The sequence below is a fragment of the Vipera ursinii genome (genome assembly GCF_947247035.1).
Source record: "Vipera ursinii genome assembly, chromosome: 6".
In the NCBI taxonomy this organism is placed as follows: Eukaryota; Metazoa; Chordata; class Lepidosauria; order Squamata; family Viperidae; genus Vipera; species Vipera ursinii.
Window position 1 is genome coordinate 966,588 of NC_139515.1, and position 70,723 is coordinate 1,037,310.

Genomic DNA, 70,723 nt, shown 5'->3' on the forward strand with positions numbered 1-70,723 from the left:
GATTTCCTTTCTGAGGTCTAGTGGACTTCCCTCCCCGTGTAATTTGGTTGTGTGCTTAAATTACTTCTTAGTTTATGGGGCTGCTAAATGCCTGACTTGCCTGAGTTATGGAACTGTCACGGCTACGTCTACAAGGGACGGGATGGGACGGCTTCTCTTTCGCTCCCGTTTTCTCAGAGACTTTCTGGATCCATGTGGTCTCCTTGAGCTGCCAAGATTGCTAATAAAAAATTCCGTTTTATAAGAAATAGGAGCTATTTTTAGTTCGTGGCCGAAGGAAGTTGGAAAAGTGCTAAGCCAGGGAACTCTCACTTTATTTACATTATTCTTATGGCGGCTGGATGGATCTTCCCCACCGTCCAAGATAATTCACGGCAGAGCCTGCCCTGGGTCCTCAATTTCTCTTCCTTCCTCTGCACTTTCACTCTGTCTTGGTGAGATTTTTTTCCAGCATTAAAGCTAAAATTACACGTGGGTTGGAAACGTCTCGTCAGAATAGCCTGTGTATTTAAAATTGACATACTTTAATCATACCTTAGTAGTGGCTTTGCCACAAAAGGAAAAGTGGATTTCCCCATTTTTATACTTACTGCAATCGGCCCTTCTCAGCAATTCATCCAAATCGATGTAGTGGCCTGGCTTGAAAAATATCGCACTCGAACTCATCTCCCTAATCGATTGGAGGAATAGTAACCTTTCGTTTCCGTGCTTTGTTTTCTCTGCCACAGAGATGATCGGATTTCAGGACCGGCCAGTGAGGACACCGAGAGACAAACATGTAGAGTCAGTTTTGCATTTTGTATGAGAAAAGAATATTTAATTGGGGGGGCAGTCTCTGGACAAGAGGTTAAATGATTGGCATTTCCCCTGTACCTTTTAATACCATTGTTACCTCAGTAAGGTACGGACACCCAGGTTCTTAGTGCTCAAAGACGGAGGCAAGCGAATCCGCCCTTTGCCCCGCCCGGAGGTCCCTCCCGCCAGGGACGTGCAGTCCTGTCGCCGGGAAGAAGCTCCCAGCTCAGCTTTGGCTTGATTCAATGCTGCCTAGGATTCCCAGAGACCACGGAGGTTGACCGTGGTCAGGAGCCAGATCGGGGAAGGTCAGACCTGACCCTCGCTAGCTGTTCGTGGAAGAAATGCAGTTCCTTTCACCGGTAGAAACACCCAGTTCTCTTGACCATAACATGGAAGGCAGGGCATTGGAAATAAAAAGGTGCAGAACACCTGCTCGGGTGTTTGAATGCCTCGCTGTTTTCTTCCAAGGTGATTCAAAGAATTACGGCGATCTCTTTCCCCAACACGGTTCCCAACGCAGACTGGAAACCAGCTGGGGGAATATCGCTGCGGGGGCCTCGTCCTCTTGCTGTTGTCCGTCTTTGGGCTACCAGAGCGGATTAAGAAAGCTTTTCCTTCCTTCCCCAGCTTTTGGGGCTGACAGTTTGGGACAGTTGATGGTGTGTCACATTTTTTCCTTCTTCTTTTTTTGTTTTTTGTTTTCTGTATATAAAAAAGAACTATTTGCTATTCTACCATGGTGCGATTTTTTTTTATCATCTGAAATCGTTTAGATAGCTTGTATTTTTATGTTGAACTCCTACAAGAGCCATGTTTGAAACGGCAGCAGATGCATATTTAATAAACATTGCACAATGTTGCTTACAGAGGTATTTTAATTTTTTATTTGGAAAATCTGTTCTAATCACCAGGAAAAGATTTAGTTGTAATTCTGAAAGTCCCTAACTTCTGGCTGCTCTTCTCTGCAAAATATTCTGTTTTGATTGATTGAAAATGAACACATATTAAATGCAATAAAACCGCATTCACATTTTATCGTATAAAACTCTAGTCAAGAATTAACAGCCAAGAGCATGCTTCAAGTTGATTTGTTGGGCTTTAATACGCCAAAGATATATTTAGAAAAACATACTTGTTAGAAGCTTATGTTTCTAACAAAAATGTGTAAACTGGTGGTTTATCTTTTGGCAGCAGTATTATAAACAGCCAGTTATCTTCTGGCAGAATATTGTTACACTCGCCTTCTTCCTTTGCAAATTCAACCTCATTTGCTTAATACGAACTCGCACCATAGTTCTTGTCACTAAAATCCACTGTAGCCATTTAGAGAATGAAAACAAATTTTTTCCTATTCCAGCCAAATTTTCACCAAGCTGCAACACATCTGATTGTTGCTAGGACACTGCCTCTCACTGGGCACGCTGCAGGTAAATTCGGGACTGCGAGAGTCTTGGAAAGGCTATTTCAACCCCTGCCTGGAATAAACGCTGGCACCGAGTTACTCTTAGATGCTCAGTGGGTCACCAACCCTGACACTCAGGAAACGTTGGATGTGGTTGAAGCTTTCAGTGGCGACTTCCTTCGGCCCACGAGGCAGTCCTGAGCCGGAGAGAAAGCCACGATGTGCAGACACCCAGGCCGGAAGAGACGCCCTCGTGTGCACTTGTGTGCCATTTCCATGTATTGCATCCTCCAGCGTTGAGTCAGTCCGGGTAGGCGGTCCTCTCCATCCTGATCCATTAAGAGCTGTATCTTGATAGAAGTGTATCCCGGATTCCTAAGAACGTATCTTGCTTTACTCGAAATCGGGCATTAAAAAACGAACTGCTAGATGTTTTTTTTCTTTCCTGGGGTTCCTCAGGAATCTTTTAAGTGTACCGAAAGGGGTTAATTTGAGGTCTTAAAATACAGAATAGGGAAAGTAAGATGGTGTTCAAGTAGTTTCTTGAAAACTGCAGAAAATGCTCTATGTATTTTCCTTTGTGGAAAATACAGTGTTTTTGTTTTTTTTAAAATTTTTTTGCCTTGCCTTGAATTTCCTTCTGTGAACAGTGTCTGGTCATTACTTGACATATTTATTAATAAACGCGCAAAATATAGATAACCTGATGCAGCATCTGCCTTCTTCCTTCTGGGTGGTCTCCGCTTCGTGCCACAAGAGAACGGGCTTTGTTGAGATGGTCCAGGGCTTGGAAGTCCTCCATCCTCGTTTCCCATTCCCCCCCCCCAATTATGTTTTTAAGGTTCCCCAGTGCCCTCTCTAGAGATGCCGATGGGTATTTCCATGGTGCAGTGACGAGCTGTGTAGGATAAACGAAGTAAGTGCAGATGTTTCACCGGTGAAAATCATGATGTCAGTTGGCGCTCTAGCGCTCTTAAATGGGACCGTTACAGGGAAAGTAGCCCGTGCTGAGAGTAGATAATCCAATCAACCATAACTGTAATATAGAACTCACGAAGCGGTAAGCGAAAGAGAGACAAGCTTGTAATGTACCCGGGTCGCTGTTGAGAGGGTAACTTTTCTTACATAACTAACCATTTCCTGACAGGGAGTAAGCTTTGATTTAAATATTTCACACCAGTTCTCACTTGTCTTTTTTGCATCAGCCACCAGAACCAGCAGAAGGCTGGGCTGGGTTGTTGACAGGACTCTTCCTCACGTAGAACAGCCTGTTCTGTACGGTTAACTTTAGAGAGGGATCCAGCGCCAGCGTCATTAAATATGGGACACCTGCTCCAGGTGCCCATAAATAACGTAAGCTGAATGAAGAATTTCAATATGGAAGTGAGGAGAGAGTCTGCCTGCACCCCGGTACAAGCCGTCCCCAACCTACGACTATGATGGAGCCCCAAGTTTCCACGGCTAAGCAAGACAGTCGTTAAGCGAGTTTTGCCTCACTTTACGAGGCAAAAACACAATCTAGCAGTTTGGATCGTCGCAGTTGTTAAGTTAGTAACACTTAAGTCCTTAAGTGAATTTGGATCACGCGGCCACAGGGATGTTGTAAAGGTCGTAAAGTGTGAAAAAGAGTCATAAGTCACTTTATTCAATGCCATTCTAACTTCAAACGGTCACTAAATGAACAATTGTAAGTCGAGGACTACCTTTTAATGGCATTTCGCCTTTCAATCTTGGTGATGCAAAGAGAAACGTGGCAGCTGTTCCCCGTTTTCGGCACACAACAGCTTGCATATCTTTCGGGATTGTGAGAGAAAAGAAAACACTTTACAGTTTCTACGTTGGCCAGAAAAAAAAAATCGATGCTTAAAAAATGGGGTGGAGAGAAAAAAAGGAAGGAGGGGCGCCTCGCAGTCCTTGGACAGGGCTGTCTTCACAGCTGCATCTTTTATTATTTTAATTTATTATTTACATTCTGTCCCGTCCTATTCTCTGCCCCTCTGTAAACATCCCAGGTCCTCCCGGCATGGATTTTCAGAGGAACCAGCAGAGTTATCTCCTCTCCAAGAACAACAGCCAAAAGAGAAACTCTGCCTTGGGGGGTGGGGGGGTGGGGGGTTCATTTGGGTGGTGGAGAACAGCAGAGAACCTCTGACAGTATTCCTACTCAGTTCTGAGTGCATTCGCAACTTTCACCCCTTCTGGAGGCAGGTGGTTCCACTGGTTAATTGTTCCAACTGTCAGGAAGTTTCTCCTTAATTCCAGGTTGCTTCTCTCCTTATTCAGCTTCCATCCGCTGCTTCTTGTCCTGCCTTCAGGTGGAGAATAGCTTGACTCCCTCTTCTTTGGGGCAACCCCTGAGATGCTGGAACTCTGCTATCCTGTCACCCCTGGTCCTTCTCTTCATTGAACTAGACCTACCCAATTCCAGCCACCCTTTATATATTTCAGCCTCCACTCCCCTGATCATCTTTGTTGCTCTTCTCTGCACTCTTTCCAGAATCTCAGCATCTTTTTTACATCGTGGTGACCAAAACTGGATGCCGTGTTCCAAGTGTGGCCTTACAAAGGCGTTGTAAAGTGGTATTAACACTTCACGTGACCTTGATTCTATCCCTCTGTTCATGCAGCCTAGCACTGTGTTGGCTTTTTTGGCAGCTGCAGCACACAGCTGGCTCCTATACATTTTGAAGTTCAGGATGGTAAATTGATCCCTTTCAGATACAACTTATTCCTGTTTCTTGTGCTTTACATTTCACCTGTACTGATTGGAAGTACAGAATGGAATCCCTCTGATGCGTCCGTAACACACACACACCAAAAAAACCCCAAGAGCATCAAAAATGTCCCCTCGTTTTGCATCCCTGCCTGACTTGCCAATGTCTGGGCCTAGAAGTGGGGATTATGCTTTGTGGGCTGGGATCATGGAAATTGTTGGGCACTTCTTGGGTGAATGTCCTTGGTAGACGGGTGAGGAGGACGTATGTCTCCCAGATCCAGTTCAGGCGTCTGCACAACAGCAAGTGTTGGGTCTCAATTGCAGGCATATTGTGTACCTTGAACATTAGACACAAATTAAGACATAAACCTGAAAATGTGCACGTGGGACAGCTTGCAGTCTAACAGGCTAGTCCTCACCAATAGTTAGCAACTCATCCAGAACCTGAAAAAGTCTGCCTGGGTTTCCCCCCCCCCCTCATTTTGAGATGTGCTGACCGGGCAATTTAAAGAAGGCTGCCTACTAAGGTGGCAGTCCTACAACGGCTGTGCAAATAGCTCACGTCTTAAAGTCTGTCTCCGCTCCCACTGAGACGTGTTTCTTGGGAAACCGGACGCCTGTTCTTTTTTCCTTTCTGGTTTGAAACGTTTCGCGGCTTATCCAAGTAGCTTCCGAAGTGCGAAATGTTTCAGGCCAAAAAGAAAACAAGGCCAGTTTCCAGACAACGCCACCCGGACGACCGAGAAGCTTCGTTCAGACGTGTTTCTTGAAAAAACTTACAGCAGCAGAGGGCACAAACTCCGTTTTCAGTCACACCTTTCAATCAAAACTTCAGTCCGCTTAACAAAGGCCGATTCATGAAAGACAACAAGGATGGGCAACTGTGCCAGCCTCTGCTTCATCTGTTAAGGGAAACTTAGGAGAATAACTGCAATTTTTTCCTGCCTTAAGGTGATGAGAACGTGCAAGGCAAGAAAAGAGCTGATTGTCTATTTCAAAAATTAAATTTACCATTTAATCTCTCTCGAATACACTCACGGGCCTGTGTGTGTGCACGCGCACGCACAAAGCCACACCCGCACGCACGCACAACCGATTTTGTTCATTTCATCCATACTGAAGCTGAACAGTATTCTGAAATTTCAGATTTACAGGGAATTGTTTCGTAGAAAATTGGGAAAGAAGAAGGAATGGGGAGGGGAAAAAAGTCGTCGACGAGAGTCAAGAGACTTCAATAATTTCCATGCTGCCCGAAAAGCTGGATTGGCTGCCCATTTTCCCAAGCTCCTCTCGGGACCTGTTCTCCGACATGATACTCTCCCCAAATTCCATCTGGCAGCTCCTCCGCTTGAACTGCTTCTCAAAAGGGCTCTCCTCGTGCCAACTGCGCCGGGAGTCGCCTCGCTCGCCGTGCTTCTCTCTCCGCCGCACGCCGTGCGCCTGCTCGCCTCCCGTGGGCAGCTGGCTGCAGCTGAAGGCCGAGTAAGCGGCGCTCCCCCCGTAGATGGCGGAAGCGGAATAAATATGGGAGGGGTCGGCAGTGAAGTACCAGCTGCCGGCCAGGGAAGCCGCGGAGGTTTGGGGGGACAAGATGTCCGAATGCCAGCCTTTCAGACCCAGCCCGGCAGCAGACTGGGCCAGGTGCTGCTGACTGGTGGAAAGGCCGAAGAGGAAGTTGGCCCTGTAGTTATCTTCCACGCTGCCACTTCGATGCAACGGGTACAAGGTTGACCTCTGAGCGGGACAGCCGGCCCTGCCCAAATGCTGCCGCTTGCCCTGGCTGTCCGGCTGCCGGCCCTGCTGGGGCTTCTCCGGGAGCGTGGCCCGTTCCTTCGCAGGGCTGCCCTCGGGCGTCTGTTCGGAAACCTCCTGGACCGGAGAGAACTGGCACAATTTGCTGCCCGCTTCCAAAGTGGCCGGGTGCTTGTAGTACTCCAGCATGTCCTCTCCCAGGGAGGGGGCCGCCGGTCCCGAAGCGGCCTGGCTGGTGGCGCAAGAGACGGACTTGATGTCGAGGGAGAAGGAGCGCTTCAGTCGGTTGCTGTCTTCTACTTTGTCAGAGGAGGGGCTGTTTAGTCCGGTTCTGCCTTGCACCGAGGAGCCGCCCTCTGCGGGGGGCAGAGAGGGGGGGGCAGCCGCTGGGTTTCCTGGCTGGAGGGGATTCTGCTCCGCGTTCTCCGAGGCACAGGAAGCACCGAGCAGAGAAGAGGCCCGCAGGATGGCGGGGGGCCCACCGCCTGCGCCGTGGTTGCTGCTGCCATTTTCCAAATGCAAAAGCTTGAGCTTGCTAACCAGCCCACCGCCGCCCGCCTGGCTCTTGATCTTCTTTTCAAAGTCCAGAAGCTGACCGAGGAAGTTGAAGTTGGGAGAAACGGTGGGCCTCTTCTCTTTCACAAACCTAAGTGGGATTTCAAAAGGAAAAGGGCATTCAGCCAATGGACCTTGAGCTCAAGGCTCGAATTGTGCATACAAAATATTCAGTGAGGTTGGCTAGGCTGCCAGCGTTACTTTCCAAGGCAATCTAAGGTCACCCATTGTGCAGCTATTTAAAACACACCCTTCTTTTAAAGCAAAGTCACCTTTGACCCTCCACGTAGGCTCTGCTTCCTTAAATAATGATCTGGAAATTGCATGCCTGGCTCTTTGCTCTCATTGCAACTCTTCTTCCAAATCAGTCTTTTATGAATCATTTAGCATATACCCAAGTCTGTCATCTATCTATCGACTATCATCTGCATCTACCTATCTATCCTATCTCTATTATCTATAGCTCTATCATCTCTATGAATCTATATCTGTGACTATATGTATATATATATGTATCTACTATCCGTCTGCCTCTGTCTCTCTATTGTCTATAGCTTTATGAATCTATATCTGTCTTTTGTTGTTAGTTGCAAAGTCGTGTCCGAACCCTCGCGACCCCATGGAAAACGTTCCTCCAGGCCTCCCTGTCCTCTACCATCTTCTGGAGTCCATTTAAGCTCAGGCCTCCATCCAGCCACCTCATTCTCTGTCGTCCCCTTCTTCTCTTGCCCTCAATCTTTCCCAGCATGAGGCTCTTCTCCAGGGAGTCCTTCCTCCTCATTAAGTGGCCAAAGTATTTGAGTTTCCGCTTCAGGATCTGGCCTTCTAAAGAGCAGCCAGGGTCGATCTCCTCTAGGACTGACCGGTTTGATCGCCTTGCAGTCCAAGGGACTCGCAGGAGTCTTCTCCAGCACCAGAGTTCAAAGGCCTCAATTCTTTGGCGCTCGGCCTTTTTTATGGTCCAGCTTTCACTGCCATACATTATATCTGTCTATGTCTGTCTATATCTCTACTACCTACCTACCTACCTATCTGTCAGTTCACACACAATAAATAGTGGCACAGTAGGGTAGATTACAAATCTGAGCTGTAATCCGCCAAAGGTTCGTAGGAAATCCAGGGATCGTGCCACTCTTAATGAATGAGAAATGGGAGTCCCTTTCTGCCATGTCCACTCCCGGCCTTCTGCAACTGACCTGCCCTGGCCGCATGGAAGCCATTTTTCCAACCAGGATGCTGGAAATAGTTAAGTCCCACCTGCCTGGATGAGTTTCTTCAGGATGAAAAGAGCTCTTTTTTCCCCCTTCCTTACCTGTAGGCCTCATCTAAGGACATATCCATCCTTTTCATTATATAGGCAATGGCAATTGTGGCTGAGCGGGATATTCCAGCTAAACAGTGGACTAGGACACAACCGTTTGAAGCTTTTGCTTTTTCTGTGGCAAGCAAAGAGAAACAAAAATCAATCTGGGATACTCCAAAGAGGAGGAAAATCAGAAGCACACAGATAATCAGAATCATCCTCCTTGGTGGGAGAAGTAGAGAGAGGAGCTATTTCAGGGGTCTTCAAACTCGGCCCTTTGATGACTCGTGGACTTCAACTCCCAGGATTCCTCAGCCAGCATGCTTGGCTGAGGAATTCTGGGAGTTGAAGTCCACGAGTCATCAAAGGGCCGAGTTTGAAGACCACTGGGCCATTTTATCAATTGAAATGCTGCACTTAAAACAGCTGTGTTTTCATATCGGTGGATACGGTCAGTTGCATCTTGCATCAAATCACAGGGTTTTCCCCGCCCCACCCCCCAAATGTGTTTAAAATGTCCATTTTATTATGAATTATTGTCCACTGGGCTGAGCTGCCTATGCACACTTGGGCTCCAGATCCAGTTTGCAAGATCAAATGTAAGTGCAGGAGTGGTTTTCAGAGCTGTCAGTGAGGAGCAAGATTGGGGAGGTGAAAACAGAGGGGCAATTGACACAGGCAGTGATTAAAGATTACTGATAATACTGTATAGAAAGCTAATCCAGGCCCTTGTGAGTAATGAAAGGTTGGCTAGTCCTCCTTACTCACCCATATTTCTTCTGCAGCTAATAGTTTTGTAAAGCAGAATACAAAATTAACAGAGTTGGAAGGGACCTTGGAGGTCTTCTAGTCCAACCTCCTAGTTAGGCAGAAGACAAATGGCTGCTCAGTTCTTAAAAGCCTCCAGTGATGGAGCACCCACAACTTCTGGAGGCAGGTTGTTCCACTGATTAATTGTTCTAACTGTCAGGAAATTCCTCCTTAGTTCCAGGTTGCTCCTCTCCTTGATGAGTTTCTATCCGTGGCTTCTCCTCCTGCCCTCAGGTGCTTTGGAGAATAGACTGACCCCCTCCTCTTCTTCGTGGAGCCCCTCAAATATTGGAAGACTGCTATGCCACCCCCCTACTCCTTCTCTTTGTTAGACTAGACATAACCAGTTCCTGCAAACATTGACTATATAAAAACAAAACGATTTCTTTATATATATATAGGACTATCTGCATACTTTCTCTGTAGAAGGACTATAAAGCAACATTCTCATTTTAGACAAGAGACCTCATCAAGAGCATAGCAGACTGGACATATTGTTTGTGTTTCGCCCCAAATTTTAACTATCTCATGCCACAAAGTCTCAGCAAATCTGATGGGAACACAGTCCAGGGGTAGGCAACCTTGGCTCTTTTATGGCTCGTGGACTTCAACTCCCAGAATTCCTCAGTCAGCCACGCTGAGGGGAAAGGGAGAGGTTTCCAAGCTGAGCCACGCTGGCTGAGGAATTCTGGGAGTTGAAGTCCACGAGTCATAAAAGAGCCAAGGTTGCCTACCCCTGATCTAGACAGAATCTCCCTTTTATCCAGGGGTACTTGCAAGGTGTGATCCAAAGAGCCAAGATGGTTGACACCCCTATGTTCACTCTTCTATGTTAACACTTTAACAAATTAGCTGTAAAACCTTCCCTGAGAAAATGGCGGGAATTGGAGAAGAAGGAACTTATCATGTTCAAAAGGTAATCCAAGGCACTCCTCAAAACCAAACATGTTTTTCCTGTGATCATATATCAACTCAGCATTTTAAGGAAAGCAGGCACATGGGAAAGACCCAACTAACTGAAGCTTTAAAAAGGAGTGGTGGCTAAAAAAAGCCACTGGGCTTGCCTCTTGACCTTTCCTTAATGTCCTTGCTGCTCCTGAGGTGGGAGCCCTTTCTCAATCCCTAGAAACCTACACCTGGAAACGGGGTGGAAATGCGTTCTTGGAGTGGCAAAGAGACCCCTGCTTAACTCAGACCTTTACCTATGAAGTCCACGGACTTGTCCAGCCAAGGGAAGATTTTCTCGCAGAAGCTGTCGTTCACCGGCACCCTTAAGAAGTGGGACTCTGGGATGAAGTCGGGTTTGGGACACGTGTTGCTGGCGTTTAAGACGTAGCCAATCTCGTTCTGTTGCATTAGCTCCTGTGAAAAGAAGTCTTACTCATAAATAACTTTTATTTTCACCCGGCTCACATCCCTGCTCTCCGGAGATGGGAGATTCCTCATCCAAGCCACGGTGCTTGGAGAAACTGCCCCCCCCTTAAAGCCTTCCAAAGGTCACCTGCGTTGGGGACAAATGAACATGGGAAGAGGGGGGGAGGCGTGACTAATACTAGGGATCTTAAATCTTAAATTCTTGTAAGGCAGGGGTCTTCAAACTTGGCCCTTTTATGACTTGTGGACTTCAACTGCAAGAATTCCACAGCCAGCGTCCACAAGTCATAAAAGGGCCATGTTTGAAGACCCCCTGACTAATAGGAAGGCTTGGCAGTTCCCACCAGATTACACTGTTTCAGGGAAGGGATCCAAAGTGTGTCCACCCTACTCAAGTGAGAGGGGCAACAGAGAGACATCCTACATGATCCAGTGCTGTGTCTTCCTGGAGTTTGCGTTCCCTATAACCAAGGATGGCCTCAATTTGCCAAGTGTTTAGGGTGCTGATGAAGCCTCGCCCTGCTGCCCTGTTCGCTATGGGGCTCGAGGGCACGCTGATGTCTCCCCATCCCGGTGCCTGCCTACCTTGTTGAGGACATCTCTTTGGCACCCCAGATACAGGTGGGGGAGGATCCGGGTGGGGCCCGTGCTGGAAACCGGTAAGCAAGGCTGAGAGATGCAGGAAGGCACCAGGATTGATTTTCCTTCGCAAAGGCCAGGGAAACAATTGGAAAATTCAGCAAATCCACCTGGAACAAAGAAGCGCAGAGTTTTCCAATTTCATTTCAAATAGTATCAGCAACATCCAACTCAAATCACTTCCCTAATTTGCTAATGAGGTTCAGCCTGGCCTCAGCGTTTCTTCTCCCAACACTTTTTTTTTTTGCTTTTATCTTCAAGGCAGCTGAAAAAGCAAAACCACACGGAAATGCATCCTCCAGAAAAACACTTTTACATCAAGAAAGAGCAAAATCTTCCCAAACACAAATGGAAGCCCTTGCCACTTCAACAAGAACTTCTTGAAAAGTCCCTCTAACTACAAAATTCACACAAAATTCAAGGAGACTTTGGTTCTCTCCTCCCTTTGACAGTTTGTCTCTCAACAACCAGCTCCCCAAATTCTTTACAATTGTGCAACATGTTTTTGATTGGCAATGATATATATGCACACTGCAAGTTCCATTCATCTACAGGAGAACTCGTATTCAGCACTGTCAATTCTGTTACGATGTCACCAGATGCATGATACAGATTATGTACATTTTGGTGCCTACAATGTTGTTATGGCTTATTCCGTGCATCTACTACGGTATGCATCAATATGTAGTTACTTCTGTGGGTCCCAATTTTCTTACATTTAGAAGTCTGTGGCTACCCAGCTCAGACTTTGATGCAAATATTTACAAAACCAGTTCTTGCAAGAATGAGACTGACAGCCTTGAACCGCTGTTCAAATTTATGGTGTAGAAAATAAAGAAGGAAAGAATTGTTGAAACAACAGGTTCTTTCTAATATAGCAGAATGATCAATCCTCCCCCTCACCCCAAAATCATATTTTCTAATTCACAGTCGCTTGCTGGCTAAAATATTATACCAGCACGAATGCAAGGAGGTCATTATTTAATAGAAATTGTAGATGCTCTTCAATAGCTTCCTCCCCAGACATGCAGAGAACAAACGGGAAGAATAAATAAGCGAAATCTGTGCACGCTCAGGGAATCCAGCAGCAAAAGATTACTTGGTGATTCTCTTCCACTTCTTTTGTCTCTGCAAATTTCTGCTCTTGATGAAGGAAAATCAACGACTGTACCAAACAATGCAAAAGCCTCTTCGTCCGTGCTTGAAGCCACGATCACCGAAAAGATCTCTATGGAAACGAAGCTCCTGCCTCCGACTTCCTTCACACCCTTCAGTTCAGTTCACTGGGGCAAAGCTGTCCATCCCAGGAATCTCTGTAATCCTGAGTATTACGAAACAGCAACGTAGGCTGTGATTTGCAGCACTGCACACCTACAGGCCAAGCTTGGCCAATATTGCAGAACAGTGAAAAGATGCAACGATGCTCCAGAAATTCCATCTTACGACAAGTCGTGAAATGCCTGCTTGCTGCTCTGTGACTCTGGCCTTAAGGGAAGCAGCTGGAAAACCAGGCCGTGGGGAGAGTTAGGGGACCAGTAAAAGGGGAGATATACAAAAGGACAAAGACAGATTATTATAGCAAAATAATTTTGTAGATAAGGATTGGGGAGTAATTTTGTTTACTCTTAAAGAGAAACAATTTCACCACATACAATGTGGGAATTGGGCGAGTTAACTACAAGGTTGCTTTAGGACTCCAATCTGAGTTCAGAATTGTCATCTATCACACTTATCTGGAGCAGGCAACCTTGGCTCTTTTATGACTGTGGACTTCAACTCCCAGAATTCCTGAGCAGGTCATAAAAGGGCCACGTCTGAAGACCCCTGGGTAGAAGGAAGAGGAATTGGAATTTAAAAGGTTGCAAGATGTATTAACAACCTCAGCTGTGCAGCGGAGAGCTCTCCAATGGCTGGAACTGGGGCAGCCTTCAAGAATCTCTTTGTCAACGGTGAAAAGATACAGTTGGTAAAAGATGGTCTGCTGCTTAATCTTTATCCCAAACAAACTAAGGTTGTATCCGTGGACAATGACCATCCATACAGAGGAAGAATGGAGGCAGCAAACTTTAGCCCAAAATTTTGTAGGGATGCTGAGTGGTCATGGGGGAAAAAAAAGTCTGCTTTTTAGGACAAAGACTTTGGCAGATCTAGACAAAATACTGAAGCGCAGAAAACAGCACTCCGATAGGAAAGATCCATTTTATCAAGGCCTTGGCCCTCCCGGTGATAGTTACGGCCATGAAAAATGAACCATCGGAAAGGGCTGAGTGCAGAACAACTGGTTGTCTATTGTGATACTGGGGAATATTGCTGGGAACACAGACTGAACAAGAACAAATAATAGATAAAATAAATGTAGATAGCTCGCCAGAAGCACTAGAAGAAAACTCAAGCTTACATATTTTGAACATATAAAGTCAAGGCGAAAGACCTTGAAAAACACACCGCACTTGGAAAAATTGAAAACAATTTGGGAATGTACCATCACTGTTGAAACAAACATGATCTTACAACAGGGGTCTTCAAACTTGGCCCTTTGATGACTTGTGGACTTCAACTCCCAGAATTCCTCAGACAGTCTGGCTGAGGAATTCTGGGAGTTGAAGTCCACAAGTCATCAAAGGGCCAAGTTTGAAGACCCCTGCCTTACAAGAATTTAAGTAAGAAACACGCCCGGTGATAACGCTGTCTGTCAGGTGAAGAAGTTCGGAACAACTGAACCACATTTTCCCCTTGCAGTTTAGGGAGACAATAGGCATGGACAGATACTACCCTTTCCCACGGTGGGCTACCTTCCAGTCCCCTGTGGTTTGGCTAATTGGAGCCCTCCAGAGAGTGGGCTCGGAGTGGGCCATCCAAACAAAAAGGGAATTCTGGATGATGACAGAGCCAGAGCAAGTCACTGGAGAAACACGAGCCCAAATGTGCCTGACATAATTACCAAAATTTCAAAACATTTTGGCTGGCTTTGCTTATGATGGGAAATCACGGTGCTCTAGTTGGCTAGCCCAGGAGTCCCCAACCTTGGCCACTTTAAGACCTGTGGACTTCAACTCCCAGAATTCCCCATCCCGCTGGCTTGGGAATTCTGGGAGTGGCCAAGGTTGGGGACCCCAGGGCTAGGCTATTCCTGTCCTCCTCCGTAGGTCTACAGAACGAGGTCTGATGGTCACAGAAGTCACTCAGATATCCGATGGAGACTGGTGACTCCTGCAACATCCCCGAATTACTGGGCTCGTCTTCAAGACGGCTTGGCCTAAGAAGAAGCCTAGAAATACATTAAACAAATAAACCCTGTTTAGAATTTCAGGCTCTCACTCAGTTAGCCACACTTTTCACCCACACTTTTCCTACTTTTTCAGGGATCAACCTTGCTTACTGCTCCTCGTCTACCAATTTACCTGTTAAAATTCAATTTTGTAGCATCGATCTTTTTTATTTTAATTGTTACCGTACACAGTAAGCATTTGTTGGTTTCTTGCCTTTTTCATATTTTATTATACAGACATCGTGAGCAGGCATAGAGTAGTAACTAGTACTATTGTTGCGTTACTTCCTGTGGTAGTTGTTGTTGTTGTTGTTGTTAGCTGCGAAGTCGTGTCCGACCCATCGCGACCCTATGGACAATGTTCCTCCAGGCCTTCCTGTCCTCTACCATCTTCTGGAGTCCATTTAAGCTCATGCCTACTGCTTCAGTGACTCCATCCAGCCACCTCATTCTCTGTCGCCCCCTTCTTCTATTGCCCTCGATCTTTCCCAGCATTAGGCTTTTCTCCAGTGAGTCTTTCCTTCTCATTAGGTGGCCAAAGTATTTGAGTTTTAGCTTCAGGATCTGGCCTTCTAAAGAGCAGTCGGGATTGATCTCCTCTAGGACTGACCGGTTTGATCGCTTTGCAGTCCAAGGGACTCGCAGGAGTCTTCTCCAGCACCATAGTTCAAAGGCCTCAATTCTTTGGCGCTCAGCCTTTCTTATGGTCCAACTTTCACTGCCATACATTGCAACTGGGAAGACCATAGCCTTGACTATACGCACTTTTGTTGACAGGGTGATGTCTCTGCTTTTTAGTGTGCTGTCTAGATTTGCCATGGCTTTCCTCCCCAGGAGCAAGCGTCTTTTAATTTCTTGGCTACAGTCCCCATCTGCAGTGATCTTGGAGCCCAGGAAAATAAAATCTGTCACTACCTCCATTTCTTCCCCATCTATTTGCCAGGAATTGAGAGGGCCAGATGCCATGATCTTGGTTTTCTTAATGTTAAGTTTCAACCCAAGTTTTGCACTCTCCTTCTTCACCCGCAACAAGAGGCTCTTTAGTTCTTCTTCACTTTCTGCCATTAGAGTGGTATCATCTGCGTATCTTAGGTTGTTGATATTTCTTCCGGCAATCTTAATTCCAACTTTTGATTCATATAGCCCTGCCTTTCTCATGATGTGCTCTGCATATAAGTTAAATAGGCAGGGCGACAGTATACAGCCTTGCCGGACTCCTTTCCCAATTTTGAACCAATCAGTGGTTCCATGTCCAGTTCTCACTGTTGCTTCTTGACCCGCATATAGGTTTCTCAAGAGACAAATAAGATGGTCTGGTACTCCCATCTCTTTAAGAACTTGCCACAGTTTGTTATGATCCACACAATCAAAGGCTTTAGCATAGTCAATGAAGCAGAAGTAGATGTTTTTCTGGAATTCCCTAGCTTTCTCCATGATCCAGCGTATGTTGGCAATTTGATCTCTAGTTCCTCTGCCTCTTCGAAATCCTGCCTGTACTTCTGGTAGTTCTCGATCCACATACTGCTGAAGTCTAGCTTGTAGGATTTTAAGCATGACTTTACTAGCATGAGAAATGAGTGCAATGGTGCGATAGTTTGAACATTCTTTGGCACTGCCTTTCTTTGGAATTGGAATGTAAACTGATCTTTTCCAATCCTGTGGCCACTGTTGAGTTTTCCAAATTTGCTGGCAAATTGAGTGTAGCACTTTTACTGCATTGTCTTTTAAGATTTTGAATAGCTCAGCTGGAATACTGTCACCTCCACTAGCTTTGTTGTTGCTCAGCTTTTCTAAGGCCCACTTCACTTCACATTCTAGGATGTCTGGCTCGAGGTCAGTGACCACCTCATTGTGATTATCTGGGACGTTAAGCTCATTCTTGTATAGTTCTTCTGTGTAATTTTGCCACCTCTTCTTAATCTCTTCTGCCTCTGTTAGGTCCCTGCCATTTTGGTCCCTTATCATGCCCATTTTTGCATTAAACGTTCCCTTCATCTCTCCAATTTTCTTGAAAAGATCTCTGGTCCTCCCTATTCTATTGTTTTCTTCTATTTCTTTGCACTGTTCATTTAAGAAGGCATTCTTATCTCTTCTAGCTATTCTCTGGAATTCTGCATTCAATTGGGCATATCTATGTTTTTCTCCCTTGCCTTTCGCTTCCCTCCTTTCCTCAGCTATTTGCAAAGCTTCCTCAGACAGCCATTTTGCTTTCTTGCATTTCTTTTTCTTTGGGATGGTTTTGGTTGCTACCTGTTGTACAATGTTGCGAACCTCTGTCCATAGTTCTTCAGGCACTCTGTCTATCAGATCTAATTCCTTAAATCTATTTGTCACCTCTACTGTATATTCAACAGGGATATGATTCAATTCATACCTGAGTGGCCTAGTGCTTTTCCCTACTTTCTTCAGTTTAAGCCTAAACTTTGCAAGGAGAAGCTCATGGTCTGAGCCACAGTCAGCTCCTGGTCTTGTTTTTACTGACTGTATAGAGCTTCTCCATCTTTGGCTGCAGAGCATATAGTCAATCTGATTTCTGTGTTGACCGTCTGGTGATGTCCATGTGTAGAGCCGTCTCTTGGGTTGTTGGAAAAGAGTGTTTGCTATGACCATCGTATTCTCTTGACAAAATTCTATCAGCCTGTGCCCTGCTTCATTTTGTACTCCAAGGCCAAACTTGCCTGTTATTCCAGTTATCTTTTGGCTTCCTACTTTAGCATTCCAATCCCCCATGATGATAAGGACATCATTTTTGGGTGTTAGTTCTATAAGGTGCTGTAGGGCTTCATAGAACCGGTCAATTTCTTCCTCTTCAGCACTGGTGGTTGGGGCATAGACTTGGACTACTGTGATATTGAATGGTTTGCCTTGGATTCGAACTGAGATCATTCTGTCATTTTGAGGATTGTATCCCAGTATTGCTTTTCCTACTCTTTTATTGACTATGAAGGCTACTCCATTTCTTCTGAGGGATTCTTGCCCGCAGTAGTATACCTGATGGTCATCTGAATTAAATTCACCCATTCCTGTCCATTTTAGTTCGCTGATACCTAAGATGTCAATGTTCAGTCTTGTCATCTCTTGTTTGACCACGTCCAACTTTCCTTGATTCATGGATCTTACATTCCAGGTTCCTATGGAGAAAAAATCTTTACAGCATCGGACTTTCCTTTCACCACCAGACACATCCACAGCTGAGCGTCCTTTCGGCTTTGGCCCAGTCGCTTCATTCTTTCTGGCGCTACTAGTACTAGCCCTCTGCTCTTCCCCAGTAGCATATTGGACGCCTTCCGACCTGAGGGGCTCATCTTCCAGCATCATATCGTTTTGCCTTTTGGTACTGTCCATAGGGTTTTCATGGCAAAGATACTGGAGTGGTTTGCCATTTCCTTCTCCAGTGGATCACGTTTTGTCAGAACTCTCTGCTATGACCTGTCCGTCTTGGGTGGCCCTGCACGGCATAGCTCATAGCTTCATTGAATTACGCAAGCCCCTTCGCCACGACAAGGCAGTAATCCATGAAGGGGTCCTGTGGTAGTAGGTTTTGTAATGTAGAAATTAATATTTCCTAAACTGCAACCCAGCAAAACCACACGGTTACGATCACAAAGTTGTCAAGATTGGAATCTGACTTACAGGAGAGTTGAATTTTGCAGAAGGAAATGCCAAAAAGTGGCAGAGGATGTCCTGGACAACTGCACCTTATTGGAGACATCTGGTTTTCCATCAAGGAGAGTATGTTAGCGAACATCCCCAACACAGGTGAAAATGTCCATTTTTGTCAAGCTACGTCTCACCGTTTTGTTTAGGACAGGACACCTAAACTCAAGAGCTTCAAGAATACTCTCGATCCTCTTTATTAATTTGTAAAAACAGAGATTTGGGGTTTTGTTGTTTTTTTTTTCTTAATCCGTGGGCCTTTAGTCTGTCACTAACCGACTTCCAGCTGTTTTATTTAGTTGGTGGTTTCTGAATATTTCCCCCTGTTAATACAGCCTGCAGCGTTTCCAGCGCTGGCTGGTTGAGTTTATTACTTGTGGCTGCAATTCTCGGAGGGGTGTTTCATGAAACCAACTCAAGGCGCCAAAAGCCTTTTGTGGTGAAGAAAACTCCAACAGCTTTTGTTTTTCAGAAACCCAACGCCTCCTGTAACTTTGCACACACAATCTAGGCTTGTGGGCTTTCCAAGCCTTTAATGATCTGGCTGTTGAGCATGGGGAGAAAAACTGGGGAGTGGGTTTCAAAGCCTCACTCTGATGAACGCCCAAGTTTTCCCTCTGACTAGGGCAAGGGGTAGGCAACCTCGGCTCTTTTATGACTCATAGACTTCAACTCCCAGAATTCCTGAGTCATGCTAACTCAGGAATTCTGGGAGTTGAAGTCCATGAGTCATAAAAGAGCCGAGGTTGCCTACCCCTGGACTAGGGCAAGATCAAGTTCAAGATCCATTTGTTTTCAAGGAATCCTCAACAGTAGAGAACCGGCAGCAGTTATCCCTTAGGAACAGCATGGGAGAAAAAGAAGCGTAAACATCTGTATCTGTTTTCACCTTCTCTGCCCCCTAAACTCGTGTTTCCCAACTTCTCTTATTATTAACCCCAATGTGCATTCAAAATGGTTGGAGCATCAATTCTTATCTATTTAGTTATATTTTTACGACCATACCTGACAGAGTGTCCCAAATGCAAAGTGAGGTCCTTCTAAGAAGATGCTGTTTGGAAAGGAGAAATAAATATACATCCAATAAATGTGCTTCGGAATGAATTTAGGCCCCATACACACACATAACTCAGGCACGCACACACACCGTATCAGCAGTCAGAATTTATATTTGCATTAATAAATCAATCCTTACTAATGTGACTCAAATGTTATTTCTACAGTCACCAACTGGCCAATTTTAAAATAGACTTTAATAATACTTTCAGATGAGTAAGCACTTGAAACTCGTGTTGCCATGAAATACTCAGCCCAACTATTAGCACAGGGGTCTTCAAACGTGGCCCCTTGATGACTTGTGGACTTCAACTCCCAGAATTCCTCAGCCAGGCACGCGTGCCTGGCTGAGAAATTCTGGGAGTTGAAGTCCACAAGTCATCAAGGGCCCAAGTTTGAAGACCCTGTATTAGCAGTTCATTCCTGAAGTGGATCAGGTGGTTAACTTGATTACTACCCTCCATTAGTCATGAAAGAAATAAGTTGTAGAGAAGTGGTAGAGAATAATAAATATCATTTCTTGCTCTAGCTACTACGCACAGATGTTTTGAATTTTTAGAAGCCAGCTCCAGGCGTCTCCCACCCCGACGGAAACAAAGAGATGTCTCCCCAGATCAAAAACACTGTGATACGTCTTGGAGCTTTTCATTTCAATGTCTTTGTTTTTGCAGAATTCATCCAAATTACGCCACAGTCAGATTGCCAGTCCACATAGTTTCCAGATCTTGCTGTCCAAAAGGGGAAGCCAGCAGACAATTGGGGTGGACCGAAGGGTTCAAATGAGTAGCAAAACTAAAGAAGGAGTAGAAGCTGAACGATTTAGCCAGGAGAAGCTCAGGTAACATGGCTCCCAAAGGCTCTGAACAGGAGATTAGCAATAATCGGATCTGATCTGATCTGATCTAATCCAATCTAATCTAATCCAATCTAATGATTTAGGAAGTGAGGGTAGACCAGGCCTTCTTTGAGAGAGCCCTGAGCTTCTCATGACGAGTATGTGGGGTTTTTTAAAATTATTTTTGTTACCACCCCCACAAGCCTGACATAGATAGAAGGGCTAAATATTTCCTCCTTGCCCAGATGGTGGTCTCAATCTATAACCAACCCTTGGCTACTAATGTACTATAATAGATTGGCTTAAATCCTAAACTGAGATGTCAAGGCAGAACAGGGGTTTAGGAACTGTTCGAGAAGCAAGCAAAATAGGACCAGATAGGGATAAATTCCTTTGAACTTGGAAGTCATGGAAAGTAACTCAGCGCAGACCAGGAAGACAATGATACTGGGAGTCACACGACACACCATTACATTTTCCTAAGCTGAAGTGAGTCTCCTGATGTTGGTCTTAATGCCCACCAGAAGAACAACGGCTCTTTTTAACCAAAACAGTGATCTTGAAAATAGCAGTGAATAGTATCAACAAAGGGAAATGACATTATAAACAGTAATTAAATCTCAGCTCCCAAGACCCCAATGATAGGCTGGAAGAAATCATATGGAAGTCTAGTTGCAATGGGCATAAAAAACTGCTGATATTTTTTCAATCAGTGTGATTGTTCAGCTCTTTTGGGGGATTGTGGCCTTTAAAGATGCATAAACAGCTTATCTCAAAGAGAGCAAGAGCACATACTGCATAGTCTCTCAGGAAAAGACAAACAAATGAAGACACAAGACATAATTATTTTCAATCAGGCTGAGCTAATGTTCTTTTCCCCGTGGGGGAGGAAGATAATCAGTGCTCATAACTATTCAAAAGAGGAAAATGATGGAATTTGTTAAAAACATGACGGAGGGCATAGAAGGAGATAACCTCAATTGTGGAAAATCCTTATGTCTCCTCAATCATACAGCAGAAAGTCTATCACAGAAGGAAAGGAAGTTCTGCCTTCCACCAGCCAGGGACCCCAAATCTTCTGCCAAGGTCAGGTCTGAGTACGGCTTGGGTCTGCAGGCGGAAACATCTATTTGAAAAGTTGGTCGCTAACCTTAATTGCTGACACATTCAAGACAAACCACAAATGATCAGATGGATCTAAATGAAAACTTTGAGTGGAGAGGTAATTTAGCTGAGGTCCACCTCAACCTGTTCTGATAAAAGACTCTTTGGAGAAAACCCATCAGCTGAGGTGGACAAAAAGCAAGAATGGACATCTGGAACATGTCCCCCAAGAAATATTTTTTCATTTACAATCCCACCTTTGCTCTCTCTTGCCACATGCTCCGGAAGGTGTTGACAGCGACAGAAATAACTACCTCTAACCACTTGATGGATCTTCAGGGTCATAACTTTTTTGTCTGGTGGAATACTCATTGGTTAAAAACATTGATCTTTCTTTCACCAAATATTTATCCAAACTTGATGTTTCACAAAGATGGCTTATGCTGAACTAATGTGATTGTCCTCATTAGAAGGTGACCTAAGCTCAAAAAGGGACCAATGATTTAACCCTAGCTGCTTATTACCCTCATAAGCTACTTGAGCACAGCCACGTCTTCCGTTAAGAGTGTTAAATGTGGTCCCATCACCTCAGTCTAGGAATTTTAAATGACCCAATAGAGATGGGCCCTTTGGAGAAATTACATTCTGGAATGGACCCAGACTGTTTACTCTTGATTATTTACTGATTTCTCACCACTTAGTTAATCACGTTTGCTAGGCCACTCTCTGATAACCCATGGAAAATAGTCACTCTCTTACCTATTTCCAAAATGCTCCCTTAAGCCCAGAGATGATCCCTTGCATGTTTTGATTGACTCTTGGATTTGGTGAAATATCCAAGTGTGTGGAAGCATCTCAGAATGGCTCCTTCCGTTATATATTCAAGATGGGCAGTGCTTCATATTCATATGTTACGTATATGTAGGGGTGTAGGTCTATACATATATTGTATATTGTATGTATATGTTGTATATAGTATGTTTAGGTATGTGTCATGTGTGTGTTCACTTTGAGAGTGGGCAACTAAATTTCATTTTTGATGTCTGTTGTTGTGCCCACATTAAAAATGACAATAAAGGTTATCTTATCTTAATTTGGGTGAAGGCTACTTGGTAGGCAACAGAACTTTCCCCCCCCCAGATTACTACATAAATGGTTGTTGAAATATTTAAATAAATAGATACCCTCATTCAGAATCTAAAGATATGGGCATGACATATGTGTGGATAGGAACCCCTGGGAACATCTGTCTCTAAGAATTGTTTGCACTTGGCAAACAAAGTAAAAAGTAAAATAAAGTACTTTTTAAAGTAAAATAGAGAATTATCCCCCCCCCAATCAAGAAACAGGAGTCTCCAAAGTTGGCAACTTTAAGACTTGTGGATTGAAACCCTCCCACCCACCCCAGAATTCTCCAGCCAGTATGGCTGGCTGAGGTATTCTGGGAGTTGAAGTCCACAAGTCTTAAAGTTGCCAACTTTGGAGAGCCGTGAGCTACAAGTTATGAAAAATCTTTCTTGAAAGACAAAACAGGCTGTTATCCAGAACTTATGGAAGTCATTAGTTTTTCTGCTGGACTGCAGGGATACAGACAGGCTTTGGCAAACCACCTTAGTCATTTTATCCCAGTTATACTTCATTTAGTCTGTTAGATTCCCTCCCTCAGGAACCCCCGAAGCTTGTTTTTAATCATTCCAGCACAAGTATTATATCTGATGTTACTCCTGAGTTCTGAAATAAAAACACAATTCAACTTTGGGATGTTCCGAGCAGAATTTTTAAAAATTAATGCTGAGCATGATGTGCTTTTGAAATATGTTGATAAAACTGCCAGGGGATTGAGAAACGGCTATTCTTATGCTATCTTTAAAAAGTCACAGGGCTGACCCTGCTAATTCTAGGCCTCTTCGTCTCCAGAATATAATTGACAAGTTATATGCTAGTCAGTTCTGGTGGGAACTTTGGATTTATCCATCTCAGAAAAATATGTCAGAAAAGGAACAAGGTAGACTTTGAACAATCTCTCCAGTAAATGCCAGAAACGTCTATGATAGCATCTGGTTAAAATATGTGTCATACAGCCCAAAACATCAGCTTAATCTGCCTTTATTGAGCTCAGATCTGATTTTAGTTTGATCTCATGGGAAAAAAGTAACAGTCCACCAATTAGCATAAAATTCCAAGGTTTCAATTTCTACATATTCTCATTAGTTAGGGAATCGAAAGAAAGGCACTTAATTAGCCAAGAAACATTTGCCAATCTCCAATCGTTCTTAAGGGATCTGGATCGAGATTCCCATCATTACTCATCTTTCAATCTTTTTAATGGCCAAATTCTTGGAGTCTAACTGGAGCCATGCTAGGTTTTTTTTTTTGTATTGAACCACCAGGACTTCACTTGGTTTAAATAAATGGCAGATTTTACACAGACTACACAACTGATTCCTCTTTGACTAAGGCATCGCATTTTCCTGTTACTTTAGAGACGATTCATTCCAGCAGAGAGATATAATCTGATTCCTTCTGGACTAACTGTTCCATCCTGACCCTTCAAAAGATTTTATTTAAGTTGAAATAATGCAGAAAAAAAATATGTGTAAAAATAACTCAAGCTTTTTCTACCAAAAGTCACAAGAGGGTTTGGCGAAATATAACATCTCTCTAAATTTCTTCAAGGTGTTAATACATCACAAAAGATCATCAGATTCTACAATCTTTGGTGCTGGCGGTTTACATGTCGGACTAGATTAGAGGTGATCCCCAAGTAAAGCAAAAATTACAGACAAATAAAATTTAGCATACCATGGAAAAGCTCACTATACCAAATTTAATACAGCATAGCTATCACATAGCTTCCTGCTGAAAGGAGCCTGCCAGCACCTCTTCTGACCAAGGCATTTGATTAACAGGCATAAACTCACAAATATGCCTTTTAATAAACTTGCTTAGTCAGAAAAGGTGTTTCTGGATCCTTTTGATGTTTTGCCATTACAGGCTAACTCGATTCTCCTCCTACAAAGCTCCAGACTTTGTAATTCGATCTTTATAGCATCATCAACTTCACTATCAAATTTGATGAAGTTCAGTCTATATTACCACTCTTATTCCAAGGCCAGACCCACTTCCAGCATGCTTCTGTGCTGAATAACAACAACAACAGAGTTGGAAGGGACCTTGGAGGTCATCTAGTCCAACACCCTGCTCAGGCAGGAAATCCTATATCATTTCAGACCAATCGCTGTCTACTTTCTTCTTAAAAACTTCCAGTGTTGGAGCATTCACAACTTCTGGAGGCAGGTTGTTCCACTGGTTAATTGTCCTCACTGTCAGGAAGTTTCTCCTTAATTCCAGGTTGCTTCTCTCCTTGGTGAGTTTCCATCCGTTGCTTCTTGTCCTGCCTTCGGGCGCTTTGGAGAACAGCTTGACTCCCTCTTCTTTGGGGGAGCCCCTGAGATACTGGAAGACTGCTGTCATGTCCCCCCTCGTCCTTCTTTTCATTAGATTAGGCATACCCAATTGCAGCAACCGTTCTTCATGTTTTAGCCTCCAGTCCCCTGATGTCTTGGTTGCTCTTCTCTGCACTCTTTCCAGAGTCTCAACATCTTTTTTACATCGTGGTGACCAAAACCAGATGCAAATGTTCCAAATGTGGCCTTACCAAAGCATTATAAAGTGGTATTGACACTTCACATGATCTGAATTATATCCCTAAATTATCTAGACTAAACAGCAGCACAGACCAAGCAGATAAAGAACATGAACTTTAGGAAAAAGTCATTTAATGAACGAGCTCTTTTCTTGCCCACCCTATTTCTTTGCCCTAAAATACTTTGTTTTCAACAGCTCAGCCTGGATAACCCTTTGGACCTTCTCCATTCTTTGCCTTTTGTACGGCTCACTGACCCCTGAACTCAAACATTTTAAGAGTTTGTCATCAGCTTGCCGAGATAAGGCTTATTACAGAGATAAGAGCCAAAGAAATACTGTACACACAGGTCAGGCCACGTGATTTTGTTAATCTGTGCCTTAAAAACTCTTCCAGGGAAGAATAGGAAGCTGCTTTCAAGGCATTCCAAGGAGGAAATGAAATGTTGCTGGTGTTTAATTTCTTACAGCCTTGTAATCTGTACAGTGTTTGGGTAAGAGCTGAACCTTTCACACACCAACCTTGGACTGAAAAAGATAAACGTTGTTGACACTGCAGTTTGGGGGTGGTTGTTTCTTCATTAATTTAAAAACAGGGGCACTAGAACCGGCATTTCAAAACAACATTTAGCAGTTAGCACAATCTAAAGAAAGAAAGATAAGAACAGTTTTTCTTCTTTCTTAATACTGTAGTTTTCCCAATACTTTTTAAAAAGGAAAAAAATGCTGTTCTCAAATCTTGGTGATGGCTATTTTGTTTTTTTGCCCTATCTCCCCCACCGTCCTATTTTTTTCTGGGTCTCTTTCCACAACTTGTATCTGGTTCATAAAGAATGGTGCAGGTGTGAGAGGCTGTGGCATATTCAGGGAACCATTTTTAACAGTATTTATTTATTTATTTATTTATTTATTTATTTAATTTATATACCGCCCTTCTCTCAAGAGACTCAGGGCGGTTAACAGGGCAATACGTAAAAGACAAATACTGTATTATAGCGGCACCATCCAATTTTCTGCAAAGGGCCACTGAATGAATCTGGAATAAAGGTAAAGGTTTCCCTGTCCATCATCCCTGACTAGTCTAGGGCAGGGCTAGGCAACCTTGGCTCTTTTATGACTCGTGGACTTCAACTCCCAGAATTCCTGAGCCAGCTTTGCCTACCCCTGGCTAGGGCATGGTGCTCATATCTGCTTCTTGGCCAAGAGAGCCAGCATTGACCAAAGACAGTTTCTCTGGTCACGTGGCCAGCATAGCTATACACAAAAGGTGCACAGAACACTTGTTACCTTCCCACTGAAGTGGTACCTATTTATTGGCATTTACGTGCTTTCAAACTACTAGCTGGCCAAGAGCTGGGGCAAAAAACGGGGAACTCACACCCCCCCCTTGCGTGTGGCTTAGGTCTCCAGCTGACAAGCTCAGTGTCTTTAGCCCCTGAGCCGTTGTGCCCCCCTTTGAACAGTCACTAAATGAATGGTTGTAAAAGGAGGACTGCCTGTATTACATTAAATTAATGCAGGGGATTTCAAACTTGGCCCTTTTATGACTTGTGGACTTTGACGCGTACCTGGGTGAGGAATTCTGGGAGTCGAAGTCCACAAGTCATAAAAGGGCCAAGTTTGAAGACCCTGCATTAATGTATCATTTTACTGTAGGCGTGATTTGTACTGAAGCTACAGCTATTTGAAGTGTCAAAAGGTGAGATACAAGTCAAAAGAATACATAGAGAACAAATCATACCAAAACACAAATTTGGTGGAAGAAATCATTTAAACTTAATAAAAGCTCAGGCAAATATGCCAGTTGGGCGAGACCAAAGAAGATTACCAAAGGTAGGAAGAAAGCTTGTCAAAGAGACCATTTTCCTGGATTCCACCCTCCCCATACAAAAGTATTTGACAAGTTCAAATGGATTCGGTATTTTTCATTCAGAGCAGTGTGGAGGCTCTCGAGATTGAGGTCAGCCCTTCGAGACAGGACAGGTCAACAAGCAGAAAACGCTGCTTTATTCCTGTAGGGTAGAATAACAGAATATGGAAAGCCGATCCCTAGTTTTTATCTGCTGCATCTAATACCAAGCAAGGCCAAGTCAGATCCATCCCATTTTCTTCCTCAACTGCTTTAACAGTCCACTTTGCTAACGTTAGCGTTTTCTTCAGTTGAAAAGAGAAAGCGAGGACACGCCTTGGCAAAACAAGGTCGGTGCCAGAAGTTATGCACAATTACTCTTTGGAATGACCTGTGTAACCCCGTGTGTACCTGCTCAGGTGCTCTGCCACGGACCCTACCTGCGAGCAAGTGAACAGAGCTGAAGCTTTCCTCCAGTTTTCTCAGCAGCAGACTCAGGAAGGAATCGGAAGGGATGGTAGCCAGATCTGCCGAGTTTTGATCGTACACCACTACTTCCTGTTTGCCGTCGATTTCAACCTAAGACACGTCATTGAGAAGATAAAAGGAATAGTTTTCAATTTAGTCCAAATTTTACCTTTTTACTGTGGTTCTTCTTGCTGACACTATTACTGCACACATTTCCTGTCTCAAACAGGGACGGTTTTAAAGGGTTTACGCAATAGCAATGGCACTTAGACCTATATGCCACTTTTCACAGTGCTTCACAGCCCTCACTAAGTAGTTTGTAAACTACAGAGTTGGCTTATTTGCCCCCAACAATCTGGATCCTCATTTTACCGATATTGGAAGGATGGAAGGCTGAGTCAACCTTTGGCCAGTCAGGATCAAACTCCTGACTGTGGGCAGAGTTAGCAATAGCAATTGCAATAGCACTTAGACCGCTTCACAATGCTTTACAGCCCTCTAAGCGGTTTACAAAGTCAGTATATTTTCCCCAACAATCTGAATCATCATTTTACCAACCTCGGAAAGATGGAAGGCTGAGTCAACCTAAGAATCAAACTGCTGACAGTCGGCAGAATTAGCCTGCAATACTACATTCTAACCACTGCACCACCACAGCTCTTAATCCCCCTCGTCTTTCTCGTGAGGGAAAAATGTGTTAAGGAGGGAATGTTAAAAGAAAGGCTCAGGCATTTTGGCTGGGGCCGTAGCACCAGGAATGACGTATGAGAAAAATTATGCCCCCAAATTTTCATTATCTTGCAATGTATCATCACTGGAGATTTCACTGGAAAACTGGCCAGTTCTGGTCATTTTGCTTTTGAGATTTGGATTATATAATAACTGAAATGTATAATCATTGCTGGCACCAGCGAAAAATTGTTCCATGTTTCCAGGCATTTAAAAGAGAAAAAAAACAGTATTTCTTATCAACCGTGTTTTATTGCTCCTTAATGTTTGCAATTTCATGCTGTGCTGATTGTTGCTATGAAACCAGGCTGTCTGCAGAGTATCATCCAAAAATAATGTGACTTCAAAAGATGCAGGATGATTGGGGTTGACGTTGGTTTTAATTTATGCCTTTTTTTTTACTATTTTGAATTTTGCCTTCTACTAAAAGTTAGCTATCTTTGAGCGCACCGTCATACGGAATGGGGGATGTAAGTATAATGAATTAATTAAATGAAACATTGGCCCAATTTTCACACTGTGCTAAACCTGCCAGTTGTTAGGCTTTGGCTCAGCTTGATGTGTAAACCAAACCACCCTGCTTGTGCTAGCTGACAGCAAAGCATTGTATGATCTCATACAATTATGACTCATGCAGACACTCAAGGCCAAAACAAAACTCAGGTTAAAATAAGGCACATTTGTCTTCGAGGACCTGATTTGCTAAGCCTGCCAGAGAGCCTGGGATGGGATTTCGTGGGCTCCGAGACGAATTTCTCTGACTCTGTTGAAGACTGGCGTCTGCAGGCATCCTCAGGGGAGAGAGAGAGGTCACGGGAGATCAAATGCGTCACTGTGGCTTCTCTGCCCGACGCTCATGTTTGTATCAGCAAGACCACAAGTTGCGATCTGCTTAACCCGAGTTGAACTTTTTTTAAAGTGAGGAAAGGTGGCTAAGCCTTGCGGCTATTTTACTTCAGAAAACACCAAACTCTTCCTCCCAACAGTGTTTGTTTTACGTTTCCAAAAAAAAAGATGTTGAGACTTTGGGAAAAGTGCAGAGGAGAGCAACTAGGATGATTAAAGGCCTGGAGATTAAAACATAGGAAGAACGGTTGCAGGATTTGGGAACAAGCCAGTCTAGAGAAAAGAAGGACGCGGGGGTGATACGGTAGCAGTCTCCCTGTATTTGAGGGGCTGCCACAAAGAAGAGGGGGGGTCAACCTATTCTCCAAAGCACCAGGAAGCAAGACAAGAAAAAACGGATGGCAACTAATCACGGAGAGAAGCAACCTGGAATTAAGGATAAATTTCCTAACGGCGAGGACAATTCACCAGTGGAACAACCTGCCTCCAGAAGCTGTGGATGCTCCATCACTGGAGGTTCTAAAGAAGAGACTGGACAGTCAATTGTCTGAATTGAATAGAGTCTCCTGCTTGAGGAGGGGGTTGGACTAGAACAGAGGTCCCCAACCTCGGCAACTTTAAGACTTGTGGACTTCAACTCCCAGAATTCCTCAGCCAGCCAAGCTGGCTGAGGAATTCTGGGAGTTGAAGTCCACAAGTCTTAAAGTTACCAAGGTTGGATTGCCCTGGACTAGAAGACCTGCAAGGTCCCTTCCAGCTATATTCTGATTGATCTCTTGCCAGTTCTGTCCTCCGTCTATAAATGTATTCTGCCCCCCCCCCGCACCAAATCCACCCTCTGCTCCTCAGAGCCTTACCTTCTGTTTTGCCGAATGCTGAATAAGTTCAGTGATCAGCACCTTATCCTGCTGCAACCTGCGCTTCATGAGTTTGGAGCAGTTGACGTTGATGGCCTCCAAGATATGGGACATGTTGTATTCCACAAAGGGGCGGCTGTCAATCAGGAGCAATTTCTCCATGCTGCTTTCCAGCCAAGTCACCAGCCTCTGCCCGGTCATGAGCTGAGCCCCATTCATTTCATCCGCCATGACAACCACAGACGCTGGGCCGGAGCAATGCTTCGCTTTTCAATCCGCGGCCCCCACGAAGAAGATGAGGTAATGGCTGTGAACTTAAAGGCCCAGACCCTCCATTGTCCTCCAGATGAATGAGGTCATCTTGGTGGAGACTGGCAAGAGGAAAGGCAGACCCATTTTCTCTTCAGAGGGTCCACTGGGGAGAAATGCCTCTTCCAGCCGTGCCGCACAAAGACGCCCCTCACAACCCATTCATCTTGGGCTACGGAGTCACCATTTCACACTCGAACAAAAGATGCCTCTCAGTTGCTCCTGCCATTACCTCATTCTCTATCTTTGTTCCCCCATCGCTGGTCTTCGAGCGGCCGAGGAGCCTGGACAGAAACGGGGCAGACAGAAAGGAAACACAAACCACACAAGAAGGGTGATGAGACTCTCTGAAGCCCAGCCCTGCCTGCCTCCCCCTCGTCCCTCCAGCCTTGGTAAGCGTGGGTGCTCTCGTTCTCTGGCACCACCCAAAGGTGTGCACGAAGGCATCGCTGCCAAGCTTGATTAACACCTGCCGTGTGTTCTTCAGGTGGGAAGCAAAGGGCAGCCTCTGGGACGCTGGCTCTACCGAGGGATCGGCTAGCCCCTTCTCATACTAACCAGGTTTTATTGACAGGGAAGAAGCTTCTGGGGAGATCTGTGCCCCAGTCTAACCCCTCCACAGATCTGAAGAAGGGGAGAGGAGAGGAGAGGAGAGGAGAGGAGAGGAGAGGAGAGGAGAGGAGAGGAGAGGAGAGGAGAGGAGAGGAGAGGAGAGGAGAGGAGAGGAGAGGGAACAGTACAGGACTAGAATAGAATAGAATAGAATAGAATAGAATAGAATAGAATAGAATAGAATAGAATAGAATAGAATAGAATAGAATAGAATAGAATAGAATAGAATAGAATAGAATAGAATAGAATAGAATAGAATATAGAAGGAATGGAATGGAATGGAATGGAATGGAATGGAATGGAATGGAATGGAATGGAATAGAATAGAATATAGAAGGAATGGAATGGAACGGAACAGAACAGAACAGAAGTGGAAGGGACCTTGGAGGCCTTCTAGTCCCGCTCAAGCTGGAATTTTCATGCTACTGTGGCCAAGGAAAGATCTCTTTAGTTCACAAAGCCTGAAGCCTTTTCATAACCTGGGTGAAAAAGAGGCTGCTGGATTCGTTCTTCATTCTGGCTACTGTGGACTCTCCCCCCACAGCTCTCCTCCTGCAGCGCTGTAGGAGCAAAACTCGATCTCCACCCCTAACAGCCAGAGGGAAAAACCTCCAGGGACAAGAAACAGGAATTCCAGACTTGACATTGGCATTTCTCTAGGAATAGAATAAATTGAGGACGGTCGCAGCAACCGTCATAAATACATGACAATTGCAAGCATCCAAATTGTGACCGGTTTAAAAACTAAATTGAACTGTTTAAAGATTGTGTGAATTTCTCTCATCTGAGCCTTGACCACCAGGGCTGTTTTTTCCTCCCCAGCTTCTGTCTTCTGTCATTCCTGACTTCTTTCCAACAATGAGGTCTGCCAGAACCAGCCAGAAGACCCACAAGATCCTTGGCAAATGCCCAGGATTTCATCGTTTGGCTGATCGTTGCAAAAAGGGTGACTTCAGAGCAGAATGGCTGAAAAGCACTGATTTAATCACCCAAGATAGCCAGGCTGGGAAGCCAGTTGCCCACCAACAGAAATCCTTGCCAGGCACCATAGACGTGGCCATTTTTGGCACGTGATTAGCCCATGTAATGCTGCCATCGTGTTTTCATCTCTGCCTTTAAGCGAAAGAAAAAAACACTCAACATGTCCCTTTAGGAATTGCGCCATTGATCTGAATCCATCCCAAAACTGGGATCCAATTAATGCACCCAGCAGGGCCTCCAGTACGCAGTCCTGAAGACATCCCGTTAAGTTTAGAATTGGTTCCAAATAAATAACCTTTGACTTTATGTTCTGACTGCCTTGAAACGGCTCAGGAAACTTTCCAACATTAATTTGAAAGATGTCAAATCGTCATTGCTATTTTTTGCCATTTGCAAAATGGGGAACATTTTGATTTTAAAACATTGCTAAGAAAGGGGACCCACGTTGTTACCGGAGGGCTTAAATGACTGCAATGGCCAAACAAGATGAATCGGCATCACGTATTGCAACCCTTGATTATGTGGACATAACATAGAACAAAGACTCTTAGGGCTGGAAGAGACCTCAGAGGTCATCTAGTCCAACCCCCTGCTCAAGGCAGAAGATTTTATACCCTCCTGATCAACCACCATCTTGACTTTCTTTAACCTCCCCTCCTGGCCATCTAAAATAGCAGTGCAATTAATTCTACCATCATTCAGGGAGCAAAACATCAAGTAAAGTAGGCACATTCACGCACCAAATGTTCCTTTGATTGATTTTAATTGAACTAACGAACAATAGAAATAGAAAATTAAATAGTGTCAAATACGCATTTTAAACATCAAGCATGTAAAAGATTCTCATCCATCCCAGAGATACAACTTGCAGCCAGACCATGGTTTGCAGACCTGGGTATCAAAAAACTTCACTGACTTCATGGAATCATAGAGTTAGGAGGATCTTGGAGGTCTTCTAGTCCAGGGGTCCTCAAACTTGGCCACTTTAAAGACTTGTGGACTTCAACTCCCAGAATTCCCCTGGCTGGGGAATTCTGGGAGTTGAAGTCCACAAGTCTTAAAGTGGCCAAGTTTGAGGACCCCTGTTCTAGTCCAACCCCCACCTCAAGACAGGAAAACTTATTGCCTCCTGGACAAATGGCTGTGCCATCTTTTCTTGAGGTTCTCCAGCAACGGAGCACCCACAACGCCCGGAGGCAAGCACTTCCATTGATTAAATATTCTTGCTGTCAGGAAGCTTTTTCCCTTCCTTCCAGATTGGATTCCTCGCTAATGAGCTTCCACACATTGCTTCTTGTCCTGCCCTCAGGTGCCTTGGAAGCTTTCTTCTCTGAACAAGCAGTCTTGGTGGCCACATCCACATTCCAAAAATTCCAGTTTGTACCAACTCTATCATTAACCTCCCTTGCACTTAACTCCGCCAATAAAAGCATGCGGCTGTTTTGCCCCGTTTTCAATGTTTCTTCACGGCATCGTTCAAAACCCAGAACAGTTTTACTCCTTCCTTTTTCATCCCTTTTATCTGGTGCCTCTCTCTGTTTCTTCACTTACTGACAGTGAAAAGCGAAAGCAGAGAGCGAACATTTGCCACCATCAATCCTAAAAGTAACTGTTTTAAAGGAACGTTTTACACACCTTCCCTTAGATTCAATTGGCAACTCTGCAGATACTTGGCCCCATCAAGGACCCAGTATATATATATATATATGTGTGTGTGTGTGTGTGTGTGTGTGTGTGTGTGTGTGTGATATGTTAACTCTTAGATTATATATATATATATATATATATATATATATATATATATATATATATATATATATATATATGTGTGTGTGTGTGTGTGTGTGTGTGTGTGTGTGTGTGTGTGATATGTTAACTCTTAGATTACCTTGCTAGGCCCCAAACATGGGGCAAATCTTTATTTCCTGTTTTCAGCCTTATCTCAAAGGCCATCGAACAGGCTGTAGTCACACCGGACAGTTCATATATTTGTGTAAATTACTAACAAAGAATTTAGGGAGGCTGATATGCATTTCGGACTCATTAGTCCTCATCAGTCAGTCATACCCATATTTACACAAATATATGAACTGTCCGGTGTGACTACAGCCTGTTCGATGGCCTTTGAGATAAGGCTGAAAACAGGAAATAAAGATTTGCCCCATGTTTGGGGCCTATCAAGGTAATCTAAGAGTTAACATATGACACATATTTCTCCCCTTGCAAAAAGGCTAACAAAGCGAGAGAGAACCTGTGGCTCAAGAAGTAAAAACACTGCCTAACGTGCAAGCAGCCCAGGTTCGAATCTCAGAAGGGTATGACTGACTGATGAGGACTAATGAGTCCGAAATGCATATCAGCCTCCCTAAATTCTTTGTTAGTAATTTACACTAATTACTACACACACACACACACACACACACACACACACACACACACACACACACATATATATATATATATATATATATATATATATATATATATATATATATATATATATATATACACACTTGAGTTTGGCTTGCTCGCAGACCAGGAACATGAAATCAAGGAAAGCTTTGTGCTGTTCCATCAACCCAAGCCATGAAGCTTAGTCCATCCCTACAGACTGCTTTGCGCTTATGACGCAAATCCACTTGTTTCTAATTTCCCCACTGCGTTTCTTTTGAGATCTGGAGAAAATAAAAACCACTGCTGTTGTTGTTAGTTGCGAAGTCGTGTCCGACCCATCGCGACCCCAGGGACAACGTTCCTCCAGGCCTTCCTGTCCTCTACCATCTTCTGGAGTCCATTTAGGCTCACGCCTGCTGCTCCAGTGACTCCATCCAGCCACCTCGTTCTCTGTCATCCCCTTCTTCTCTTGCCCTCAATCTTTCCCAGCATGAGGCTCTTCTCCAGTGAGTCCTTCCTTCTCATTAGGTGGCCAAAGTATTTGAGTTTCAGCTTCAGGATCTGGCCTTCTAAAGAGCAGTCAGGGTGGATCTCCTCTAGGACCGACCGGTTTCATTGCCTTGCAGTCCAAGGGACTCGCAGGAGTCTTCTCCAGCACCATAAATCTTAATTTTTCAGAACTTCCTGGAACTATCCACAGAAAAGGCCCAGGGCAGAAGACTGTAGGGCCTCAAGGAGGGATTCACCTGCCAGAAGAAACTATTTATAGGCGTGTTTGGAATCCTTCATTTCTCTATCCCTTTTATCTGACCGTTCCCTAGGCAGCATCTCTCCTCCTCCTCCTTCAAGGTCATTTCCACACTCCAGTTTCAGGCTGGTTTCACCTGTTGTGGCCTTATCTGGAGCAGGATGACCTATGGACAGTGACTCACAGCCCCCCCCCCCTAGGGTCTGTTGCAATAGAGCCGCCTTTGAAGACCGGCCGGTAGCAGCACTTGGAGCAAAAGGCAATATCGCCCATATTATGACAGATAAGACACACTAGACTAGAGCCACACAACACTGCTGTTGCAAACGTTGCCATTCTAGGGTTTCAGCAGTAAATGGAAAGAGGCGGTTTTAATCTTTACAGCTCTACACGGCACCATGAGATCTTCAGAACCAGCTTCTCTGGGTGGGAACTCCCGGTCGCTTATCCCCTGGGCCACAAAGCATGGGGTGCCTCATTGTCAAGAACCGAAGGGCATTGGGCATCCTGAGGATCTGACAGCATAGGTCAGGGGTCTTTTATGACTTGTGGACTTCAACTCCCAGAATTCCCCAGTCAACGTGCTTCGATCTTCAAGTTGCCAAGGTTGAGGAACACCAGCCTAGGGTCTTGGGCAGGGGTCTTCAAACTTGGCCTTTTATATGATGTGTGGACTTCAACTCCCAGAATTCCTCAGCCAGCAACGCGTCCACCCGTCATAAAAGGGCCAGGTTTGGAGACCCCTGGCATAGCTAGTCCTCGGCTTACAACAATTCATACAGTGACCGTTCAGAATTGCAACAGCACAAAAAAACATGAGTTATGACCATTTTTCACACTTGCAGCTGTTGCAGCATCCCCAGGCTCACGTGATCAAAATCCAGAGACTTGAAAACCGACTCACATTTACGACGGTCGCAGTGTCTTGGCGTCAGGTGGTCCCCTGCCTATTGCGACCTTCCGATGAGCAAAGTCAGTAGAGAAGCCGGATTAAGTTAACAACCGTGTTCCTAAGTTAACAGCTGCACGGATTCACTTAACAACTGTGGTGAGAAAAGTCATTAAATGGGGCAAGGTTCACCTAACAGCGGTCTCATTTTGTGGCTCAACTGTGCTTGTAAGCCGGGGACTGTTTGTACTTGTTGCTAGCATTGTTCTGTAAGGGTGATTGTTGATCAATTCAACAAATGAATATTTCCTGCTCCAAAAAGGACAGGATGCCGTTCTTGGTGGGAGACGTTGTTACGGGGCTAAAAAAATGATGTAACACCAGATTAGTTTGATCAATTTCTAATACTGTCTCGGGTTTGTTTTTTTAGGTATTTCTTGCTGTGCGGACGAGGGTTAAGGATGAACTGGCAAGATTTGAAGGAAATGCATTATAAGAGCTATTCGGGAAAGGGTTAGGAGTTTAAAAGAGTCCCTAGTGTGAAATTAAAAGTATACAAATAATGATTAATGAAGAAAACCGTCAGTTAAAAAACGGCTGCGTTCCCCCAAGATGCCTCAGGTCCCGTTTGGATAATAGCTTCCCTTCCAAGCGTGAACAAAGAACTCTGTCAGAAAATGTTGATCCTCAACTGCCAGAAGGATTTGCCAGAGTTATCTTTGAATGTCTGTCTGCTGAGCTGTGCTCAAACCCCACACAGTCTGCCCCACACAAACCCCAAGGCTGAGGAGTAGCTGAGAAGAGGTCGAACAACCCCTCACATTCCAAGCCATCAGGGCCACCCGAATTGGGCAACCGATCCGGTTCCCACCCAGCTGGCCATCATCCTCTGCTCCACGGAGGCTCCCACACAAATGTTTTCTAGTAAGAGAAAAGGAGGATGAAGGCACGATGGTCCTAATCAAGGTAGTAGTAGTAGTAACAACAACAACATAATAGTAAAACTGGATGGGACCTTGGAGGTCATCTAGTCCAACCCCCTGCTCAGGCAGGAAAGGTGTTACCAGTCCTAATCACACCTTTGCCACAGGCAGCAAGAAGAGGGATCCGTCCACCCTCCTTAGCCCACTTTGGTCAGTACATTCCTCACATAGTCCTCAATTTACGACTGGACATTTAGCTTCTATTCAAAGCTATGAGGGCCCCTCCCCCCAAAAGATACTTACAACCTAGTTCCCGAGGTTCTGACAGCCACCCCCACCCCTGAATTTCTACAGCCGTTTGCAATGTCTTGTGGGCATGTGACCACAATTTACATTGTGGACCAAAAAAAACAACAACCCTATGTTTGCTTCCAGTTTTCAGCAAAATTGCCCCATAGCAAGCAATGGTTTCGCTTAATGACCATGGATTCACAATGACCTTCTCAAATACAGGTTGTAAAATCGGACTGGTCACAAGATGGCCTGCTTTATGATCATCGTGACTCACAACCGTAATGTGTTGCCTTACTTTCCCCCCCTAAGCCCAATTATGTGAGCAAGAATTCTCAGCTGCCTTTCTAATGAGAAAGCAAATGGGGTAACGACTAATAAAGCGTGCACCCCCTGGTCTTCTAGTGTTTGGGGGGCTTAGCTAGAGGATTCAGCCCTTCTTTGCTTCCCTGTGAGAAATAGCTCAATCTCACACGAGACAAACTAAATCAAATGCCATGTAAAAAGAATTAAAGATAACTGGCCAACATTCTTTTAAATACTCAGTAATTCCAACATTCGGTGGTAAAACAGACGGTTTATAAAGCTGCTCAGCAGATTAAAAGAAACTTACCAAAAAATGCAGACCCAGAAACGGCTCAGTTTTTGCTTCCAAAGTCTGCATAAAAAGGGGCTGGCTAGATGTTTCAAATAGTTTAATATTACAGAATACCAGACAATTCTAGAGAAAGTTTGGTGTTCTTTGCGTGCAGCCCTATTGATGGACCGAAGACTGAAGTTTAAAGACTCAGTTCTGTAACTTCAACATAAAGAGGCGCAGAGACAATTAGATTTGACTAGCATAAAAGAAATAAATTAAACGTCATGCAATATCCGGCTGAAGGGTTGACTTATTTCTCCAGAAACAGCACTCTCTGAATGTCATCTGTCCCTCTGCTTCAGATTCTTGGAAATTCTCAACTTTAATCAAAGGCTGCTGGGAATGTTAACCCCCTATGATTTCCCCAGCCTTAACTCACCAGATTTCTCTATTCTGCCCCGGGTCAAGATGGCCCAACTAATAGGGAGGGGCTGGAAAAAGCCATTTTGGACGTGACCCGGAGCACTCAGCTCTCCCCTTGAAGGAATGTGGATTGACTTCTACTCTTAGGAGCTACACTAACAATAGCCCGTATCAGAATAATAGTCGAAGGAAAACAAGGATTTAAAAATTGGGCACGATCCAGGGAAAGCTAATCCAAGCAAATTTCACTTTCCCGACTGAACTAATTTTCTCCCATTACAAGTAAAGAACTCCAGTTGAACTGTATCCATGCTATGCTCATAAGTTATTTTTTTAAAATAAATAAATAAATACTAAAGCACAAGAAGAGATTTGTTCGGCTTCTAGTTAAGAACTCATTGTTCCTTCAGTGTTGTGTGACAAGGATCATGTCGGAACGTGTCTCCCCTAAAAGGGCTTCATTTCTTGAGAAAGGGATTGTCTTGTTTCCTTGTATACTTAACACAGCCGCTTCAAGGAAATGACATCCGTTTCATGTCAAAATTAATCCCAGGAGTTGCTCATTGCTTTATGGAATCTAGATTTGAAATCTAGAACTTTATGTAGGCTGAAGAATGTGGGACAATCTGTGGCTGTGCTAGCCTTAGCTATCTTTGGGACCTTAGGTGATTAAGGTCTGGTGATACCCCAACTTGATTCAAGGATCAATTGAAAATAAAAATTTTACTTCTACTTTTAATATGAATTTTATTTCTACCACAGCTAAGAAAGAGATATACCTGGTGTGATTTTCTCTCCCCCTCCATCACACACACACTCCAAAATTAATTCCTTACTAAACCAAGCCTACTTTTGCTTGATTCAACGCAGTGTTTCTCAACCTTAGCACTTGTGAGATATGTGGACTTCAACTCCCAGCCATGGCTGGCTGGAGAATTCTGGGAGTTGAAGTCCACATATCTCACAAATGCCAAGGTTGAGAAACGCTGTTCTAATGTTTACCTGAAATTCACTAATTGAAATACCATGTTTGTTTTCCTTGGGAGAATCTCCACTGCGCTCAACTGAATTTCAATTATGGTTCTTTTTCAGCCAGACAGTTGGAGACGATGGTCCCAATAAAAACCCTTCCAGCTTTTCTATTCTTCTATTACTAGGCATGGAAATGTTAACTGGGGAGAGGCAAGGTTGAAGTATCCTTAACCAACATTGAAAGCAAAGTTCTGCCAGTCAGGTAGAAGACCAACGGATCTGACTTGACTTGTCCCCATTTGTTGCCTTAAGGACATTTGGCTTATCTCCCGACAGGTGAGCTACGACTCAAAAAAAGAAAGAAACAAAGAAGGAATTGGGAAATTTCTACAACAGCCTTTAAAAAAAATTCTTCTTTCACTTTCTGTTTTTGGCTTTGGGTGAAACTGTGGGTGTAGCTTGCTAGCAAAGGCAACCTCAGCAGTGAATATAAACACAGGTTTCCTTCCTCGGCTCACAGCTGCCATCTTAATATTTCCCCACCACTTTGTAGACATGGACATCCTTGTAAGAACCTCTTTAAAGAAATACTCCAGGTCTGAAACTAGGCAAAGCTCATGGCATTTATTCAGAGGAAGATCCAACTTGGAAATGAGGAGGAATTTCCGACAAGGAAAACAATTTATCAGTGGAACAGGAATTGTGGGTGCTCTGTCACTGGAGGTTTTCAAGAAAAGATTGGACAACCATTTGTCCAGGATAGTATGGGGACTCCTGCCTTGGGCAGGGGGCTTGGACTGGAAGACCTCCAAGGTCCCTTCCAGATTCTATTCTAGTCTAGTCTAGTCTAGTCTAGTCTCCCATCCCATCCCATCCCATTCCACATTCTATTCCATTCTACATTCTGTTCTGTTCTGTTCTGTTATTTCTGACATGGTTAAAAATAAAATATCAGCCTTTAAAGAGTAGATGCAAAAAGGAGTTATGCAAGAATCTTAGAGCAAAAAAAAAAAATTAAGAAAATTGGAGACTTCTAAACAGATGCCAGCTGATTTGAAAAAGGAAGCTGTGGCTTGTGAATGAGCACAATTAGAATAGGGAGCAATAATGCTAGGATTTTCCCCTTTTGCATGCAACAAGAAACAGCAGGAAATACCTCAGCCCTTGCAAACTGTCTTGGGAATTTTCATTACCCATTTACGTAGTAATAAGTGAAGGCGATGACAGAAGAGACACATGGGATATTTTAGCCCAAGTGACAAGACGGAATTAATCACTGCATGACTTCATCACTTATTTCTAAATTGTGTCACAATCATGTCATTAAATGTGCCATTAGCTCTGATTTCAATCTTTACACGCAATTCCCAGAATTATTACAGAAAGCAGAAAGATTACAAAAGAGATTTGTTAATCGGTATCTAACGAAGGATTTAAGATGTATCACGAAACTCCTAATAAAGGAAAACACAAACCTCTATTCCATTAAATGAAGGCTTAATATACTTTTAGAAAACTATTTTAATGACTTCCAGCTATCACGATCTACACAAGAGAATGGGCTGTTCAAAGCAGGAGAGTCCCTGGGAAATTCCACAGAAAAATAAGTCAGGATATCTGCCACGTACAATGATATATTGGTCCTTTGTAATGCTAGTCATAATTTGCTAATTTTTCCAAGGACCGCCAATTCCCCACCGTTCAGTCAGAACTGAAGAAGCTTCCTTGGATAAGAAGGGAAACATCTTCAAGGAAGAAAACAAAGGAAGTCCAATTGCCTTTTGAAAAGCTCCCTTGGGACGACCACTGGTTTTGTCAAATTGGCTGTATTCTACGGTTAGTTAGCAATGTAGAGACGGAAATGGAAGTGGAGAATATCGTGTTTCAGATAAAAGCTGGGAATAGAGTCCTTTTTCTCAATTTGACACACACAAATGGAGTCACCCATCTTATTTTTGGCCCTCCATGCATTATATTTTGCTTAATGGCTGATTTAAACCACAGGTTCCCATCCTGAGATCTGAACCCCAACACTCTTTTGCTGTGAAAGGTTTAGCACATTCCAGGCACAAACCACAGATATAGAATAAAATCTTGTAGGGCTCCTGCTTAAGTTCCCTAAGGTATATCTTTGGCATAGTGCTACAAGCAGTCCTCGACATACGAGCTGCAAATAACCATCAAGGCAGATGTGTTGTTGAGCATCAGAATTTCAGCCGTGTGACTGTAGCCATTGGAAATCCAGACATCCAGATTGTAAATGGCTGGCTGGCGAATTCTAGGCGTTGAGGTCCATAGGTCTTGAAGTTGACTAGGTTGGGGACCCTGGTATAAGGTCTCCTGCCTTGGGTAAGAGGCTGGCGTAGAAGACCCCTAAGGTCCTTTTTGGCCCTATGAGATCAAAATGTAATTAAATCTGTAGCAAAATAAGCGAAAAGGAAGCATGTTGGAAGGCCTTACACCTTGCACCAGTGGAAGGCTTAAACACTGATCTTCTCATTCCATCTGAAGGTCAGCAGAAGCTGAGAAGCTTGGGTCCTCCAGCCATACCAGCAATCAGTTTGGCTTGCATTAAGTGGAAAGCAATGAACCGGCTCTTTCTCAGATTTTTCTTCTTCTTCTGGGAGCAGTAAATGGTAAGTTAAAAATGTGCGTCTGTCTGCAACACACATTGGGGGAAAGTGAGGTGGCCCCTAAGCATTTCTCACTGATTATTTGGGGGTGGGAGGTGTTTGTTGAAAACACGGTCTTGTTAAGATCTCTTGGCAGGCACTAAGGTAATATTAAAACTTCACAACAAGCCTTGAGCACTGATCTTCCATCACTCAGCTTTCATGATGGAAATAATAGAAACAATAAGAGTTATTTTGTCATATCATTTTCCGAGATGATGAAATAGCATTGTTATTTATATTATGAATTTTGGAATAGAAGTTGTTTATCAAGGGCAGTTTTTTTGTAACTATTCTTTTTCTTCTAAAATTCTTTTGTTGAAATGTTGGGCACGGGGAATGCCAAACAACACTGAGGTTCAAAATTGTGCTTCGGAACCAGTGCCCGTTTGTAATCCAAGTTTTTAAAACATGCTTTAGATTTTATCTCACAAGATATAATTTACGTTCTAAACGCACAGGATCTCTTAGTACCTGGTGGTTCCTTGTCTGGGCACAAAAGCTAAGCCGAGTTGGATCAGGTTAGTACTTGGATAGAGTCCATCAGGAAATCCCAGGATCTGGGTTAGGCAGAGAAGTAAAGCAAAAAATCCCCAAGCGCTTTGGAATCGCTTGCCAAGAAAACTCCATGCACACGTCTATGATGTCACCAGGAGCTGAGCTCACTGTGAAAGAAACGTCCCTCTTCATAAATCTTCGCTATTCACTGGAGTGGAAAAAAACACCAAGAATTCAGTTGAGGAGATGCTCAGCTGACAGAAAATTAAATCACTACCGCAAACATTTCGAAGGAGAAAAGGGTTTCATTTAAAATCGCTCCGTTTCATCTACGGTGGGGGGGGGGAGGGAGATTGATAACGCCTGACAGCTCAGACACTTCTGGCTGGATGCAGCTGACGGTTGTGTGACAAGAGGGAAGACAAATAACAGATCCCACAATTAGGTCAATCTCTACACGAAGAAGGGTCCCTTAATAACAGCAAAGCTGCTTCTGGCTGCCCTTTTAACTTGGCCCTTAAAAGTTTGCCCTTTGAATTGGTCTGGGACTATACTTTATGTGAGGCAGTCTAGCACAATTTTTTAGATTATACTATAATAATTTACTCAGAAATGCCTTAACCTGCAAAGTATAACATTAGCAAAAACTTGTACGGGCACTCCTCACAACAGTTCGTTTAGAGACTGTTCAAAGTTACAGCGGCGCTGAAAAAAAAAGTGATTTGGGGCCGTTTTTCGCACTTACGACCATGGCAGCATCCCCACGGTCACATGATCAAAATTCAGATGCTCGGCAACTGGCATGGACTTACGACGGCTGCGGCGCCCCTGGGGCAGGTGATCCCATTTTTGTGACTTTCTGACGAGCAAGTCAATGGAGAAATTGCGTGGAGAGAAAAGTCATAAAATGAGACAAAACTCACTTCGCACATTTCTCACTTAGCAACATAAACTCTGGGCCCATCTGTGGCCGTAAGCTGAGAGGACTGCCTGTATAAAGTCTGCACAATCTGGTCTCCTTTCAGCCTGGAGTGGGTCCTTTTGACAAATTCACAGGACTCTGAGCAAAGCGGTTTGATCCTCTTCTTTAAGGCTTGCAATCAACATCCAGGCCTCCCGGTGAGGAGGACAGGCTGAGGGCTGCTGCGTCTTAGGAGCAGGCCTTGCTCTCCTGGCTTTGATAATTGCCTGAAACTTTCCTTCCTTCTTATCCTCTCCGGCTTCCTCCGCTCCTTCGCGCACCATGAAAGAGCCCTTGGCAGGGATGGCTGCCAGTCCAGCCAGAGCCAAATCCGAGTAGGTCATTCTTGGCTCCGCAACAAACCACAAATGGAGCACAAGAAAAACACAGGCTGCCCTCTCTCTCTCCCTCTCTCTCTGGGCCATTAGCTTCGTTCCTCTCTTCTGCCTCAGACGAGAGAACCGGTCGCGGCCATTCAAGAAACGCTCTCCCCAAAGAGAGGTCATAAAGGGAGTCCGCGCTGGCCTCACATCAAACTCTTCTCTTTATAGGTTACTGGCTGTCTATCTCTCTCTCTCTCTTTCACACACACACACAGACACACACAGAGGTGAATTTGCCTTGTGAGCACACACCTGAAGTCAGAGGGGAAGACCTGAGATGACTCTTGTACAGTACAGAAAGGCCAGCTGGACCTCTGTCCCTCGGCTGTGAGTTAAGCAAGGGAGGGCCAGGGAAGCCCCAGTCGGTGCCACATATGACACCCTGACACGCCTGTCATCAGGATGGCTTCCACCAAGCGCCTACGCAGAGAAGCAGGAGATCAGGGCTTCCTCCGGAACAGGCCATTTATCCAGAAATCAGTCTGTTTATTTTTTTCACTTTCTATGGCCACCCATCTCCATCCATGACTCTGGGAGGCTCACAATTATCCGTCAGTCTCACTCAGCCTCCGCTCCCTTCTTAGACTGTGGATTTCTTCCATTTCCCATTATCATTTTGAAGAGGGCTCTTCACGCCCTCCCAGCCTTGCTGGGGCTTCTGAATGAAATACTTTGAACGCTTGAAATATTTTGCAGGAAGTGCCGAGCAACGGTTGATTCTCCCGAAGCTGAACTGGTGGCAAAGGGGGATCCGAGCGCCAGACTTTGGGTCTGTTTGTGAATGGTTTACAGCGATGAGGTGGACAACAAACGCTCACGGAGAAAAGAATCGCCTTGTGAATTGGTAGCTCTGAGCCGAAGCCCATAACTCTAGAAATTATTACGTAACTCAACTCAAGACCAACGGGGACCAGACTTGCCATTGCTAAGCATGGCGGTTTAGTGACTACACCTGATTTTTCGACCTTTTTGTGTTGCAATTAACCAAGAAAGGTTACATGAAACACTACCATTTTTAAGTGAATCCTGCGGATCTTAAGCAAATCCAGCATCCCCCGTTAACTTTGCTTGCTGGAAGGAAGCTGGCTGGGAACGACTATTTTCCCCACAAAAAGCCTGTGAGACGGGTTGGGCCGAAAGTGGCCGGCCCAAAGTCACACACACACACACACACACCCTGGTTTTCGTGGCTAAGGCAGGACTTGAACTCACTATCTCCTGCTTGGTTAGCAGGGCCATATATTTGAGTTACTACTGATGATCCCGCAGAACAGACGGCAGAGCCTTGAAATATAAATAAGCAAATTCAAGGACTCTCAGCTGGTCCTTCTAGTATCCTCAGAGAATCTGCTCCCAATGAGCGCAAGTTTGATCTATTGGTTAAGGCAGGGGTCCCCAACCTTGGCAGCTGGGACTTCAACTCCCAGAATTTAATTTAATTTAATTTAATTTAATTTAATAACATTTATATACCGCCCTTCTCCCTGAGGACTCAGGGCGGTTCACAGGGCAGAATAAAATAACCAATACAAACATTAAAAACAGATTAAACAATTGCCCTAGTTAAAAACAATATAATACAACACTAAAAACCCCCAGAACAATTAAAAAACAAAAAATAAAACAACCCCAACACTCCCCCTCAGGCTAGGCCGGCTTGTACAAACAAAAATGTCTTGAGATCGCGGCGAAAGGAGCGAAGATCGGGCGCCATCCGGAGCTCTACCGGTAGCTGATTCCACAGCTCCGGAGCGCCCACAGAGAAGGATCTCCCCCTGGGGGCCACCAATCGACACTCTCTGATCGGTGGCACCCTGAGGAGGCCCTCTCTGTGGGAACGCACAGGGCGCAGGGAGCTTGATGCCGGCAGCAGATGTTCCCTAAGGTACTCCGGCCCCATGCCATGGAGTGCTTTGAATACCGTTACCAGTACCTTGAATCTCACCCGGAAGACAACTGGCAACCAATGCAGCTCACGGAGCAGAGGTGTAACGTGGGAGTATCGGGAGACTCCCAACACCACTCTCGCGGCTGCATTCTGTACCAGTTGGAGCTTCCGAGTGGTCCTCAAGGGCAGCCCCATGTAGAGAGCGTTGCAGTAGTCCAGACGAGAGGACACGAGCGCATGAGTGACCGTGCACAGATCATCCCGGCTAAGATAGGGCCGCAACTGACGCACCAGGCGAACCTGTGCAAAGGCCCCCCTAGTCACGGCTCCTATATGATCTTCCAAGGTGAGCCGTGAATCTAGGAGGACCCCCAAGTTGCGAGCCCTATCTACGGGGGGTAATAATTCACCCCCCATAGTTAGAGATGGAATATCCGAATAAACCCGGGATGAAGATATGCAAAGCCACTCAGTCTTGTCGGGGTTGAGCTGGAGTCTGTTCCTCCCCATCCAGACCCGAACCGCCTCCAGGCAACGGGACATCACGTCGAGGGCATCACTGGGGTGGTTTGGGGTCGAAAAGAAAAGTTGGGTATCATCAGCGTACTGATGATACCCAACTCCAAAGCCACGAATGATCTCACCCAGCGGCTTCATATAGATGTTGAACAGGAGAGGCGAGAGGACCGACCCCTGAGGAACTCCACAAATGAGAGACCTCGCGGTCGACCTCTGTCCCCCTGCCAACACCGACTGCGAACGTCCCAAGAGATAGGAGGAGAACCACCGTAAAACCGTGCCTCCCACTCCCAATCCCCTGAGACGCCGCAGCAAGATACCAACATGGCTGGCTAGGGAATTCTGGGAGTTGAAGTCCACAGGTCTTAAAGCTGCCAAGGTTGGGGACCCCTGGGTTAAAGAACCAGGCTCGAAAGCAAGAGGTCATGAGTTCAAGCTCTGCCTTAGCCATGAAAACCAGGGGTGTGTGTGTGTGACTTTGGGCCAGTCACTCTTGGCCCAACTCATCTCATAGGCTTGTTGTAGGGAGAACGGGGAGGAAGGCATGTTGGATATGCCTGCCACCTTGAGTTATTTGTAAAAATAATAAAGGCGGGATGCAAACAAGTAAATTCACAAACATGAATACCCAATTAGAAGATACTTTAGACCAGATTGCAAGGAGAAGCCTGTCCAGGGCTAAGTCATTTACTATCCAACTGAGAATCAGGAAGGTCAGTCTCTAAATTCCTATTTTGCTACAAGGTCACCTGCAATCCAGCTTAGTCACCATAAGCCCCAAGATAAAGATGAAGATGCCTGACAGAGATTATAAATTAAGACAGCAAAGTTCCAGTGGAATTCAACATCTTGTGAACACAACCAAGTACGTATTTTTTTTTCTTGTCAGCAACACAGAAATCGCTTGTCATCAATTCCCTCCGTGACATTTTTCCAACTTCCAATTAGACTGAGAGTTTACTAACGGTCTCCGATCCAAAGAGTAACCAAGTTCACCTCAGCTTAATATTGGGGGATCAGTCAAGTTTAGGTAGGTGTTGATACCTACGGTGGCTTAAGCATCACAGGAAATGACTATTCATAAAGCAAATGAGACTATTTCAGTTTAGAACAAAACATCTGGAATAAGCACCACATGCTACTTTTTATGCCATGTTTACCAAGTTGCAGCAGTCCTTTTGTTACCAATCCCCCCCCCAATTTACATTATTGTATAAGCATCTTGACAATAACCCTCGTTTAGTAAAAATCAAAACAAGTAGAGATTTGTCAATAACAAATTACATGGGACTAATCTTCCTTCTCTCTTCTTACCTAAAAAATCAACTTTTTGTTGAAATAATATTAGTTTCAAGGGTGCATCTCACAAGGATGCATTTGATATTCGTGATATTTTGGGTAGGAAACTTATAAACACTGATTTATTGCAATAAGCCTGGGGGTGGTAGGAAACGGGCCCTCAAGGGTGCATCCCGATGACTCCTCATCAAAAAGCCAGGAACTTTTTCAGGTGTGTCTGGCTCTTCCAAAGACTTAAATAATCAAGAGAATACTCATAAAATTCCAGTTGGCCTAAAACTATTACAATGTTTGCAACCCGGAAGATAAAACATACAGTAGTGATTAGTAAGTGACCTGGATAGAATAAAAAAAACCTGAATGGAAGTTAAATAGGACAAAATTCTCCAATTTGTCTTCCCCGAGTTACATAAGGAGTAAGGAGAAGCTGCCTTGACAGTAAATGGAGATATGGAAAACTTTCCAGAATTTTAGCTGATTGCTGAACATGAATTTATGAGCTGATGCTGCTGCAAAACAAGATTATGTAATATTTGGATGAGACTATAACAATTAGTTTCCAAACACAAGAATTATTCCACTTTATTCTATATTACCCCATTTTTTTTACCCAAAATGTCACATCTAATTCCGAGCCTTGCAGATTAAAATACACCAGCAATTTGAAATGCCTCTAAATGAGGCAAGGATATGATAAGAAATACACTTCTTTTAAAGCAGGTCTACAGAAGAAACAAGTATGAAAATAAGCAGGGAAAAGCGGGGTGTGTGTGTGTGTGGTGTGTGTGGGTAAGAGATAGGCATCCATCTTATCCAGCCTCCAGAACTGGAAAAAAATCCATTTTATAGGGAAAATAGTGGAAGTCTCCAGAAGACATGAAAGCAAATAAAGCATTTTAAAGTGTTCAGATTAGGATGAGAGTTCAGAGGAAAGGCTTCAGTTTGGGAACGGTTCATTCCTAAAGGAAAATGGAACTCACCTGAGGTGGTCTTGATTTAAGCAAAGGCTACTCACTAAAACCTCCTCTGAGGATGCTCAAGCTTTGATCCTCTGAATTTAGAATAGAATAAAGCTGGAAGGGACCTTGGAGGTCTTCTAGTCCAGCCCCCCCCTCAAGCAGGAGAACCTACACCATCTCAGACAGGTGACAGTCCAGTCTCTTCTTAAAACCCTCCAGTGATGGAGCACCCACGATTTCTGGTGGCAAGCTGTTCCACGGGTTAATTGTCTTCACTGTCAGGAAGTTTCTCCTGAATTCCAGATTGCTTCTCTCCTCGATGAGTTTCCAACCGTTGTTTCTCATCCTGCCCTCTGGGGCTTTGGAGAATAATTGGGGACGACTTGGGCAAAGGGATCCTTCTGCACCTAGGAGCAAAGCTGTTCTCTTCGTTCTTTAATCCCCTCCTATCTTCACCTCCTCTCTTGATCTGCCCCACGCAGGGTCCCCCTCAGCAAAGACCTGCCGCCATTTACTATATCAGCAGACCATTAAGGGGCAGGGATACTCAAGTAGATCATGATTACACATCTGTGTACATTCCCCCCACCCCCTTCTCAGTCATTTCAGTCCCATGTGAATCGAGGCGGATCCCTTTGAGCTAAGATCGCTTGAAACATTCGTTACATTTTAAAAAAAAAACAATGCCGTGTGCTTGCAAACGTTTAGACTGGGAGGGTGGTTAAGGCAGCAGGTAACCGCAGGGGTCTCCAGCCTTGGCAACTTTTAAGACCTGTGGACTTCAGCTCCCAGAATTCCCCAGCCAGACACGGGGAGTTGAAGTCCACGGGTCTTAAAAGTTGCCACGTTTGGGGACCCCCGGGCTAGAGAAATCAATTCTGGTCCTGCTTTAAGCACAGAGTCAGCTCCTAGATAACTTCGGGCCAGTCACTCCCGGCTGGCCTTGGGAAGGAGACAATGGCAAAGGACTTCTGAAATCTTGCAAGAAACGTCGGGGACTAGTCCAAGCAATCAGGAGTCAACACTGACCTAAAGGTGCGTCCACGCACGCACACACAAACACACACACACACACACACCGCCCATACTAGTAAGCAAATCAGGAACCAAGACTGCCCAGTGTTTTAAAATAAACAACTGACCTTTACGGTGTCATTTCAAACTATTCTCTAATTCCTCACCTGCCGCAAATATACCCAAGGTATATTTCCCTTCCCGTCCGGTCAAAAGCGTCCGTTCACAAGACATTCAGCCACTGGTGTTAGTTAAAAAAAAATAAATCCCCGCAGCATTTGGACGAGAGACAGCCCCCCCCCCAACAAGCCACGTGCTTCTTCGGCTTTCATTCGCGCAACTCGGCCCTCCCTTGGCAAAGGGGTCCCGTCACGGGCGCCCGGGACCATCTTCCTCGCCCTCCGGCCCGGGGACGCCGCCGCCGCAGCCCTTGCCTGGACGGAGCGGGGCCCCGCGGCGCCCCCCGAGGCTGGGGCCAGAGGCCGGCTTGCCCAGCGGAGCCCCCTCCCCAAAGCCCAGGGGGGCCCCCCCGGCTCCTCCGCCCCCCCTCCAGGGCGACCCCCCCTTGAGGCCGGAGAGGCAGCGCGCACCTGGCGGGCGGCACCTGCCCTCGCCTTACCTCCGTGCCCTCGGCTCCCTGGGCACCCGCTCCCTCCCTGGCTCTCCCCGCGGGGAAGGCGCTCTTGCTCCGGGCGGAGGAGCCTCGGCGGCCAAGCCACCCGCCCGCCCGGCCCGCTTGACAGCCGGGCTCCAGCCAGCCTCGCCTCGCCTGGCCTGGCCGGGGGAGCCCGGACCCCCCCTCCGCCGCCCCCCCCTTGGACCTACCGTGGCCGGCGGGCGGGGGGCTCGGGGCGGCTGCCCAGCCGGGAGGCGGCGAGTCCGGCGGGCAGGAAGGCGGCAGCGCGCGGAGCGGGAGGGGAGGGGCGGGGGGGCGGCGGCGATGAGGTCATCGGGGTAAAAATAAAGCGCTGGCGTCACCCGAAACCAATCCGGGCGCCGAGCGGAGGGCCCCTCCCCCTGCCCCCCCACGCGGCCGGACCCCCCCCCCCGGGCGGGGTCACGCCCCCTCCGCGCCCGGCCCCCTTTCTCTCCCCCCCCCTCGGCCCGGAGCCGCCCGGGAGGGGAGGGGAGGGAGAAGGGCCCCCCCAGCCCGATCTGCGCGGCCCCCCCGCCCTTTCCCAGCCTGTCCTTGCTTGGGGTCAGGCGCCCCCCCCGCCTTCTCCCCACCAAGGGGTCCGGCTTCTGGGCTGGAGGCTCAGATCTCCAAAAGGGGGCTCCGGCTGGCCTCAGACCCCCCACCTTTTATAAAAAAAAGGGGGCAGGGGGGTCAAAAAAGTCAAGGGGCTAGTCCCTGGCGCGGCTCTGACCCTGGAACGGTACCATCGTCTTGCTTTGCCCCATAACTCGCTAGCCCCCTTAAACAAAACTAAAATGGCTCAGATGTCTGAAAGAGTCTAGGATTTCCTGCCTGGGGGAGGGTGGGTTGGACTAGAAGACCTCCAGGGTCCGTTCCGGCTCTGTGTTTTTTTTCCCTATTCTATCTTTTAGTCCTGCCCACAAAAGTGGCGAGGTCTGTTCTATCCCCCGGTGTTACCTTGCTATGGCGATGCTGATTTCTTAAGGAGAGACGATGCCTTACCCGGAATCGGATCCCCGCACAGAATAAACGGCTTTAATGGAAGACTTGGAGAGCTGCTCCTTTCCTGAACTTTCTGAAGGGGGGGCTGTTTTACCTGCAGCAGAGGAACCATCCCTCCCCCTCCCCCAGTTAAAATGAGACCCAGCCCTTGGCTCCCATTGGGCTCTCCGTGAAATGTGTCTTTCCCTTTCGCTTCAGGTCCCTTACCGTGCGTGGGCCAACCTAATCCTTCGCTGCCATTCACACGTGCTTGGTTAGCCAAGCCTGGTCACAATCTAGACAGGCAAACTATGTTTTGTTTTGGTGGAATGGAAGAGAAGGAATTGAGGGTGCTCCATCACGGGTTTTTTTTTTAAGGAGATTGGACGGCCGCTTGTCTGGAATGGGATAGGCAAGGTCTCCTGCCCGAGCAAAGGGTTGGACTAGAAGACCTCTAAGGTCTTCAGACTCCATTATTCTGTAATTCTGTAGTTTTCCCTCTATCAGCTCACAAACCCACTTGTCGAGGGAAGACAAAGAAGTACAGTTCTCTGATTACTAACTCAAAGCTTCGTCCTAATAAACCTGCGCAATCCTTGTTTTTGCTTTTTACAACTTGCGTATGAATCTCATCAAAGGGTCAAAGTAACATACCCTAGTTTAGTATTTAACAACCGCAGTGTAGCACCCTCTGTAGTGCGTAACAAAGATGTACACTTTGCGTTGGGCAGCCCACCTGAAAAAAGCCTGCAGTGCGGGGGACACAGAGACAAGAATGTGACGGCGCAACCGTCGGCGTTTAACTTTCCATTGGTAAAGAGTTCTGGAACAGCAGTAAATTCATCAGCCATCCCACGTATAACTGATTTCTACTTCTCTCCGTTTCTATCCCAGTGCCTCCTGTTTTACTGGCTAGAGAATAATTCCAGCCTAAATATTTTCGGGGGAAATTATAAAACCTTTCCTCTGAGCTGTCATTCAACAGCAGAACTGAGCAGCAATTATTGTCTTGTGCAATGCACTTTACTTGGTATTTGGATGGCTTTATACATAAAACAGGCAAGGCTTCAGCCTCCTGCTTGTAGTTGCCATTTGACTATTCACAGACAATACATGTAAGATACCTGTGCATTTTACACAATATCAGTTTTGCTTTCTGGGTAAAAAGTAAAGTCCATTCGTCTTTATGTGGAAATCCCTATGAATCCTGACACTTGGAAATATGAACGGGTTGTCTTGTAGCTGTAAGCTGTAATCATTTCAATATATTGGGAGATCGAACTCTGAATTATATATTAAAACAATGAACGGGAATTTCTCAGAAAGGTGTGAGGATCCATGTAGGGAGCCAATTTTGGATGCGTAGAAGCAAATCAGGTGTCTTTTGCACAAACGTTTGAGTGTTGGGGCAATTCATTCTCTGCTGGTCTCCATGTAACCAGGACCTCCAGAGATTGGCTTGGGTCTAACACTTTCCCTGATGGAAAACCTGATAACTGAGGTAGGTCTGATATTACTACGTGAATAGCACAACTGTCTGATTTTGTGGACCATAAGAAAGGCCGAGTGCCAAAGAATTGAAGCCTTTGAACTCTGGTGCTGGAGAAGACTCCTGCGAGTTCCTTGGACTGCAAGGCGATCAAATCGGTCAGTCCTAGAGGAGATCAACCCTGACTGCTCTTTAGAAGGCCAGATCCTGAAGTGGAAGTTCAAATCCTTTGGCCACCTAATGAGAAGGAAGGACTCACTGGAGAAGAGCCTAATGCTGGGAAAGATTGAGGGCAATAGAAGAAGGGGACGACAGAGAAGGAGGTGGCTGCATGGAGTCACTGAAGCAGGAGGCATGAGCTTAAATGGACTCCAGAAGATGGTAGAGGACAGGAAGGCCTGGAGGAACGTCGTCCATGAGGTTCTGATGGGTCGGACATGACTTCACAACTAACAACAACTGATTTTGTACTTTTGTAGTTTTACACTTTAGTTTTGTGGTTTTGTAGCTTTGTGACTTTGCAGTTTTGTAGTTTCGTTTATGGATCTGTCGGATGTGGCTCACATCTCCAAGAGCATCTTTGCTTGTTTATGGAGAAAAGTATGTCAATATGGTGGCATTTCCTACGTACTAGTTACCCCCTGGTCTCTTAAGACCACTGGAAGGGGAAGTCCAGCAGAGCATCTGAAAGCATTCCCACGGGCAGTTTCTATCTTTCCTGGTTTTGTGGCTTAAGCCGGTGAACAGAGAGCATGGCAGGAGCAGAAGGATTCACAAGGCCTTCCAAAGTCTAGAACAGCGTTTCCCAACCTTGGCAACTCGAAGATTTGTGGATTTCAACTGAAAGATGAGCCACTGTGTGTTTGCACAACAGACAGGTAACCATTATCTGCCCCCCCCCCCGTGCGCGCGTTCCAGCCGAAAGGTCAAAAGTCGGTGATGTAGTCCACCAGTTTCACTGGTTAATGTTTATATCCCAGATATTGTAGCAACAAAGTCTTTGGTTAATGAGTAGCTTTGCTTCAAGAAGAGAGATGTGCCGGAAAAATCTTTATCTCTTCCCTGGATGTGTTACACAGAAGCGAAAATACAATTTCGTTTTGGTCTTTAAAAGCTTGCGTTGGACATTTAAATGTAGATTTCTGATTTAGCGTCTCTGCATTCAGAGGTGGAAAAACACGGGAGAGTGAAAAATAGTTCAATGTGGGGTTGTTGATCAGTTCCTCTGAATGCACAGGTTTGGTTTTGACATTATTTCCAAATTTACGAAAGCCATAAAGGCATGTTTCTTTCTTTTTTTTAACATAGGCTGTAACTATGAGTGTTACTACATATGTAGGCATTTTTTTTCAAACATTCAGACTACTGCCCATGGAAGAAATTTGCAGCATATTCTTATTTAAATGCTTCTCTAGTTTTTCACTTTGAGTCTAAAGCAAGCCCTTAATTGCAGTTGGAGGTGGAGATCCTGAAACAGGCTTGGACAATATTTTGTTTGTTGGGGGTTGTGCAAACCCAGCTACTTGCAGCTTATTCAGCAAACTGGTTATCCAAATGACAGTTTAGTAAAATATGTGAACGCAGCCAATGTATCTCAACTTAATCTATGAGAATCACCAGGAGAACAAAATGGGACAGAGGAAAAATAGGGGAGTTACCACAAATTCTTCAGAGGACCATTAGATTGGACAAATGTACTAAACAGGCTTGGATCGAGAAATGAATCTGCTACAAACTTCCTAATCAGCTGAATAAAATTTTATAGTGAAGTTAGAGTAGACGGACCATCTTTTCCCCCCCAAGAAATATTGTTCAGGTTTTGCATGTTCTTATTGCATCATCAGCTGCTCGGCTTGTCCAAATGGATTTCACTGTCATTCTTTTTCTTCCAAATATCTTGAGTCCTGCAAGCTGGTAGTTTGCAGTCTCTGGCTTCACATGAAATAGTGAAGCCGTACCATGATTGACTGAAAGTGAGTTCCAGATGCAGATTGTGCTTGAAGGGTTAAGGACCTCTGTAGCCATGGCTTGATTTGGGTTTATTTTAACCATGCTTCAGTTTGTGATGGATGACCAGGATCTTTTGCTCTAGAGCAGGGGTGTCAAACTCAATTTCATTGAGGGCCGCATCAGCATTGCGGTTGCCCTCAGGGCGCTGGGTGGGTATGGTCAGGGTGGGTGTGGCCTACTGGGTGGGCGTGGCTAGAGTGCGTATGGCCTACTAGGTGGGCATGGCCAGCTCTACATCGTTCGCATCAAGAGTGCCTATGGGGGCCTGGGCAAGAGTGGGACAGATCTGAGGGTCTCTGGCAGAAGGGGGGTCTCTGGGCCAGGGCGAAGGCAGCGGGGGCCGTTCCCTCACTCTTTCCAGGATGGCTTCGTGGGCCACATGAAACCACTTCGCGGGCCTGATCTGGCCCCCGGGCCTTGTGTTTGACATGTCTGCTCTAGAGGGTGTAGAGTCAGCCTGCGGAAGATCTTAAGAATTCAAGCAAGAAGACATTAATTACTCTGGACTTGATTATTCTTTCCAAAATCCTGCAGGAGCAGGGAACATTGATCATGATCGCAGTCTTCCAATACTTGAGGGAAAATCGGAGGGGGTCTATCCCTCCTCTAAAGCACCCGAAGGCAGGACAAGAAGTAATGGGTGGAAGATCAAACCTAGGAGAAATTTCCTGACAGTGAGGACAATTAACCAGTGGAACAACTTGCCTCTAGAAGTTGTGGGTGCTCCATCACTGGAAGTTTTTAAGAAAAGACTGGCCAGCCATTTGTTCAGAGTGACAGCAGGTCTCCTGCTTGGGCAGAGTTGAAGTAGAAGAACCCAAGATCTATTCCAACTCTTTTATTCTATGTTATTCTCTATTATTCCTGGATCATGAAGGGATGTGAATTGTCCCCTACAGTACTTGTACTAACATACCCCCACAACCCTTTTTAAAAGAAAGGACAAAAAATAATAACAAGAAGAAGTGTAGAATGATTGGCAGGTTGGTCTCCATCAGAGACATTCTCCAAAACATAAGCCAGGCTGGAACAGGTTTATAGCTGTATGGGAGACCACAAGGAGATCCCAAGGCCAAGGCTAAATCCCTCTTAAATTAATACTCAGAAAGTTCCATAGATGTGGCAGGAGTCCAGCCCAGGCCAGGGTTGATTATTCTTTCACTTTATGCACAAATCTTTGTGTAGACGTAGCCTGTAAGGAATCTCAAGAGTATAAAACTGTGCTGGAGCTGTTTTCAGATCTCAAGGAAAACCAAGAACAGGGCATAGGTTGCAAACCACTTGTGCCTTTTTTAAAAAAATCTTTCCTTCTGACTTCCAGACAAGAGCGCACACATGCGCGCGCACACACACACACACACACCGTCCTGAGTCTGAAAGGACCATTCATAAATTACAATGTGTTTTCTGGTTGTTGTAGGTATGCATATCTAGGCATACTTCTCTGCGTAGGCCAAAGCAGGGAAATTTTCTCTAGCACACAAGAAAGCCAGACAATCCAACAGCTTTGAGTTGCAGCCTGCCTCTCTGCGGAATGAATAATGCCCTAGCAGAAAGCCAGCCGATAAAGGATTGTCAGCTTCTCATGTCTCCTTTAAGCTCAAGCATTTAATGAATTTCTCATGACCCACCCACTCTTTTTTCTCTGCACCTCTGTGTCCCAAAGATGCTTTTCCACGAGGCAACTGGACTTTCTTGTTTTTCTTTGAAGATGCTTCTCTTCTCATCCAAGAAGCTTCTTCAGCTCTGATGGGATGGTGGAGAATGGAAGGATTTATACTCCTTGTAGACAGCTGGTCATTTGCATCCTTTTAGAGTCGTTCAGGCCACTTGGAGGTTTACCTGTGTCCTGAACGTCTCCTGAGGGGTGCAAATGGGTGTGGAGCCTTCTTGGAACTATTGAAAAGATTGACTTGTAGACTTGAGATTGATGATGTTGTATCCCTCCCCCTCTATTGAGAGACAGCTGTTCAATTTTGACCTAGATGGCCTCTTTGACCCCTCTTTCAAACCAGCAGTCCTCTCTGTCCAAAATGTGTACTTTGCTATTTTCAAAAGAGCGGCCTTTGTCTTTTAAATCAGAGTCCCCAAACCCCGGTCCACGGACCAGTAATGGGACGCGGCATGCCATTAACCAGTCCACACAAACAAGCAAAGCCCCATCTGTGGGATGCAGGCAGCACACAAAACCACACACTCTCCGGTCCGTGGAAAAACCTCTCTCCACGGAACACCTGTTTTAAATGCCGATGGACTGTTGACTCTGGTCCTGATGCGTTTGTTCTCCTATGTTGTGTCATACAATTATGAAGTTGTTTCGTTCCCCCAATGTACAGATCTGCAGATAGCTCACTGCACTTCTGCGATTGCCATAATAGTTGGCAGTCATTCCGTATAGTTTGAGTTCTGCTGCCGCTACAGGGCCATGAAAGCCACAAATGTTTCAAGGCTCAGTTTTATTGTTAAATTCTGCCATAGCATTGAGTTTTCTCAACTGTACACTCCCCTTCATGTTTCATTACACCCAATGCTCAGCTCCTAAGTTCCGCATTGTTGTGAAGTTATCTTTGCAAAGGGTCCAGGTTCTCCCAGAGAAAGATATTTGACACATCGAGATATTTGACAATGAAGTCATGAACCCCCGGTTAGGATTTGGCTGTGTGTCTTTGCGTTAAAGCAGTGATGTCCCAGCAGCAGTTTTTTAAGTGGTTCAATATCATAGCCATCAATTGGGTGCTCGCCCACTCTCTCTCTCCCCCCTCCTCTCTCTCTCAAATAAAAGTTAAGATACTGCATTTTGAACTCAGTAAAATACAAAAAAAAAACAGACTGAAAATGTTGGCTGTAGCCACATGTGACTGAACACGGCTTCCTTGCACCACTCAGAGGATCTAAAGGTTTCATTATATATATTTAAAAATTAATAATGAATTAATTACTATGAATTCATAATGTCCGCTCTAGCTGACCAAAACTGCCTGCCTTTTTGTTAAGGAGAACAGAGGTTTAAAGAGATGTTAAAATAAGAGAACCCACAGTTGTTACCGTTGGAGGGAATCACTGTTATAAAATTGACAGGACTGGATGACATTTTTGTTTCAGACAACCGCTGTAGCAGAGAGATATACTGTATCTAGGTGTTTGCATGGCAAGGGAAAAAGCCAAAGATTAAATATAAAGTCTTCCAAGATGCAACAGGATAAGGAAGATTGGGAGTTTGGCCATACCTACAGAATCTTCAGAAAAAGCCCTTGTTAACACTCCTAAATTAATTTGACTCTGAAGGGTTTGGCTCCAGAATTGGCTTTGAAACATCCAGATGGCATTTCTGTGATCCAAGTCCTGTTCCTTCTAAATTTCTCCCACAACACACATAAAAAGAGACGAGACTTTGCTTGCAGAATTCCAGTCCCATCTGGACTTTTTTTTGGGACACTCCTCAAGGATATCCCCATAACCCTCTTTAACTGCCAAGAACAGGTTGGGGTTAAGACTCCGACTCCATGCTGCAATAGGTAGACACTCTCTGAGCTGCAACTATCTCGACGTCCACCAGAGGGCAGCATGAGGTACAATGATGGGCATCTTTTGGCTGCCCTCTAGTGGCCGTCTGATCGTTGCAACTCTACAGCGCTGTGCGTTGAGACTAGTTTCCACACCAGATTTCTCCATCAACCTTTGGAACTGCAGGCGAATGGTTTTCTCGTGAGGGGCCCAGGGGTGCTCTCTGAGCTTGCTTGTTTTCTTGCAGACATTTCATGACCCAAACTAGGTAACATCATCAGTGCTAGAAGGGAGTAGGGCTTGTGGAATGAAGAGGAGGAGGAGGAGGAGGAAGAGTAGGATTATGGGATCCTTGGCGCTGTCTAACTTGGTAGTTTTCTTGCAGACATTTCATTATACAAGTTAGGTAACATCATCAGTGCTAGAAAGGAGTAGGGTTTGTGGAATGATGGAGGAGGAAGACTGTGGGGTCCTTGATGCTCTCTGAGCTTGCTTGTTTTCTTGCAGACATTTCATGACCCAAACTAGGTAACATCATCAGTGCTAGAAGGGAGCAGGGTTTGTGGAATGATGGAGGAGGAGGAGGAGGACTGTGGGGTCCTTGGTTGCTCTCTGAGCTTGCTTGTTGTCTTGCAGACCTCTATGGAGATTCTCAGTCATCCAGGTGATAGTTATCCCAAAGATCCTTTTTCGTTAGCTAAAAGAATGCAAATGAACACCTGCCTGCAGGAATACAAATCCTTCCATTCCCCCACCATCCAGTCAGAGCTGAAGAAGCTTCTTGGGTGAGAAGCGAAACGTCTTCAAAGAAAAGGAAGAAAGTCCAGTTGCTTCCTGAAAGAAGCACCTTGGGGTTTCCTTGCAGACGTTTCATGACCCAAACTAGCTAACATCATCAGTGCTAGCAAACCAGCTCAGAGACCGCCAAGCACCCACCCACACAGACACACACAGACACACACACGCACACACACACAGACACACACAGGCACATGCCAACCTTGAGCTACGAATATTCTCCTTTATTGATTTTTTTTTCTTGTATCACTCTAAGCTGTCCTAGATCTATGGTCTCCTATCGTGAGTCTACGCTCCGTCGCTCTCCTCTGACGGACTCCTTTCGTCGGGAAGCCCTCCGCGGCCTCAGATTTCTACGTCATTCGCGACTGCTTGCCGGGAATCGTAGTCCGTTGCCGGAAGCGCCCTCTCTTTCTGGCTGAGGAGAGGCGGGGCCGGAACTACACCTCCCGAGATGCTCCGGGGACACCTCCGGGCCGCGTCCTGGAGACGGGAAGCAGCCGACGGCCCGCCATGGAGGACTCGCGCGGCTCCCCTCGGCGCCCGGATCCAGACTAGCCGGCGGCGGCGGCGGAGACCCTCCCGGCGGCCTGATGGACGAGAGCAAAGTGAGCGGGTTCGGGGGGGGGCTGCCGGGCGGGAGGAGTGGAATGAGGGAGGGGCTTCCGAAGGTTTGCCGCCTTCTTCCGGGTTGCTTTGGACCTGGGATTTCTTAGTGGTCTCCCATCCGAATCGTCCGCGGATGCTCCCTGCCTCGGTGCTGACCGGCCCTGGGCCTTCGCCGGGCAAAGGCATTTACGGCATAGAGAAGTAAAGGGAAGGGCCGGCTGGCTGCCTCCTCTCGGTCAGCAGCCCTGGGATTTCTTGGTGGTGCCTCGTCCACTGGTGAAGTGGGCGGGAGCAGCTGACGGGCCCTTCTCCGACCAGCCCCGCGGACTTCTCGCCCGGAAGGAGTGGATTTGTGTGCTAAGCAGAAGCATTTGGGCCTTTCTCCTGCCATTCCCCCCCGGATCTGGAGGGAGAAACCAATGCCGTACTTTTAAAATGGATAAATATTCTCTCCAGGCGAGTCAGAATCTTCAAAATTTCAAATAACAGGCAGATTTTTTTTTTTAAAAAAAATTAGGGTCTTAGTGTAGATAGACCAGTGTTTTTCAATCTCAAGGACTCAATCTCAGTCCCTTCCAACATTATTATTATTATTATTATTATTATTATTATTATTATTATTATTATTATTATTATTATTATTATTATTCCTCGCACAGTCAGCCAGATGTTCAGACTGGGTTTGGCATTTTTGTCTACCTATCGAGTCCTTACCAAGGACCTGGGATAGGCAGATGTGGATGTTTGATGGTATTATTATTACTATTATTATTAATAATAATATAATATCTCAGCAACTTCCTCAGTCGGCTAGGGAATTCTGGGAATTCAAGTCGACATAAAGTTGCTGAGACTGAGAAATGCTGGTCTAGATTAAAGTAGAATAAAAGGTTCGTGTTTCCTGCAAGGCTGGTTTGTCGCTAGACATCTCAGATCTCCCTCCCTCCCAGTTGGTTCCTAATGCCCGGTCTCTTTTTGCCTTTTTCATAGCAGTCGTTCCAGAGAAACCTGCCTGTCTACATCCTTCCTGACAGATTTTGTTACCCTCTTTCTTTTTTCCCCAGGTAGCTGGTGGAAAAGTGAAGAAACCAGGCAAACGGGGCCGTAAGCCAGCTAAAATAGATTTGAAAGCCAAACTCGAGAGAAGCCGGCAGAGCGCAAGGGAATGCCGAGCGAGGAAGAAATTGAGGTACCAATATCTGGAAGAGCTGGTTTCAAGCCGCGAAAGAGCCATCTGTGCTCTTAGAGAAGAACTGGACATGGTAATCACCTTTTCCCTTTCCCCAAAGTTTTTTTTTTAAAAAAAGTTCCTGAGTTTTCTCACTGAGGTGCAATTGGTCCCCACGGAGTTTGATTCCTAGTTGATGTTGGGGTAGTTCAAATTCCCCATTATTCTTGCAGAGTCTTCCTGCATAGCTTGGCCACTTGGTTACCCACAACCCAGTTGACTCCCCTAAACAGAGATCCTGCCAGTGTTACACTGGCAGACTTCCTCTGTTTCCCATGCAGTGTAACCGTAGGCAACAACGCCCCTGGTTGTAGAGGTCTTGATGGACTCCTAGCGTTTTGGACTCAAGGGTCAGGCAGCTGGAGCCACCGATAGCAAGTGGGCAAGAGGCCTCAGCCCTGCTCCCCTGGGCCTGGAGCTGGGCAGCTCAACTTGCGGTGCGTCTGGTGGGCCCCGTGGCCGGTGCGTCCAACAATGGTGGTTGGTGGGACATCTTGAAAGTGGGAAGCTGCTGAGACCCATTTTTGTCACCGAGGCTTTCATGGCTGAGGAAACCTGCTCGAGGAAGAACACGTGATAACTGGGTCAGAAGTTTTAGTTTGTTGTCACTGTGCATGTTTACTGTGAGTAGCCATGAGACCAGTGTCTCAAAAAGCTGAATAGGGCTGCTTGAAAATTAAAGATAAAGGAAAGCCATGATTTGCCAATTGTGTTGGCTTTGACCTTTAAAGGTCCTGGATGACGGTAGCTGATATTCAGTGTCAGAAAAAAGCGAAATGTAGTGCCAGGGAGATACTGTGGAGATTTCCATACATTTTTGCATACGGGCTTTTTCAACATTTACACTCTCGCATCTGTTTCCTTGTTCCTGCGTGCTTCAAAGAAGAGCACGTAACTTTGCAGAATATTGAGTCCTTGGTGGAGCCTTGCTCTGATAGCTCATGAAGTTGTGCAGAATGCCGAAACCTGGATTTATTTGGGCAGATTTATAATTTACTCCAAGCTTACAACAAAGGATCAATAAATGCCTTCTATGATCCTAGGAACCTCAGAGTTCTAAAGCAGGGGTCCCCACCGGGCCGCAGCACGCCAGTAACCGGTCCACACAAACAAGCAAAGCCCCATCTATGGGATGCAGACAGCACACAAAACCACACACCCTCCAGTCCATGGAAAAACCTCTCTCCGTGGAACTGATCCCTGGTGCCCAAAAGGTTGGGGACCTCTGATCCAGACCACAGTAGGGAATGGGGGGAAGAAGGAAGCCAGAATTTCTCTTAACTCAGGGGCCCCCAACCCCCTCCCCTGGTTGCAGCTCAATACCGGGCCGTGGCTTGTTTAGAACCGGGCCGTAGAAGCAGTGGGGGAACACGCATGTGCACAGTTCCCCCTGCACAAGCAGCGGGCGAGTGCATGTGTGTGTGCAATTCCATTTGCGCGAGCGGCAGACACGTGCCAACCGCTCGCGCAAATGGAGGCGTGCACACACAAGAGTGGTAACCATTCCTTCTCCCTCCCCCCCCCCCTTTTGCAGGTCCACCAAGCCGGAAAGGTTGAGGGTGGCTGTTCTAAAACCTTGGCATGCGATTTAACGTTTGTTTTGTGCCACATCTTTCTCTTTCAGTACAAGCAGTGGTGCCTGGCGATGGATCAAGGCAAAATCCCCTCTGAGATCAGAGCTCTCCTGAGCGGAGAAGAGCAGAGCAAACCTCAGCAGAACGTGGGCAAGATGGCCAAAGCCCTGAAGAGCGATGCCAACAGCCACACTTCCTGTAAGTCCCAGCTTACGCAATTCTTCACTTCGTTAGGGCCGTGGAGAGAGGCAGGCAGGGGGCCAAAAAGGAGAAAAACTTGCCACAATCTGGTTCCTAGGAGACGGCTGTCCTGTGGCTGCCATCCAGCTGTGGTCAAAGGAGAAAGGAAAGCTGTTGAGATCGGTGGTCTGGCTCTGTTGAAGCTCTTCCCAAACCTCCTTGGTGGTCTTGAGTACAAGTAGACCTTTCTACTGATAGTCCAGCCCCCCCCCCCCAAAGATACTTATGACCCAGTTCTGGAATTCAGGGACTCTCTACTCCCCCACAGTCGCATATTTGGAGTGTTTGGCTGCTGGCTCCCTTTTTTACAGCTGGTTGCAGTTTTCCACAGGCAGCGGCCACGATCTAGGACAGCTTTTGCTGGTTTCCAGCCTTCTTGACCGAGTTCCAGAAGAAAAAAACACTCGTAAGAATTGGCACGCTTTACGACCGCCGTGTTTGCTTTATGATGGCTGCAAAAAAAAAAGGCTCCCTGCTTCCGTATTTCCCAGTGGGAATACTGGTTCCATTATGCTCAAAAGTCGAGGATTTTTGGAGACGGAAAACGTTGCTTCTCTTTGCCACGTGTGCCGCAATAGCAGTCACTGCAGCTCGAGTCCCTTTTGCCAAGATCCGTGTTTTTCAACCTTAGCCACTTTTCAGGTGGGTGGAATCCTGGAGCCTGAAGTCCCCACTTCTTAAAAGTGGCCGAGAACAAGAAGCTGTTTTCTCTTTCAGCTCTTGGGCTTCTGGCTGAGGATGTTCCAAAGCCAGACACACACACCCCCTTCGGTGGCACCTTGCCAGGCCTGCCCCGGGCAGGATTCCTCTTCTTGAAACTTACCCTCCCGTTTGGGTTTCTGGTGTTTCTGGATCTGCTGACTCTGGCCATAACGATCCCATTTTTTCCCACCTGGGCTGAGAGAGGCAGTTATCCCGTTTCTGTACAGGTGGACTGCAGCGGAGCTTCAAATGCCCTTTGCAAAGCGACACGGTTGTTAAGTGAGGTCTTTGTGACTTTTATCTGCAGTTGTTAAGCGAATCGCTGCAGTTGTCCAGTTAGTAACACACACTTCTTAAGTCAGTCTGTCTTCCTCATTGGCTTTGTCTGTCAGAAGGTCGCAAAAAGGGACCCTGGGACGCTGCGACCGTCGTAAGTACAGGCTGGTTGTCTTATGGAGATTCCCTGTCATCCAGATCATAGTTGTCTCAAAGATTTTTTTTTCCAAAGGGCAACTGGAGTACTTTTTCCTCGAGGAAGACGTTTCGCTTCTCAACCAAGAAGCTTCATCAGTTCTGGCAGGATGGGGGGGGGGGGATGGAAGGGTTAGTTCTGGCAGGATGGACACAGATAAACCTGCCAGTGGCCTCAAGAGCTCTCAGGGAGAGTGCTAATGGCCAGGTGACTGCAAAGAAATACGATCCTTCCAACCCCCCCCCCCCCCAAAGTGTCAGAACTAACCCTTTCATCGCCCCCACCATCCTGCCAGAACCGATGAAGCTTCTTGGATGATAAGTGAAATGTCTTCCTCAACGGAACCCCCCCCCCCAATCTATCTGCACTTTTGCTAACAGGCCAGTTGCCAGGTGTCTGGATTTTGATCATGCGGCCACAGAGATGCTACATCAGTCGTAAGTGTAAAAAACATAAGTCACTTTTTTGTGTGCCAGTCACTAACAAGTGATTGTAAGTTGGAGGACCACCGGCCGGGCCCTCAGATTTTGCCTGCTGATTATCTTGAGGCAATCTGCACGTTCCTTCTTCCACGCATGTGCAAAAGCTTTTCACACAGCAGTGGCATATCTTCTGCTAGACTGAACAGGTCCAGCTTGGGTCCTGGGCAGTTTGTGGACAAGTCCGGGCCGTTTTCTTGACAGCAATACTGTACACGGAAATTATCTTTGTTTGCCAAGGTTTTTCTGAGTACTCAATCGTGGCACCAACCTTGGAACCATAAGCACACCCTTCAACATTTTGTAAAAGTTGTGTGTCGCCCTGGTGGGAGAAAGCTGCATGCATTTGTCCCGAAGAGGTCATATTATTTGGAAGAGTGCAATGCAGCTTACTAGTTTTAATCCTTAAACACGGAACAGGGGAAGTACGGCGGGGGACGCTTTCTGGCCTCTGCCGTGGCCCAGGAGGCCGTGGCCCTGAGCTGAGCTCACCGCGAGGCGCCTCAGGAGACACAACCCTGACGCTGCTTCCTTCTAGGGTCGCCTTCAGCTGGATCTGCGTCTGGGTTGGGCCCCAAACAAAAGCTGACCTGCCATCAAGTTTATGCTGTGCCCCTTGCCTCTTCCTTCCAACCCATGTGGGGATTCTTGGGCAAGGATTGTACCCATTTTAGTTGACCATTAAAAAAACAACAACCCCCAACCCTGCTTGCAGAATTGGGGACTGACCGCATGAATACGTTTCTTTTCTCTTGTAGGGTGAAGGTCAGACCAAGCAGAGTGAAGCCCCTATTTGAAAAAACAAGATGATCTGATTTTGTTTTTTTTTTGTAATCAGTAATCTATGGACTTCCTGTGAAATTGGCCATCCTTGGTCCTATCAAGAGTTCAACAATGTCAGCAATTCAGCTGCACCGTAGTTGGAGTTCGAGCTGACTTTCAAAATGACCCCAATAGCAAGAGGGCAGAAGTAAATCATCTTAATCCGTTTTGATTTTATAAAACAACATGCCTGTGTCTGCAGGAATTATCTGCTTGAAGCCGAGAAAGAAAGTCTGTTCCAAAATGTATTAGACACTCTTGATTTTGTGGGTAGGACTGGTTGAGAAAAGAGGGGGAGGCCTTTTCCCCCAGGGATTGGCCCACCAACCTCTCCTTTGTTGTGTTAAGGCCTGTACGTACGCTTTTGATTTTGTTTTCATCATTTACTATAATTAGTGTTTATTTAAGGAAAATACTATACAGATAGAAAAGTAGAGTTTTATTATTCATGGGATGGTCTGTTCTGCATTAGAGAGAGAGAGAGAGAGAGAGGAGTGTTTTTCAAGCTGGGCCATTTTAAGATCCTTGGACTTCAACTCCCAGAATTCCCCAACCAGCATGGCCATTGATGTGAATTCTGGGAATTGAAGTCCACGAACCTTAAAGTGGTCAAATGTGAAAAATACTGATGTGTAACGCATGCTGATCTATCTTGCTGTAGGTGGCCAATATGTCACCTTCCTCTTTTCCTACTTCTGTTTTTTTCTGAATTAGTGACGTTTGGGCTCTACTTGTGAATTGAGAAGTCCTTGACTCCCGTGTCGTCTTAAGATTATGTACGTAAGAGGGGGTGCCGTACCTGCAGTTTGGGGTGAAGATAGATCAGGGGTCTTCAAACCTGGCCCTTTGATGACTTGTGGACTTCAACTCCCAGAATTCCTCAGCCAGGGCCTGTTGTGGTGCTGCTGTTGCTGTCTGACTTAGCACGGCCAGCCCACTGTGGATCGAGTTGACTGTTTGAATGAAGTTCAGTGCTAAATTCAAGACTTCCTCACTAGATGAATTAATCATAATAGCTCTTCAGTGAAATACCTTCATTGTCGTGGTTAGTTTATATTTTCTAAACTTGCATGATTGCGTCTTTGCTTTACACTGCTTATTAATAGGAGCCATGAGTCAAAATCATTGTAGTCTCTCCCTGTCTCTTTCTCTTTTATTATTATTTTTTGCTCAATGAAGTCATGGAGAAGCTTAATAAGGACCATACCCCACCTATCTGGCTAGAGAAAGAGGGGAGCAGACATAGCTTGCCCATTTTCTCCACCTTGCCTTCTCTCACCGCATTGTCTACTTTTGACATGAAAGCGTACGAAGGACCTGAGAATTTGTGGAGAAAGGCTAGCAAATGGATGCAGCATCCGGGGTGTTTCATACTGTCCGTTCCATGGGAACAGTCTGTCTGTAGTATTGACTGTTGGAAAGGGAATAGTATTGGAAACTTACAACCCAATGCTGTGTTGCAGGGGGCAAAATACTTACATTATTGTGAGACCATCTGGTGTTAAAGTGGGTGTAATAAAGCCTTTTCTGTCCTTTATTAAAAGGGTTACTGACAAGAGGTTGAAAGGAGAACGTCGCCATCATGCCAGAAACGCCCGAACCCAATAGCGCAGAAACTAATATGAACGTACTTAGTTTTGTATGTATTAAAACAAAACCTTTGCTTTAATGAAAGTTTCCTTTCTGTAAGGAAGATTGATTTTTAGCGATCGTATGGCATGTGGTTAAAATGTGCAACTTTCTTCATTCTGTGGCGCCAAGCACCCAGCTCCTAAAAGGAATTAAACAATAAATGGCAGTATTTGCAAAACCTCAAAGAAGCAGTGAATTCTTCCTTGCAAACCAGTTTTGGAGTCCAAGGCCCCGGTACGCTGGCCTTAGCTTGCAAAGGCAGGCTTTAATCCTCGATCCCAGTGTTTCTCCGCCTTAGCGACTTTAAGGTATGTGGACTTCAACACCCAGGAAGACCCAGCCACCACATTTTGCTGGCTGGGGCTTTCTGGGACTTGAAGTCCACAGGCCTTAAAATTGCTGAGGTTGAAAAACGGTGCTCTAGCACAGAGGTCCCCAACCTTTTGGGCACCAGGGACCAGTTCCGTGGAGAGAGGTTTTTCCACGGACTGGAGAGTGCGTGGTTTTGTGGGCTGCCTGCACCCCACAGATGGGGCTTTGCTTCTTTGTGCGGACCGGTTGCTGGCATGCCGCAGCCTGGGACCAGTCTGTGGACTGGGAATTGGGGACCACTGCTCTGGCATTTCCAGAAAGTCTGAGAGATTTCTGTCTCTTGCTGCTCTTTGGGGCCTCTGGAGCAGGCAAGTGGGGCTGAGGGTTACAGAAGAGCAGAAGACTGAGGACCCGCTCGTTTTTAAACTAAGCCAGCCTGCAGCACCAAGGACACAAAAGGGTGGAGCTTCATCAGCCGTTGTAGGGTCATTTGTTGTGGACCTAACAGCATCGTCCTGTGCGCTCCCACAGGGAGGGCCTTCTCAGGGTGCCGACGGTTAAGGAGTGCCGGTGGGTGATCCCCAGGGGGAGGGCATTCTCTGTGGGCGCGCCTGACCTTTGGAATGATCTACCGGTGGAACTTCGGACCGCCCCCGATCTGCGTTCATTTCGCCGGGATCTGAAAACCTGGTTTTTTGATCTATCAGGCCTGGACTGAAGGGGTTTTAGCTTTTAATATTGTTTTAATTGTTGGGCTTATGTAATTTAATCTATTTTAACTTATACTATTTTTATATTATATTTTATGCTGCCCTGTAAACCGCCCTGAGTCCTTCGGGAATAGGGCGGTATAAAAATTTAATTAAATAAAATAAAGACTCTCTCTCGGAAGCTTCCTCTGCCTAGGGCAGGGGTAGGCAACCTCGGCTCTTTTATGACTCATGGACTTCAACTCCCAGAATTCCTGAGTCAGCTGGCTCAGGAATTCTGGGAATTGAAGTCCATGACTCATAAAAGAGCCAAGGTTGCCTACCCCTGGCCTAGGCGACCTGGGTCATAACAGCACAGGACAAAATGATTCTCTTCTTCATTGAGATTGAATGTCTACCAATCCAGGCCCTCATTGGTATGCCTCTTGCAATGCTTTACCAGGGGAAGTTTTCTGAAACGGGACTGTTGGAACACACAAACCCAGTTTCCAGGTGTGAAAAAAACAGCGTTCCATCGCAAACTTCCTATTGGGTCCATTCCTTCCTTTCTACATAATGGCCTGATCTACATACACTCAATGGGTCAGGTTTGGCTAAACAAGTTCAAACGCAGAGAGCAAGAATGAATTGTCGGTGCCTGACTGGGAACGATTATTCTAAAGAAGTCTGCCGCTTTAAAACAACGCAGTGTCGGATATAAAAGAAGCAGATTCAATAAAAACAGAGCATTTATTCTCCCTGCTCCATTATATGGAAATCCTTCATGTCAATGGCGTCTGTTCAAAGGAGTGGTAGTCTTAGCTCATTTGTTTAGGCGGAAGAGTCTCTGAAAGGACTGGCATTAATTATACAAAGGTGTTTGGTGGGTTTGAATTAATAGGCCAGGCAAGTTTTTTCTCTTTTGCGTCTCTATTGAAAGAATCGTATATGCTGTCTTTGCAAACCATTTTTGGTGCGGTGGGGAATTCTGAGATCCCCACGTAATTTTTCTTGGCCATCTTGGAGCTGGTTGTGATGGTGTAGGCATTACTCCGGTAGCATTTCATGGCGGACATACAGAAAGTCTCTCTTATGCCCCTCCTGAAGTTGGCATTATATGCCGAGTACAACATGGGTTTCAAGGCCGAGGAACTAAATGATATCCAGGTCACCGTCAAGAAAACCAAGGCGCTTTTCCTACGATCGGTCTCGGACGGGTGCCAGAGTTGAACGACATAAAATGGGAGCCACGCGAGGAGAAAGAGAGCATTTAACATCAGGAACATTTTGATGGTTTTCACCTTTGTCCTCGGGACCACGTTCATCGTCCTCCGGACCGTTCTGCCCTCGCTCCCGATCTTCCAAATGTGCTTGATGATTTTTTGGTAGAAGAAAACGATGAGAACCGATGGAATGAGGAACGCTACTATGGCGTGAATGACGCTATAAACAGCCCCGTCCCAAGAATAGGGAGGGAAAAACCGGCAGTGACGGTCCCTGTCCAAGCCCCCCAAAATGAAAACTGGAGACATCAAGGCCGCACTGGCGATCCAAGAGGCCGCAATCATTTTTTTGGCTTTTTCCCTCGTCACCTTGAAACTCAGCGGGTAGACAATGGTGTAGAATCTGTCGATGCAGATGGAAAGCAGGACGTAAATTTGGACCCCGGGGGTGAGATACTGGAAATACCTGATGGTCTTGCACATCGTGTTCCCGTATGTCCACCCGTCGGAGGCCAACTGAAACAGCACAAGTGGCATGCACCCAATACTGATCAGCAAGTCTGCACAGGCCATGGCGACCACGAAGTAATTGGTGGTTGACTGAGTCCTTCTGCTCCTGTAGATGACCAGGCAAACCAGGGAGTTTCCAAAGACGGAGAAGAACCATAGGAGCCCCCAAAGCAAGCCAACAAGGATAAGTTCTCCAGGCATCAACTCGTACTGTGAAGCTGTACTGTTTTTCTCCAGCCCCGGTTCGTTGGACAAGGTGGTGGCCTTGTGGCTTCCCAAAGGACTTGAGGTTTCTGCCTGAGGGTGGTTTTGTTGCAGGAGACCTGAGGTCGGGGTGAGGAGAGGAGTAGTGGGGTGATCCATGTCTTGGGACAGCAGCATAGTCAGTCTTTCCCTGAGAGGACTGTGTGGAGAGAGCGAGCCATCAGTTGTTTTGGGAGTAAAGGAATAGTAGCAATCATCACTTTGTCTTCATGACAGAGTAAGAGTTGGGAGGAGACTTGGGGGTCTTCTAGTCCAGGGGTCCTCAACCTTGGCAACTTGTAAGACTTATGGACTTCAACTCCCAGAATTCCTCAGCCAGGAATTCTGGGAGTTGACGTCCACAAGTCTTAAAGTTGCCAAGGTTGAGGACCCTGTAGTCCAACCCACTGCTCAAGCAGGAGACCCTCTACCTTTCCAGAGAAATGGCTTTCTGACCCCTTCTTAACAACCTCCAGTGATGGAGCACACAGAACTTCTGGTGGCAAGCCGTTCCACTGGTTAATTGTCCTCTCTGTCAGGAGATTTCTCCTTAACAGTGAGAACAGTAAACCAGTGAAACGGATTACCTTCAGAAGTTACACGCTACATGTTACATGCTGGATTAACTGAGTCTAGCATGCATTCATAGTGATTGCGGGATATACGTAAACAGGTTAGGATGCAATGACTCTCCTATAAAAGATGAGTAAGATTACAGATCTGAAAAAATGCCTCACCCGCACAAGATCCTACTCAAGGAATCTTCCAAGAAAGGAGCTGAGCCCAGAACTGATGGTCTTTCTTCAACTAATGGCTCATACAGGAGCTCTTTAAGTCACAGACCTGGCCAGTGCTTAAGTGTTGACTGTTCTCACTGTCAGGAAATTCCTCCTTAGTTCCAGGTTGCTTCTCCCCTTGGTTAGTTTCCATCCGTTGCTTCTTGTCCTGCCTTCTGGTGCTTTGGGGAATAGCTTGACTCCTTCTTCTTTAGGGCAGCCCCTGAGATATTGGAACACTGCTGTCATGTCACCCCTGGTCCTCCTTTTCATTAAACTAGACCTACCCAATTCCTGCAACCGTTCTTCGTATATTTGCCTCCGGAAAAAAGTCAAGATGGAGCCTACCAAATGTTTCTCGGAAAGCTTTTCCAAAGGACCAAGCGAGATACCAACAGGCACGGTCTCTGAGCTTCATCTTCACCTTTCTCAAGAGGGGCATCAGTAGAGTTTCTCCCGAGTTGGACTGAATCCAGTAGGAGAATACATGCATAGCAACAGGGGCTGCTAATTTCTATTGTAATCAGAATTGAATACACTTTACATCAGGGGTCTTCAAACCTTTTATGACTCGTGGACTTCAACTCCCAGAATTCCTCAGCCAGGCATGCCTGCCTGGCTGAGGAATTCTGGGAGTTGTAGTCCACGAGTCATAAAAGGGCCGAGTTTGAAGCCCCCTGCTTTACATATAGTGATTCCTCAAAACTCTGTAATTAGGGTTAGCAACATTTATCTCCTTTTTAGTGATGGAGATAAATCTCCTTCCTTTAGAACAATATCGTTCTTATCAGCCTTATTATATTGGTGATTGGATT

General features: G+C 45.7%; 4 protein-coding genes across 8 annotated transcripts in view; 2 read left to right on the forward strand and 2 right to left on the reverse strand.

Annotated features, from left to right (window-relative positions):
* BORCS5 (BLOC-1 related complex subunit 5) overlaps positions 1-5,006 on the forward strand; it is a 27,929-nt gene extending 22,923 nt beyond the window's left edge. Inside the window, exon 5 of one of the 2 annotated variants that reach the window (XM_083365914.1) lies at positions 729-5,006. The gene's annotated coding sequence lies outside the window, so the exon portion shown is untranslated. The remainder of the gene's footprint in view (positions 1-728) is intronic. The other variant, XM_083365915.1, reaches the window with a different exon arrangement.
* Positions 5,007-5,764: 758 nt separating this feature from the next.
* DUSP16 (dual specificity phosphatase 16) lies at positions 5,765-49,360 on the reverse strand. 4 transcript variants are annotated; one of them, XM_083365847.1, is made up of 8 exons: positions 49,146-49,360; positions 29,664-30,256; positions 27,175-27,342; positions 19,280-19,325; positions 11,296-11,459; positions 10,539-10,698; positions 8,536-8,659; positions 5,765-7,314 (listed from the first exon to the last, which is right to left on the reverse strand). In XM_083365847.1, exons 2-8 carry the CDS (start codon positions 29,892-29,894, stop codon positions 6,138-6,140), a joined length of 2,070 nt encoding a protein of 689 aa, XP_083221973.1. In that variant the 5' UTR covers positions 29,895-30,256; positions 49,146-49,360; the 3' UTR covers positions 5,765-6,137. The 4 variants fall into 4 exon arrangements, with proteins under 4 accessions (XP_083221973.1, XP_083221974.1, XP_083221972.1 ...); XM_083365848.1 differs by lacking the exon at positions 49,146-49,360 and adding an exon at positions 41,932-42,071; XM_083365846.1 differs by lacking the exon at positions 49,146-49,360 and having other exon boundaries at positions 29,664-30,582.
* Positions 49,361-58,838: 9,478 nt separating this feature from the next.
* On the forward strand, positions 58,839-66,334 carry CREBL2 (cAMP responsive element binding protein like 2). Its single transcript, XM_083366446.1, has 4 exons — positions 58,839-59,005; positions 60,071-60,268; positions 61,859-62,006; positions 64,460-66,334. Exons 1-4 carry the CDS (start codon positions 58,991-58,993, stop codon positions 64,462-64,464), a joined length of 366 nt encoding a protein of 121 aa, XP_083222572.1. The 5' UTR covers positions 58,839-58,990; the 3' UTR covers positions 64,465-66,334.
* A 1,688-nt stretch (positions 66,335-68,022) lies between these two features.
* GPR19 (G protein-coupled receptor 19) lies at positions 68,023-69,270 on the reverse strand (the record flags this gene model as incomplete). Its single annotated transcript, XM_083365530.1, has 1 exon — positions 68,023-69,270. The coding sequence occupies one exon, from the start codon at positions 69,268-69,270 to the stop codon at positions 68,023-68,025; it is 1,248 nt and encodes a 415-aa protein (XP_083221656.1).
* Positions 69,271-70,723: the final 1,453 nt, after the last annotated feature.

What these genes read in the sequence shown, in the direction of transcription:
- CREBL2 (XM_083366446.1), top strand. An exon ending in TTAGAGAAGAACTGGACATG is followed by an intron (nt 60,269 to 61,858) that starts GTAATCACCTTT and finishes TTTCTCTTTCAG; the next exon opens with TACAAGCAGTGGTGCCTGGC.
- DUSP16 (XM_083365847.1), bottom strand. Translation starts at nt 29,894, where the DNA reads ATGGCGGATGAAATGAATGGGGCTCAGCTCATGACCGGGCAGAGGCTG. An exon ending in CAAGTCCGTGGACTTCATAG is followed by an intron (nt 8,660 to 10,538) that starts GTAAAGGTCTGA and finishes TGCTTGCCACAG; the next exon opens with AAAAAGCAAAAGCTTCAAAC. An exon ending in TCCTTAGATGAGGCCTACAG is followed by an intron (nt 7,315 to 8,535) that starts GTAAGGAAGGGG and finishes AATCCCACTTAG; the next exon opens with GTTTGTGAAAGAGAAGAGGC.